The sequence below is a fragment of the Thermobia domestica genome, chromosome 5, assembly GCF_964235325.1.
Source record: "Thermobia domestica chromosome 5, izTheDome1.hap1.1, whole genome shotgun sequence".
Classification (NCBI taxonomy): Eukaryota; Metazoa; Arthropoda; class Insecta; order Zygentoma; family Lepismatidae; genus Thermobia; species Thermobia domestica.
The window spans coordinates 60585595-60646542 of NC_137458.1; the positions used below are offsets into that span (position 1 = coordinate 60585595).

The window sequence follows — 60948 nt, forward strand, 5'->3', positions numbered from 1 at the left end:
ATCTTCTGAAGACTGGTAAAATGGTCTTCGTTTTACTTTCAAGACCTTCATTTCCCTTCCTTTTTCATTTGTTTCTGTCTACTTACCTGAGGTGAGTGTATCTAACCAAGTTTAAAATGAACTTCAGGCACTTTTGGATATTGATATTTTTAATTGTAATAATAGCACTAGGACTTATACTACTACTTGGCTTTCGAGACCTGTGAGTTTTTAGAGGAGCTAACTACTGGAAAAAATACGTTTTTGAATCACTGTAATATATAAATTATTATATTTAAAAAATGTAACTATGGGTGCCTGATTATCATGGCTAAATTTCAAAGTCAAATGAAATGACTTTCGGTATATACAGAGTAGCCTCTTAAAAAAAAAAAAAAAAAAAAGTCTTATATCCATTCTGAACACTACTGACTCCCAAAAGCAATTAAACTCAAACTTTCGTCAGCAGAAGAGCCTATAAATGTTAACCTTTTCGAAAATCTATTGAGGGGCAAGAGAATTGCCCCCCTTGCCCCCTCTGTGGGCGCCCATGATTGGATCATTAATTCACAAAAACAGAGTATGAATTAATTATATACTTTCGTTGGTTCTTCCCTGCCGTGATATTACTCAAACCAACGCAACGGAAGAAAGAAAAAATACCTATGGGCCTTATGCAGAGACGTTCTGACGCGTGATTAGTGCCAAACTAAAGAGTTGGACTAACATTTCCTACAGTAGTGTATTTTAGTATTACTCTAATCATATTTCAAAACGACTCTGCATAAGGCCCTATGAATCGTATTACATAGAATATACTACTAATTTGATAATATAGGTATTCTTGATTACTGCAGTTTCAAGTTTTTTTTTTATCCGACGTATTTTGTTTATAAAAGTAGAATTAAAACAAGAAAAATTCTTGGTGTTGTTATAGTAAAACAAAAGCCGACGCGAATTAAATGGTCGAGATAAGAATCGGCCATCATTGTTGTGGTGTTATAAACTGTTGTATAGCCGCCTTCTATTAAAAAAAATAGTTTTAGACGGGCCCGCAACTAGAGTTTGTGTCACCTGGGGCAAATACGAAATTCAGAGCCCCTCAATGCAGGCCCATGGCCAGCCCAAAAATATAGAGGGCCCGGTAGAAGTTAGGGAAACCGATCCAACCATATTAAAGTTTATTTGAAGCCTACCGTGAAACTTTTAAAGGGGGATAGTAACAATTTAGGGGGGACCGGCCCCTCCTGGATACGGGCCTGCATACATATTGCCCCGCTTGGTCTTACCTAGTTGCCGCAATGGTTTTGCCGTAACACAAGATCTTATATAACAGAGGATGTGAGCTTGTGGAACGCGCGTATTGAGTTATCACTTTAAGGTTTTTGCATATTTAACATAGCGTCACACTTCTCAATTTTGCGTACTTTAGTACGGAATGGGGCACTAAGTCGTCATTATACTCAAATTACTTGCATCGAAATATCCGAACTTCGAATACTGAAAAAATCTGAAAATGAATTTACCATTTTATTCTGGCAACATTGGTTGTTCTGTAGTGCAAGTATAAATTGAAGTTCGTCTTTATGTCTATGTGAGTAAATTATTGTGAACTATCAGTTTTGTTTATTAATTCCGTATTATAATTTTCCATTTTGTATATTTCTTTTTCATTTCTCTATCACAAAAAGTTTAGACATCTGGAAATGTAACTGTTGATAAGGGAGAAGGTAAAGTGCAAGGAATGCATCTCGGCTTAGTTCAATAATAATCCTAATATTCAGATTATATTTCACTAGCTCTCTCCTCGGTAATATGTTCTACGAACGTGATAGACACAGTTTTTGAGTATATTTAAGTTCAAAGTGATAGTACAAATTTTGGGTGTTATAATTTTGCAAAATAAGTATATTCTTCGGAGTATCCAATAAATCACATTGAACCATAATAATGTAAAAAATTAAAGCAGAAGAGCTTTGTGTAACCAATTCCAACAGTTAGGATTAACATTACCATAAAGATACAGTTTGTTATTAAGAAACGAAGTACAGACAACTTACTATGATACAGGTTGAAAATAGAAATCATCTAAGCACTCCTTTTTTTTTTTTTTTTTGGCAAGTCTTTACTTTAGGCAAGGCAGTGACAATACCCGATTCGCCTAAACCGGTTCCCGCAGTTACAGTCAGTTCAGAAGAAGGAAAGACAGAAAACAACGTGCCCCGCCTTAACCTGCTTACGCTCGCTCGGAAATACTATGTGTATAGGATATCATTGCCTTGACTAAAGTAAAGAGTTACCCATATAGCAAATGACTTTCAGAAAGACGCAGTGTTAATGTTATTAGTGCGTAATTTTATTAGCGAATTGTTTAGAAACAGTTTTCGACCATGTACTAGGATCCTGCACAATACTTATGTACAGCCTTATAATATAGGTACAAAATAACATATGCTATAAAAACGATGTTAAAACCTAGGCATCAACGTTTGCTAGGTGGTCGCTACAAGTTATCACATAATCAGTCAGGGCAGGCCAAAGCTGGTGTGTTCGTACGAAGGCGCAATCATGCACGTTAGAGATGGTGAGTAGGCGTATGTGAAGACGCGTATCAGCAGAGCTTGAAAAATCCACTTACCTGCTCGCCAGTGGCGAGTACCTTTTTTACATTTAGCGAGTAAAATCCGATCAACCAAAAACGTTAATTCAAAAATGAAATCTTTGAGTTTTACGTCCCACGTTTATGCCGGTTAGGCTAAAGGAGACGGTGATAATGAGAGATGAGTTAAATGGTGGAATGAAGAATGTGGGAGGAAACGGGAGAACCCCGAGAAAACCCACGAGCACGGTGTTTGTCCACCACAAAGTTCACTTGGCGGGGGCTGGGATCGAACCCGGGACCCCAAGCACCAGAGGTGAACGCTCTACCACTGAGCCACCGCGCCCCCAACGTTAATTCAAGAATACATACTAGGTGTCACTCTTTTTTTTATTATTTATTTATTTGTAAGAGATATGTCAATAAACAAACTAAAAATTGTTTTGATAAGTTTACTGTGTAGCAAAGTGATTTTTGTTTATTTGTATAAGCACTGTGACTGTAAAATGGTCTGGCTTGTTTTGTTTGTTTGTTTGGCTGGTAAATACTTGCAAGCAAGATTTTCAATCCCTGCATACCACCTTGTGTTAAGTGACTACTACAAGGTAACATTGCATCTTTTCCGAATTGAATCTGGTGGAGCAGCGTCGTAAAGAGAACGCGCGTTAGAGTATGCGCGAAAATTAAGACATAATTAAATGACTAAGAAAACTGGATGAGATTTGTTAAAATGTTTCGTATGTATGTCTGAATTGACGATAATCTTCTTGTTTAGTATTAAGTTTCAATTCACGTGCATTAAGGACATACGAGCCTGCCACTATACCACGTGGGAGGGTCTATGAATTTTGGGATTCGTGGTGAGAGCTCCTTGAGATTTTTACACTAGGTTGAGCTATAGTTCCGTCTCATAGACAGGATTGGCTGCTTTAAACTCAGGTTTGAACAAAATTTTTTTCTTCAATAACAAGGGGTTTCGTTTCACTCTTTGAAATTCCAAATGATACAAATTCAATACGTAAGTGGTACTATAGAGGTTGCAATAGAGCAATAAGACCAACCTCTTTCTCGGACGTTGAATCCATATCAAAAGGTCGTTAGACCTACTCGTTACTGTTTTTATTCTAATGTGATAAATGTTGAAACCGCAAGTCGCTAATTTGAACGACTTCCAGTTTGAATAGAGGGTTATGGGAAAGGATCATACCTATTCTCCGGACGCTGAATCGATTAAAGAAAACGCTTCTTGTACCGTTTTTACTCTACGGAAATCAGAATTAAAACCGGAAGTAATAGTAAATTTCGCTCGAGTGTTCCGAATTGTGTCATGTTCTCTTGGGAGTCTGAATCGATGATAGAAAACCGTTTGTCGCTATCTATGAATGAAACCAGAAATGTTTAATTTAAACACTTTCGGTTTGTATACAGGGTTGATGTAGGAATTAGGACTTATTTTTGGGACACTGAATCGATTGCAAAAGCTGATCTCTCGCCGGTTTTCCTCTATGAAAAGCAGATTGAAACTGCGGTTAGTAGTAAACCTTAACCACCTTCGGTTTAGGTGGAACGTTGCGGGTTGTGGTGGTATGTTCTCTTGAGACTCTCAATCGATTATAGAAAACCGTTTGTCGCTCTCTATTACCATTTTTGTTCTATGGAAAATGAAAAATGAAATGAAATCTTTGAGTTTTACGTCCCACGGATATGCCGGTTAGGCTAAAGGAGACGGTGATTATGAGAAATGAATGAAAATGGTGGAATGAAAAAAGTGGGAGGAAACGGGAGAACTTCGAGAAAACCCACGCACACGGTGTTTGTCCACCACAAAGTTCACTTGGCGGGAGCAGGGTTAGAACCCGGGACCCCATGCACCAGAGGTGAACGCTCTACCACTGAGCCACAGCCGCACCCATTTTTGTTCTATGGCGATGATCTTGAAACCGAAAGTGGCCAATTTGAACTACTTCCGATTTGCGTAGAAGATTAACGGAGGAGATAGAACCTATCCTTGGGACGCTGAGCTGATTGCAGAAAGCCGCATCTGTATATTTGTTAGTTTTTCCTCTGAGGAAATCAGTATTGAAACCAGAAGTAAGGTTTGACCCACTTCCAGTTTTGGTAGAATTTTGTGGATATTCACGGTATATTCTCTTGAGACACCGAGGGGGAAAAAAACGTTTCGCGATATATTGCTATTTCCGTTCTAAACGATAAATGTTGAAATAAGAAATGGCTAATTTAAATCACTTCCGGATTGAATAGAACGTTAACATAGGATATGGGACCTGTTCTTGGAACACTGAATTGATTATAAAAATAGCTTCTCCATATCTGTTACCATTCCTGTTCTTTCACCTGCCAACAGACGAACAAAGCCATTCTATAAGTCTAAAATTTTCAGAGTAAGTTCTTTTCAAAACACTTTTCAACAAGTACAGACAAGTTTTCAGGTGCTAAAGATTTAAAGAAAGTTGTTCAAACAAAAAATTTCAAACTACCTATAAATTTAAAAAGTAATAATCGAAAAAAATAAGCAAAAATTTTGAAACTTTTTAAAAATACATTATCCGAAAATTTGAAAGTGATCGACCAATCAAATTGCACCAAGAATAACTTTCCATTTATCAGCCAATCAGATTCCACCAAGAACAATGACTTTAAACTATGAGTCGTAACTGCAGATCCTAAGATTAAAATTTTTTAAAACCATGATCGAAGAAGTTTTAAGCAAATATGTTGAAACTTTTTTAAAGTTTATAAATATAGATTTGAAAGTGATAGTGAATTAGATTTCATCAAGAATAACTTTCCGGCGTTCATGCAATCAGATTACACCAAGAATAGTTTTCCACTAATGATCTTAGACTTTGAGTTGTGACTAAAGTTCAAAGTATGAAATTATTGTTGTTGTGTATCAATCAAATTGTAATAATTACATATCAGGTAATGAGTTTTTTTTTTTTTTTTTTTTAACACCAATGACCGTAGATTATGAATCGTAGGTACAATCCTAGAGTTCAAAATGTGTGAATATGCTATATATACAGGGTATATCAATAGGTTACAATATCGGGTTTTAAGACCAAAATTTGAAGTTTGAACTATCAGATTTCTCTAAAGATAACTTTACACCAATTACCTCAGATTGTGGATTGCAACTTAAGTTCAAAGTATGAAATTGTTATGTTTCGTATCAATCGTTTCTAATAATTTCCTATCAGGTTCCAAGTCTTAAATTTTTACACCTATGACCTTAGACTATAAGTTGCCCCTTTAGTACTGGGAAAAAAATATATATAGTTCATTCGCTATTGATTGATCCTCAGAATTGTGTGTTATATCCTTTAGCTATTTTGTGGGGGCAAGCATTAAACAAAGATAATATCCTGTTTCCAACAACTAGATTCAGCATTTCTCTTATTGTCCAATACAAAGAAGGAGGGCATTTCTGGTGGTACAAAGATTCGCTAGCTTATGAAAGAATCTGCATTCAGAAGTACCTTGAACGACGTGGAGCTTTAAACATAAAAGTTGTTTATCGATGTTATCAACAACATTCGGGGCAATGCCAAAGAAGACCGATATCAACAAATTGTGAAAACAATGCTCAAAAAAATGTATGAACATGGAAGATAAGTTTCCTTCTCTCTTTACTTTCAACGGAACTTTGGTACACTGAGCAAAAGCGGAGAGAGTGGTTTTATCAAAATACTAAAAAGATGGAAACGAGGTGTCAAGGTGTTCATGATAGCGGATTATTGTTAGTGCTTAGTGTGAGATAACCCACGTGAAAACCCAAACGCAAGTCGACGCAGTGCACGCTTGCAACTAGACGATGAAGCAGATAATTTGTATTTGGCGAGCTTAAAAAAGAAACTTTCTAGTTTCTTTGAATGTTTTATACTTGTTTTCATTATATTTTGTTGTTGGTAGTCGGTTTCCCGCACGTTTGATATTGTGACTGATACCGAATATTTATTACAGATCAGTAAGTCATCAACTATTTCATCTACACATTGTAGAAAATCCTTACGTGATACGGAAAAATGATCGATAGATTTGAAATGAGCACATTGAAATTTGAAAAAGACGTCTGCTTGGCTTTATGTCGCAAGACATGACTTCAGTTTGGAGGCAGTCACTCTGGTTATATATATATATACACTCAGAATCGTACACATCAGAAATGAACGCTAAACTACTGAAGCCCTCTCTTCCAGTCTACTGACTAGCGCGTTACGGTGGTTCTGATTCCAGCTAAAACTGTAGGTCATTGTTCCATATAACGTTGGACTGAAAAGGAACGTTAAATTGCAACAAAATAAAATAAATAAACCAGTGGACTGCTTTAGTCACTTCTTCGAAAGAATAATATTTTTAGAAAAGTTTCTTTCAGAAGCGCAGTGTTCTTGTTCATAGATAGATATGGTCAAGATAGTCGTGTGCTTGGTCTTTTGAAATCTTGATTGCAACTTGCATATGTAAACTAGGGATGGACAAAACCGGTTTTCCGTTTCCACAGAAATAGTTTCATGTCTTTTCCAAAAACTTTTCACCGAAACCAGTTTCAGTGAAAACCGAAACCGGTTTCTAGAAAAACCGAAATCCAAAAAAACATCATTTCCGTTTTCTCCAAAATCGGTTCCGTTTTTCACCGAAACTGATTTCGGTGAAAACTTATGGAAAACACGTAAAACTATTTCTGTGGAAACGGACTTGGTTTCCGGAGAACAACGAAGCACTCTTCTGGTCAGAAATGGAACTAATTTTGGAAAAACCGGAATTGGTTTTGGAGAAAACCGAAACCGGTTTCGGTGAAAAATTTTTTTTAAATTTTCAAAAACCAGTTTCGGTTTTCCAAAAAAAACAAACGAAAAACCGTCTTTTGTGTCGACCACTAATATAAACCGAACGACAGCCAGAGTTCTTTTAAAAAGGATCATATGTGTTAAAAAGCATCAATAAGGTTGTAAAAATAATGTAGTGTGTTGCTACGTATGTGAAAGGAAATCTATTAGGGTGTGAAGATTTCATTTAAGAGTTCTTATGTTGTTTAAGGAATTGATAAGTCACACATCAAGTATTTCAAATTCTCGTCCTCTCATTGGATACTAAATCGTAAGTTTTTAATTCTAAAATGCATACTGTTGTTATTATTAATATTTTGCAGGTATACAAGATTATTAGCACATCACCCTTATGTTATACTCATCACGATTGCTGCGATAGCTGGTAGCTGTATTGTTATATCATTGACAACACAAAGACTTCCAGACTTTTCTGATCCTAGATTAGTGAGTATTACTTTATTTCTATCGTAGGCTTGATCAGCTTGTTTTAGAATTTTCTATTTAATATTCTTTATTTTCTTTCTGTAAGATGGGGTGGGTTTTTTAAAATGCTGTTCAGTGCTCATTCTAATTTTGGAACTACTTGTAACTTAAGAGGTGCATCCAGAAAGTAAGTTTCCCACGCGTCCCATGCCTAGGAAACCGTATGTTGCGCGAAGCGACTTCGTGTACGTGAGAGAGTAAGGTCCTAGCATGGCACATCATTAGCAGAACTTCCCTAGTACTTTCAGTAGCGTCGTGACAGTGGTTGAAGATGGACGTTCCTATTCCAACTCCCGCTGCGTGTGAAGTGCGAGCAGTGATAAAGTTTTTGAATGCACAGGGCATAGCACCGACTGAAATTCATCGTCAGCTGTATCGTTGCAAAAATGTCAATGCTGACCCTGTGCGCCTTGCTTTGTGCTCTAGGTTCAGTTGCTTCAACACAAAACTTCTTGATCAAAAGGCACTCCGTGACAGTGGTGTGCAATAAGGAGCGGAAAATCTGCAGGAACTGTTTGCTCATGCCGTTAGGCCCATGGACCTGGCACAGCTAACGATGGATTTCGATTGGTGCTATGCCCTGTGCATTCAAAAACGTTATCACTGCTCGCACTTCACACGCGGCTGGAGCTGGAATAGAAACGTCCATCTTCAACCACTGCTACGACGCTACTGAGAGCACTAGGGAAGTTCCCGGTAGTGCATGTGCCATGCTAGGACCTTACTCTCTCATGTGCACGTAGTCGCTTCGCGCAACATACCGTTTCTTAGCTATGGGACGCGTGGGAAACTTACTTTCTGGATGCGCCTCGTAAATAAATATAAGGACTGACCAGAGCAGACACTTATGATTACTAGTATCTGTTACAATTTTCGTTGATTATCCAAGGTATATACTGTAGCCAATGGTATATTGCCAAAACTTCAACATAGATTCAGGGCCGTTTTTCCGCTTAGGCACGTGACTAGGGTGCAAAAAATTGGAGGGCGAAAAAAGAGAAGTAAATTAAAATACGCTGGGGCAGAAAACGTAATTTCCATTTCGGTTGAGCTACCTGGCTACAAATAAACTAGATCTTGGCGGCTAATGTAAATGTGATACGTATAATTTTACTTTTTTTAATTGAAAATAGAGATTTATACTACTTGACAAATAAGAATACTTAAGAACAATTGTCTGAGAATAACTTGGGGTAGAACAAAAAACATACTATTAACTGTACTAATATTAGGGAAAATACGTGTTTTCTGCTATTAGTAGACTAAAGATGAGACTCTAAAAATGATTCCTTGTGCACTCTTTAATCAACATGATAAGAGCATAAAAAAAGAAAACAACAGTTATAATATAGTTTTGATGAGTTCAATGTATTGTTATTAAAAGTGCGCCCAATGAGTTTCAATCACCTGTATATGCATGGGATTATCTTTTACTTTCTTCTTTGTGTCTTCCCGTTCTGCCTAAAGGCCCTCCTGCACTATGCAGAGAATATTTTAAATGGTCTTATCTTTACACCATTCTGCCTATTCTTTGGAGACTGGGAATTCTGTGTAATTGTAACAGATTCTGTAAGAAGAGTAACTTTTTTTTTAGGTGTTATTAGCAATGTTATTCGCATCTACTGTAATAAAAATGATTTTTTTTTTTAAATACCTGGAGAGAAATGTAAAATTGATTCTCAGTTGTAAGAAAGCCGTTTGACATTGTAACTTGAAACAAACTTAATTTGGTCTAATGTCAAGTCATTTCACAACAAAATTTTATTGTTTTCCAGTAGTTCACCTCCAACATGCTAAGGCTCGCAGTACGTAAAAGGTGCCACGGTTCACATCCCCAAGACATGTTTGGTCATACATTGAACAAACAATGCAAGAGGATGCATAAGACGGCTCTTATCCCCGATTATCTGACCTTTTGATTTGACTGAAACTCTACAAAAAAAAAAAAAAAAAAAAAAAAAAAAAAAAAAAAAGTATTTCAATGTGTGATATTGATATTTTATATTTGCTGTTACTTACATTGAAAATATAAATATGAAAAGAGAAGCATATATGATACTAGTGCGTATTGTATAGAATTATGTATAGAAGACAAATTAGCTGATAAGGTGATGCCGACATAGGAGTTGTGACATAAAAGACTTGCTCTTTCTTAAAAGATCTAATCACTGCGAAATTAAAATATCGATAATTTTACATTAATTGTGTGATATCGTCAAATAGATCAAAATTGATCGAAATGTGGAAGAAGAGCGCCCTAGAAAATAGCATTTTGCATGAGGTACCGTTATTACGAGTCACCTAGTAGCTTTCCGTTTGCAGCCAATTAAGAAACGCGAAAATAAAATGCCGATTTTCAAAATGGCTGGAAATTGAAAGCAGATAAGTGAGTCGTGACAGCGGTATCTCATGTAAAATAATATAGTCTAGGGTGGTCTTGTTCCACATTTCGATTATCTTTTATCTATTTAAAGATATCACATAATTACTGTAAAATTAGCGGTATTTTAATTTCGCTGTGATAAGGCCTCTTAAAGGCAGCCTTATGCATCCTCTTATATTGTTTACTTAATATATGGCCAAACATATCTTGAGGGTGTACACTGTGGCAACTTTTACGTGCTGCGAGCCTTAGCATGTTGGAGATGAACTACTGGAAAACTGAATAAAATTTTGATGTGAAATGACCTGATATTAGACCGAGCTAAATTTGTTTTTATGTTCGTTTCAGTTACAATGTCAAATGGCTTTCTCGCAGCTGAGTCAATCAATTTCCCATTTCCCTGCGGGTATTAAAAATTAAAAAAAAAAAAAAAAATCTTCACTAATATAGGTGTGAATATCATTGCTAATAGTAGAACTGTATTGTAGTATTTTCCATAAGTAGAAGCTTTGCTTTGTTATAATTAAATATAAACTAATTATTTGCTGAGCAAAACTATATATTTTCATTGAAATTCAACACGTGTTACAGTTTCGCCAACTAACTCTTTGGCTTCATCAGACACTATGTGATACAGGATAACTATTGTATTGTAGTCATTTTTTCAAGAACAAGTAGAATAACATCTAAAAATTTATGATGAAACTTGAAGGTATAGTTATTTCTCTTACAGACTCTTTTAGAATTACTAAACAGGTTATTACGAATGCAGGACAAAACCCAAGGAAAATTCTGACAAAACGGACTACAATCAAGGAACAGAATCATAGGCGCAGCCTAATAAAAGGATGATTATTTTTTCTTCAACTCTCATGCATCTAAAATGTTTTCTGTAATTCTTCACTTATTGAAACAACATTTTTTTAAATACTGGAAAACCGATAAAACACGTAAGACTGATATAGTAAGTATATTTTTCACATTTTGAACTTTGCTTAAAGAAAAAAAAAAAATAATAATCTTGATCAGCATTTCAGAATTAAAATAAATAAATATTTATATAATACTCAAAATATGCTGCCTCATAAGGTTGAACATTAAAAAAAAAAATCAAATAACATCGCGGTTACTTTTCGTAATTAAAATGGATGGTCTTACAGTAATATGCTGAATGTATTTCAAATGTATGTTACAATGTATAATAAATGGAGTACTTAGAACTTTTCTTATGGGTGTGTGTGAAATTAATTAAAGCCAATCTACCCTCTTATTAGAACATTTTTACGTTTTATTGGTTTTTCTCTATTTTAAAAGAAAGAAAAGAGTTATTTCAGTAAATTGAAAAAATTACAGATAACATTATAAGATATATGACAATTGAAAGAAAACATAATCATATAAGGTGTGCACTGGTACATCAAGTGTATACTCCTATGATTCTGTCCCTTGAATTTTGTCCACCACGTCAGAATTTCCCTTGGATTTTGTCCTCGCCCTTGTTACTACAGCCATTATATACGTACATGAGTTCCGATCTACATAAAAACACGCTGGAAGTCAAGCATGTCGGTGCTGCATTTCCCTTTAAAAAAAACATCTCTGCATAAAATTCCCTGTCTGCAAAGATTAGGCAGAACGAGAATTCCCGTTATGCCTAAATATAAGATCATTGAAAATATTTTTATAAAGTGCTGGAGGGCCTTTTGGCAGATCGGGAATGAGTTTGCTTATTTAGCAGCAATTATCAGCGTTTGTTTGTAACCATCATGGCTGCGCCCACTCAAGGTCACAGCAGACGACTTTAGAAGGAAGAGGTGCTCTGGAAATAGTGGAGGCGTAACAATTTGAAGTATCTAGGGCGCCGGGGAGGTTAAAAACGGCCCTGCATAGATTAATAATAATTCTATCAAGCCCTGTTTCCATATTGTACTAAAACATAATATCACGCTGAGCAAAAATATGTGATTTAAAAAAAAATCAACATAATAACTGTGTCATCAGAGTTTCAATCCTTCTCTTAGTAGACATGATACAAAAAAATCCCTTCTCAAACCAAGCGTTATGTTCAAAGGTTTATTTCAAACGGTTTAGACGTTTTCTCATGATGAGACAAACAATGTCAATTTAAGTGTACTATATATATAATATGGGACATTCCATGTGAAATCAACCAATGAAATGGTAAAAATCTGACCTGACGATCTTAGATTTTTGTAAAAATTGGTGCACAGCTTTATTACAGTAGGAGATGAAAAAATCCCAAATATTACCTCTCTCCTCCTGAAAAGTGTCCCCATACAGGGTGTTCAGAAATGCCAAAAAACGGCATTTTTTTCAGTTACAGTGATTATTAAAAATTATCATAAAATGGTTGATATGTGCACTAGAGACGTGGAACAAACACCATTGGAAAGCTTAAAGATTGCTCTACAAGTTGTACTATAATGAAAAAACCAGGAGTGCTATTACAGAACATATTATGAAAGGGAGGGATATATTTCCTTCCTTTCACAACATTTGTATCAAATGTGTTATGAAATCACTTCACACACTTTTAGCACAAACAATTAGCCAATAAATTCTTTTTCCTATTTCAATTATCCACTTCCACATATCTGTGACAGCAATCCTGAAACAAAAGAATGAAAATAACATGTATCAATGTAGGCAATATAAATTTAGAAACATTCATACTGACTAACAAGAATAATGACTTGTATTGAGTACTACTGTTCGGAAACGTAATACCTCTCTAAATAACTCGAAAGGTGGATAATTCTGTAAATTCAAATGAATACATCAAGAAACAAATGAAATTGAATATAAATTCCTTTGATGCTGCAGGTAAATAACTCCAGGCAAATGGTTATCGATCTGAACTAGAGATGCAAAAAAGCCGGCTTTTTTGAATCGATGGTTTTTTTCACATAAAAAGCCGGCTTTTTTGGAAAAAAACCGAGAATTTTGGAAATTTTGGCTTTTTTCATTTTCATGATTTTTCTATCCAAATAGCTTTCTTATAGTATATTCTATAGTTAGATAAGATTTCCACGACCTGAATGCCATATTTAGCTCTGTAATTCACCATCAAGATGGATGGAGCACATATTTTACGAATTAAAGCTAACATGAAGAATGTAGTATTTGAGGGCAATTTTACAGGTTATTTAACTTTATTTTAACTTTTGAGTTATCGACATTTTTTTCCTTCTCTAGATCATTTTAGTTTGTCATCCGTGTTTCATTTCGAAGAGCTTAGTACTCCAGCTTCTAGCACGAAAGTTAAACTTACGTTTTTCAATATGTCCGTCAAACCGTATTTGCACATTTCTGTTATACTGTAGTTGTGCAATGATTTAGCAATAATTTTCCAGATACAACCTTGAATACCAATTTATACAAATAATCAATAGCGGATTTAGAAAAGTACTTTGGGAGGGGTTTCTCTGATTGTTTCGTTTTCTAAAAAGTCCTAATTTTATTTGGGAGGTGCTTGAAGTTTATGAGTACAGGCATAACTAATATTTCGTTTCGTTTCTATGTTTAGCAATAATCTTCCGGATACAACCTTGAAGATCATTTTATACTGAGAATCAGTGGCGAATTTAAAAAAGTGTTTTGGGAGGGGTTTTCTTACTACTAATGTTTAGTTTTTCTAAACATTCGTAATTTTTATTTGACGGGAGCTTAAAGTTTATGAGTAAAGGCATAACTAATAGGTATTTCGTTCGTTTTAGACATTCCACAACTTTGGAGAACAGGCTTCAGTCCGAAAGACCGATCCTCTAACCTTCGCAAAACCGTCACTGCTGGTAATTAGTAATAATAACGATTTAAAAACAATAAGAAAGGAAGTCGGCCAACTCCTACACTCCTAGTCGGCCAGTACACGCACTATTTCTACATTCTCAGATGGAATGAAGGAAGGCTTTGTCAGAATGGTCGAATGCTGGGTTGAATCCCGGACTTCCCGATAGAAGCGCAAAAGCCAACCACTCAGTCACGTTTGTTGTGCAGTTGTATTTAGCTTAACTTAAATATATTCCGTAGTCTTTTTTTTTTTTTTTTTGTTCCGTAATGATATGTTGAATCCCTCTTGTTAAAAATTCAGAAAACTTGAGGACTGGGTAAACCGTGATGGTGGTCGAGGGCGCTCATGTTGTGGTTTCCAAGGAGGGGAAGTATAAGCGACGTTTCAAAAATAGTTTCAAATTTTGCTGTAACTAATGTAAAAATCCTATTGGATTTTCAATATTCTGAAGTACATTTTCCTCTAGGGGGGCAAGCGCCCCCTTAACCCCCCTGATGGGCGCCCTTGATGGTGGTTATAAAAAACTTGACTGTAGAATTTCAAGAATATACAGAACCATGTGCAGCCTTTAATTGTATCATACAAATCTAAGTATTTCTCTTATGTTTTATTTTAATTTTATTTTGTTTCAAAAAGAGGGTATGGAATATTTTGAAGTAAAAATACTACATACAATTTTGCTAGTTATTTGTGTATTTTTTGAAAGAAGTTTTTACTCTTAGGGTTGGCTCGTTTACACCAGCTTTTTTTTTTTAAATAACTGGTTTAAACTAAAAAAAATTAAAAGAACAAGAATGTGAATCGTGTGAACTTCATAGTGACGTTTCACATGTCAAACCATCTGCATTAGTCTTATTTCCTTTTCACCTTTTAATCAAGGTGTCCCATGTTCAATTGTCGGTCGAACCACAACCCTTCTTTCATGTGTAAACCAAGTACTCTTTCGGATGTCACTTTAAGCGAAAGTCTTCTCCTTGATAACCTCGGTATTACGTAAGGATGTTAAACCTAAACATACAAAACGAAACCAAATTATATATTTCTGCATGCCTGTTGTTTTATAAAGAAGCGAAGGTTGCTTAAATATATTGATTAAAATTGGTAAAATTTATCGATTGCCTACTTAGCTTCCAACATTAGCTTGGATTGGACTTTCAATGATACCTATATACTAAATTTGTAATTTAATACCTCAGTTTTAGAAAAATAAACACACTGCTGAACAAGACTGCACTTATTTAATATAAAAACACATTTACACGTGACGTTTCGATCTTCTATCCAAGATCCTCATCAGACGTACACTCACGTCTGATGAGGATCTTGGATAGAAGATCGAAACGTCACGTGTAAATGTGTTTTTATATTAAATAAGTGCAGTCTTGTTCAGCAGTGTGTTTATTTTTCTAATTTTATTCGCAAGACGTTGACTATGATTGTGTGTCACTCAGTTTTAGCGTACTGATTATAATACGTTGACCTTTAAATTTTACATGCAAATTAAATTTTACAGGATTTTCCCGTTATTGTTTTACATTTAAAAGAATGACGGGATTTTCCCGATGGCTAGGGCGGGAGTTTCTCAATTTAAGAAATTTACTGACCGGACTTCTTTAAGCTTATGGGACCTCTTCCAGCATAACCCAGTTGTTGAATAATAACACCAAGGCGAAACAAACTTATTTCTGTGAATATGTAATACAAATACATAAAGCAAAATATCTAAATCAAAAAACCTGGTTTAAACCCCAAAAAAGCCTGGTTTAAACTGCCCCCCCAAAACGGGTTTTTGGCATTTTCAGAAACAACGATGGTTCTTGCCAACTCTGCTTACTTTTGTATATAGGAGGTTAAAATGTGTTTATTATATACATTGGTTAATCCTTTGGAATTCATAATGTAAAAATGTTGAAGTAAAATTGTTTAAAATATCTTTTCGAAATTCATGGTTTACTTTCGAGGTTTTATATTCTTATCGGCATCAACCACTAATTAAATGACTTTCTGTGTTATAGAGAAGCGAAACAAAGTCTGCTTTATCGATTTAAAGCAGAATTTTGAAAAAAGCCCAAAATTTCCCAAGCAAAAAAGCAAAGCAGAAAAAACCGAGTTTTTTTCCAAAAAAGCCGGTTTTTTTCCGAGCCCTTGCATCTCTAATCTGAACCCAGATATTCACATGGTCAATATCGTGCAATGCTTGGTGTATGTTGAATTTTGAATCGGATCCCATTGAGTGATCAAAATGCAACGTTGTGGTGTTTTAGTACACATATGAGACTACAATCTGAACACTTTTGAACAAATTCAGAGCGACATTTCTATGCGAAATTCAAAATTCAAATCTTAATTTGAATTTTTAAAGTGTTATTTTTTATTTTACAGGTTTTTTTCATAATAGTACAACTTGTAGAGCAATCTTTAAGCTTCCTAATGGTGTTTGTATCACGTCTCTAGTGCACATATTAACCATTTTATAACAATTATTAATAATCACTGTAACTGAAAAAATGCAATTTTTGACATTTTTGAACAATCTGTATGGAGATACTTTCAGGAGGAGAGAGGTAATATTTGGGATTTTTTTCATCCCCCACTGTAATAAATCTGTACACTAATTTTTACACAAATCTGAGATGGTCAAGTCTGATGACTTGTTGATTTGACATGGAACGTCCCATATATATATATATATATATATATATATATATATAAATAAAATTTTCCCTTCTTTAGAAGTGGAATTTTCGAAGCGCTGGGCCACGTGCCAAATTATTTTTAATGGTTACCTTACACAGGGTATTTCAAAACAACACTGACAACGTTTGGGAGGTGATTCCTGACACCAAGATAAGGCAAAAATATAGACCAACCTGGGTGCACAAATGCTTCCTTTCGGACTTATAGGCTGTCGAAAACATGAAAAAATGAACTTTAAAGGTCCATAGCTCCAAAACTATGGAACCTACCGTATTCGGATCAAGACTTCACTTAGGAACTAGTATGTGCCCTATCAAAATATCCAAGTTTGAGAATCCTGCGATACTTCCACAGCAGTTTTTATAAAGGTAGTTGGTGAGTATTTCATATTATATGCCTGTAGTCAAACTTCCTCTATAAAAAATGTTGCGTGAGTACCTTAGGATTTTAAAACATGTATTTTTGGATAGCGCACATATTAGTTGCTAAGTAAAGTCTTGACCCGACTACAGTAGGTCCCATAGTTTTGGAGCTATAGACCTTCAAAGTTAACTTTTTCATATTTTTAGCAACCTATAACTCCGAAAGGAAGCATTTGTGCACCCAGATTAGTCTATACTTTTTGCCTTATCTTGGTCTGAGGAATCACTCCCAAGCGTTGTCGGTGTTGTCTTGAAACACCCTGTGTACCAAGTTTCATCTTCCTAACTTGAGACTCTGTTTTTTTCATAAATATTAAATTCCCTTTTCCCCTTAGATACACAGTTACATACATGTATTATAAACGGCTATAATATGTATTATAAATTGTGAGTGTTGAATGTTAAATGGATTCAAGTTTTATACTCAAATCTCCTGTATAGTATGAAATAATTAAAATAAATACATTATCAAAAATTCGCGGGATATTAACTTTAATCTAAAAAATTATATATTTTGTTTGAACTTGCATTAAAAAGATTTTGCCATCACATAGTACAGATTAAGATACTAATTTTAGGCTAACTTTCGATTAGTGTCCAAGAATTATCAAAAATACTGCAGTTTATTTCTGTTTTAAGCAAAATAAATTTGATTTAAATTATTGATTTAAAAAAAAAAAATCATCCGATTTAAATGAATCAACGCTGAATGTATTCAAAGTATATTTTGTAAGTGCGAGTTTTATATTTCTGTCTGGCATAAAATCGTTTTACAACTCAGCTTCTCATATGCAGGGATTTGAATCACGTGGGACAGCGTTAGCCCAGCGATTAACTGCGTGGAAAAATCTTCTAGAAGCAACCCAACCTTCAGGTTCTCTTACTTCAAACCCAGCTGCATATCAAAGTTATGTACAACATGTGGCGAGAAATACTTCAAAGGTGAGTTTCTAGTATTTTGAAAGTTGTATTTGCATTTAGATTTGATACCATATTGGCACATAAAAACGTTCTGGACTTGTTCTAAAACTTGCGTCCTAAGACCCGCCTATATGTACCCCTGCTTCCTATTCCTGATTAAACTGTAGGTCCACAGCTCATTCAGCTTTCGTAGTGAAAAGGAGCACTGTACTTCAAACAAACGTCGTAAATATTCAGAAATACGAGATATGGATAAAAAAAAAAGAAGAAAGAAAAAAAAACGGGCTGATACTACAAAATCTTTTATTCATCATTTTGTGCAATAGAAGCATTATCGCCTTCAAAGCACACCGATGATCCATACACCATTTCATACGAAATGTCCATTGCTGGAAGCCAGTGTTGCTAGTCATTTTCGGAAACCATGTTCATGAATTCGTCACTTTTCTTTTTCCTATCTTCTACTGTCTCAAATCTGGTTCCGTTTCCTGTTGACTTCACCTAGAAAAAAAAAATACACAGAGCAAGATTCGGCAAATATAGCGGATGATCGAACACAGGAATCCTATATTTTGCCAAAATTGTCTTCAGGAGCAGTGTTTTAGTGAAGTATCCATGACTTGTTTGCCCACAAGCCAGGTCGTCGTTGTCTTACTCGCTGAAAGGTGGTCAGCGCGTTGAGGCAATGATGTTGATTTACAATTTCACCTTCGGGTATCCAATTAACATACACGATCTCACCGATGTCGAAAAAAATATATAATTTCTTTGAATTTCGATTCGATCTCTAGCTCTTTCAGTGCATGGATTGGCGTTTGTCTTCGGGATCGTTCGTGAAAAACCACTATTCATCATAGGTTATTACTCTTTCTAAGAATGTAGGTCTTTTTCAATGTTTGTCAAAATATAAGTACAAATGTTTACCCAAATTTCGTTCTGTTCCAATGTCAGGTTACCTGGCACCAATTTGGAAAACACTTTCTTCATGTAAAATTTGACGAACATTTTCTTTGTTAATTCTTGAGATTTCAGCAACAGCTCGAGTGCCTGAGCGGCGATATTTTCGAATCTTATCGCTGACTTTTTTTTAATATTTGAGTACATTTCGACGTGCAACGTCATCCAGGATGCGGGTCATCTGTGATCATTTCTCTTCCTGCTTTAAGCCCGTTAAACTCCAAATGAGCTTTAAGCCGTTTGAACCACTCATAAATTTGTGTGTGTGATAAAAAAACAGTCATTTACGTACTCTACCTTTAGCAAATCGTAAGCTTTGTCGCAAATTTTATCAGTTTGAAAAAAAAAAAAAAACCTTCACAATGACAAGCTGTTCCATTTTAACATTAAGCACTTTTGTCACGGAGCATAGACGCACGGTCCGTTTCGTCCAAAGTTCACAGAGGAACTGAGCGGCTTGTCCCCTTGGCAATCACTCATTCGATAGCCATAGTATCATAATATACACTCATGCATCGTTTAACCTTCACGCACTCGCTGTTCGCCAATAGCAAAATCAATCCGTTTGCTTTCTAGTCGCACCTCGTAATTTCTAGTATAGGTATCTTATTTAATTAAAAAAAAAAAAAAAAAATAGTGGAAGATAGATTAGTGTGGTGGCTCATGGCCGTTACATTTATATATATATTTGATATATATTTGATATTTGATTTTTAAATGTATTTTTTCCTTTGGCTGATTAGAGGTCGGTGATAATGATTCCTTTATTATTTTTGACGTCAAACTGTTCCAAACTAATTTTGATCTCAAACTGTACTATTCACCATTGTCAAATCATCATTTTTAAAGTAGTTTCTACTTCAGAAGACTGTATTATTCAGCACTTGTTGTATGTGTGTTTGAGAAGCAAATAGTGTTTTCAGTTTCTCCCTCTTCTTCCAAGAAACAAAAGACATACATTTAAAGCTGTTTTCAACGTAGGCTAAATAAAATGTATTTCGGTCCAATGTTTGTTGGTCAACTATTGAAGAGAGATTAATTTATAGAATGAGTGAATGCAATTTCAAATTGTATTTAGTGTAATAGTTTTGTATTTCGCTTGTGTTTTTAGAAAGAAAATAAAACAGGACAAAGAAGAATGCATAACATGACATCAGAGAGAAAAACAAACGAACGACGCAAAGCGAAGATCGAGAAAACAAGACTGAATATTCATGATCACGATCACTTGTCAGAAGATGGTTTCTTCTGTGGAGAACCAAGTAAGCGCCGAGATTTATTTTATTTTCTTTTTCCTTTTGGATAATCAGTTCATGTATTGTCTTTGTAGTAGTATTTGTCTTTGTAAAATTGTATATAGTGAGCTGCTTCTTTTTTTTTCTTTTTTTTTTCATATTTTGTTTAATTACTGAAATTGACTTTTGAAACGCAAGTACCTCCAGACGACGTGAAAATTATGCGGTGAAAATCAAAATTACGAAGAATTCTAGGTAACCTGTGATTAAATTCCAAAATTATTGTTAAATAGGAAAACATATTTATAGGATTACTACCGATCATGAAACAGAGCTTATTTTGTAGATCTATGGATTCGAATTCAATGCTCCATCGGGCTTTGTATTTCCTCGTTTTATCAATAATTTCACCAATTATGTTTTATGTATGTATTTCATTTTTGATATAAAAATATAACACTTGTATTTGCCGTCATCTCCTTTACATTACGCGATATAGATGCAAGACTTTAATAAAATTTTATTTTAGTTGATTAGTTAAAAGCTCATTGGGCTGCTTGTTATTTTCTTTTGCTCGATTTTCTTCTTCTTCTACAATTACTAATACTACTACTACCACCATCACCAATTAAGGACAATTGAATGTTGCTTTTTCATACATAGTTTTCTTTTGCTTGTAATACTGTTTTTAATTCCTTCATAAAATTACATAAAATTATTTATTTATTTTTCATAGATGTACTTGATCTCATGCGGTTAGCGTACGCGTCTTTGGCAAGAGGGCGCGGCGTCGATTCCCGGTGGAGCTCATGTTCGGATCCCACTTTAAGCTGTAGGTCCACATCTCATGCAGCCTTGCTGGTGAAAGGGACGGTAAACTGAAAATCAACTCAGCTCACCTTGATCTCATCAAGATTACTCATTAGGTGATCGTGGCTCTAGATTTGACTATTGTGTTGCTATAAAGAAGTTTTAAAACTTTTCATATTAATAGAGGTCATAAGGTACTTACGTTGCTCTTCTGCTCTGTTGTAGATTTGTTTTTTTTAAAGATCATGTTAAATGTAAAATTTTCCCCGTTAGCTGTGAGCATTGTCAAGGCGTAGATACGAAGAGAGCTTTCGGTAGGGAGAAAGAACTAGTGTAAACGTTTCTGTTTTAGTTTTTCTTGTATAATTAATTCTCATACTTCCTGTTCCCACTAAAACCTTTTTTGTCTTTCTTACATCTTGAAAATGTTAACAGTCATCAGTGAAAATTCGAAGTTTAACGTGTTCTTTAGAAATGTACAGAAGAGGAAGGTGAGTATCTTTTGAGTTTATTTATAAGAATGCCTTTTAAGTTGCGTACCTTGTAAAAGAGACCATATGTTTATAAAATATGAGAAACAAAATGGAGCTCCACAAGTCACTATAATTAATCTCTTACACACTGTTTCGGTTTTGCCCAGTTATATTAATGACTCTTTTCGTTTCGCAAGACGGTTTGATTAAAAACGAAACCAATTAAATACGTCACTAATTTGCACTCACTAAGTGGATGAGAAATCTGGCAGGTAAATCATGTGGCTTAAAGTTCTGTTAAGGTTTCCAGTATTCATAACAAGTTGTTTCAAACAAAATAATACAATATTTTACCAATCGTAATGCATCTCAATACTGTAATTCGAACTAAGTAATTCTGGGAAAGATCTGAAATGATTTGAAGAATATCACTGTGGTGATCTTCTTGCGTGGCCCCGCGTAGTATAGTCGCTAACGCTCTTGCCTTTGATCTGAGCGGTTCTTTGTTCAATTCTCAGTAAGGACACTCAGTTGAAAATGTGTAACTGCTTTCTCAGACCAGCCATCCTGAATGAGGTTTTTCCTGGGTTTTCCTCGTTCTCACCAGGCAAATGTTGTGATGGCACCCAACAGACATTTCCTCGGTCGCTTCCTTCCTTCACTTTTCGACAGATAGTGTGTTCGCCGAGGGACATCACCCCTCATATGTTACGGGCTTAAGGCCATAGATACCGCCTGTGCCCAGAAATATGTAAAAATAAATAAAATAAATATTCCTGTTTGGTGAGCTTCGTAAAATAGATATTCCTGTTTTGGTGAGCATCTTCGTGGCTACATGGTTAACTACGCGCTTTTGGGGCGGGAAACCCGAGTTCGATACCCAGTGGGAGCTCGTGTGGTTGAGATTCCACGTTAAGCTGTAAGGTGAGTTTCGTATTGTCATGGAGCTAAAAGCAACGCTGAACTTCAATGTAATCTCTTCCTGATTTAACATGTTTCTTTTATGATAATTAGCAGTCTTGTTTTGGCTGCTAACTATTTCTGTGACTCTTAAAGAAATACACTCTGTATTGGATTTACCCTGTACTAGTTCAATTCAATTAGGATTAATGAAATTAATTTGATTTTGGCATTTTGTGGTGCAGTTTTAACCTAAGCTGGCTTAAAACAGTGTTGTTTGTAATTCTGCATCTTCAGTACTTTTTTCTTGTCAGTGACAGTGAAGGAATTGACTGTATATGAGAAATCGTTTAAAATTTCCTTCCGTCGTTCAGAATTTTGCACCCAGTTCAAGGAATTATCTAGTTTATTTAATTGTTAATACTGTTCTTATTACAATAATCTCCTAAGAATATCCCGAGGAAACGCGCCCTTACGGGTCAGAGTAGAACAAAGAGAACTTTAAGAAGTCGATGATGTCAAGTATTTGGGAAGTATTTTGACAAGAGATGCTTACTGCACCAAAGAGATCAGGTCAAGAATTGCCATAGCCAAAGAAGCATTCAACAAGAAAAGATCACTGTTAACTAGCAGGCTCAATATTGGACTTAGTACTATGTCAGGAGCATTGGACTGTATGATTCAGAGACTTGGACATTACGAAAGTTAAAGAAGATATTTAGCGAGCTTCGAAATGTAGTGTTGGAGAAAGATGGAGAAGATAAAATGGACAGAGAGAGCAACAAGCTTGGATGTTTTAAAACAGATAGGAGAGAAGAAGATACTTCTAGGCGCGAAGAAGTTGTCTTCATCATACCACCATAGAAGGAAAAATGGAAGGAAAGCGAGGAATAGGAAGAAGAAGAACAGCTGATCGATGATTTAACAGTGGAAGTAACATTTCGAAGCCTTAAAAAAATTGAAAAAGCACTTATTAGTCCCAGGAGCTACATAAAGGCAGAATACTCAATAATAATAATAATAATAATAATAATAATAATAACTTACAATTCAGCTCGCACATCTGAAACACATGTATCCCACCACGAATCAAAACCAAGTCACTCGCACCAATTAAATATTGTTAACCGAGTTGAGTTGAATTGTGTGTAGCGTCCCTTTCAGCAGCGAGGCTATATGAGACGACTTAATGATTAACGTAGAATCCGAACCACATGAGTTCCCGCCAGGAATCTAACCCGGGTCTCCTACGCTAAAGACGCGTACAGTAACCGCTTAGCTACGAAGAAGCTCTAAATATTAACTTTGGAGTATATATATATATATATATAAACAGTATATATATACAGTTTATATATATACGTTAGCCATTAATTGTATCTCATATTCCATTCACATTACTAATTACTAAAAATGTATATTTTCTATATTTTTTATTTATTTTTTGTTTTTTTGTTTTAGTTGCTTGTTGTGGTTTTCGTTTTTAGTTTTTTATTTACCTATTTGTTTTCGTGTGATTGCAGATCCAAATTATGCACGTGTTGTATTCAGTACAGTGGATAACACTAATCTGTTTGCACTAAATCCAATTTTGTCTATGTGCTCTGTACAGAATACCTTACAGCAGCTGGATGGGTTTAAGAATATATGTGAGAAAGTCTCTCACGGTAGGTGTTGCGAAGGATGGTCACTTCCCAGCTATATAGCATTGCTACGAAACAAGACATCGTGTTTTTTTCTAACAGTATGTATCAGTGGTTTGGCTTATAATTATGAATACCATAATTAATTGTCTTTTTTTTTTTTTTCCCTATTACTTGAAATAAGGTTTAAGTTTAAAATATGATATTATTTCGTGCCTTTGTAAACCCGTCGGATAATATTGCGAAGAACTGGTTGTGATACACGTAGAATATACTCACCTATATCCTAGTGGTTTAGCGACAAGAATTGATGCGCTGATCAAACATCATCCACGTTAAAGCCAAGAGTTGACCATAGTCCTTCGCGAGCTTTATTGCCTGCAACTTCTTTAGCTTAGTAGTAGACAAAATACACATATACGAAAGACGCAAATGTCCATTTTCTAAAAACTGTCACAATATATTTACTTACGGATTCATTTCTATTTACGCTTTTGCATCAATATATTAATATATAATAATAAAGTAAATAAATATATATTTACCTTGGTACGTATTCTTTAGTTTTTACCCAAAATTTTGGTAACTATTGGCTGTTGTCTTTGACGAAGGACGAAAATTCGCCGTAAGAACGAGATTCTACTTGGTTATAATCCTTTTATTTCTCAGAATATCTACTTCATTATCCTATTATTTAGATTTATCTTTAGTAAACCTGGAGTCCTTACTTCAATTTCGTTTAAGTTTTCTGTAATATTCAGCACAAATAATAAAAACAAGCAATTTATACGAATCATTTTATTAGAACTTGCTTATAGAGTCTGTAAAAACCTATGCTTCAACATAAAATCTTAATGAAAAGGAAAATTAGTGCAATCTACACGTTACGAAAATTATTTTAGTAAATGGTGTAAACACTGGATCGCCTGGAAGAAAGTTATGGGCCAGAAATGTTTCATATCTGGGAGTCGGTGTCTTCTGAAGTTGCCATAATAATGAAGTATCAAATGGTAAAACGCATTGGCACTAACAATAATAGCAGAGGCTATTGTGTTAATTTATAAGAGAAACCGACTCTTCTCCACCTGTTCCAGGAGTGATTTCAAAAACAGAAGAACAGCTGTTTTCTGCCTGTATTTTAAATAATTATATTCCAAATATTGCTGATAGTGAATAGAACATCTTCGCAGTATTAGTGAATAATATCTGAAAAAAGTTTGCTCACTTGCTTTATAAAATGTTGCTGCTTGTGAACTAAATCATATGAACTTACGTTAGCGTGACGGTTGCTGTTTTAAGAATTATTTGAAGAATTTAAGGAACGTAACTCCGTTGTGTTTCTTAGATAATATTATTCTATAACAGTGTGTTGACTCATAAACAAAATGTTCAAAAGTTTTAGTAATAATTTTACAATAAGAGTTCTTACTTTTATGGTACTCTTGTTCTCACGTAGACAAATTTTTACGCCTGTGTAGTTTTGTGCGTGGATCCCTGTTCGATTCTCAGTGAGGATATGTAAGATTGTTATTGACTCAGCATGATGAGGCAGCTGAGGAGCTATTACTTATTTAGTGCAACATGCATCAATAAACCGTACCATAATTCTTCATGGCTGTAGCACCAGGGAGTTCATTTTAAAATTTGCCCAACTAGGCTAGAACAAACTATTATTAAATACATACTTTCGAAGTTTTCTTTATTTGTACTCGTGTGAACAAACTTTATTTGTACTCGTGTAAGTTTTCAATCTTGTCGTCAGTGGATGAGAAGAGAGGTAGGAATCAAGACAGTAATTGAAAAATAAATCTTCATTTTGTCGGCTGAGATTGTATTGTAAAACGAAGACAAGTATGCTTTTTGACATTCCAATAATTTTCTTCGCAACCTCTTTTCCCTATTTATATTGTTTCAAACCTAACCTCCATTCTCATCCCGTTAAGAACCCACAGAAGAGATCATAAGCTTGGTGGTTCGTATATATTTAAAAAAAAAAAAAAAAGTAACTGAAAGTATTTTGTATGTGATATTTCGGAATTCCATTCAAACACGTAACACAGATGTTTTTCATATAGTACAACCTAGACTGTCAGTAGTTTAACGCACTCGGTTCTACAGACTTCCTAAGTTATACAATGAAATATTACATACACCCGTAGATTTATTTAATTCTGAAACTGCATATAACTTTGCACTACGACGTGATTTTAATGGATTATGTTGGTAAATAATTTGCACTACGACGTGATTTTAATGGATTATGTTGGTAAATAAATAAATAAGTAAAAGTTTATTTTAGACTGGTATCTGTTCATAAATTATTAAAACCAAATATGTCTATGTTTGTTCTAAGCTTCAAAAACTATTTTTAAACTGTCATGGGATCGAATAAAACCTTCTTTTTGTGGAGTTGATGGTTTATTTCTGACATATGCTTTACGTGGTTAGCTTGAGTGTGTATTTGTTGCTAGTGGAACAACTATACAGCAAAGAGGACTCGGATTTAATTCTGCACATTCTGTCTACAAGGTTTTCAATATTGCTTCATACATATTGTTAAGAACAAGTAACTAAATGAAGTTATTTTACTCTAGGAGGAAGATGTTATAGAGATATCAAAGCTGTTAAAATTGTGCTTCCCATTCTACTACAACAATGTGTTGCTTGACTGCGTAGATAATTGTGGAGATGTTCCTGCAGCTTGTACGCAGCATAATGCTATCTACATCATGTTTCACTATTTAATGAATAGTAACTTCGCATCGTACACCGTAAGTGGAAACTTTTTATTATTTTTCTTATATTATTATAACTGATAACAATAAACATAATAATATTATTTCTCTGATAACAGATTTTACAGATGCATCTAAGCAAATTTTTCTTCTTCCATATTTGTGTAGTAGTCCTAGTCTGTCCTGAGTTTCTGATTTTGAAAGTATACCTGTTACTTAATCATACAACCTTAATTTAATTTTAAACTTAGTTTTTGGATAAAAAAATCCAATACATTTCAATAGAAATTTTCATGTAGGCCTTATATCTGGAGAGTGCTTATTCCGCAGAAAATACGGAAACTTGATTTAGGATCTGTTCAAAAAATTTGTGGCCCCTGATCGAAAAACTAATTATTGGCCAAGATCGCAATCTTTTGATCCATTTTTAGGTTTTCTAAAATTCTTGTTACAAACTTCTTGTTCTAGACTCATTGTAAAGAATCCAAAGATAGCGAAGTTACAATCCACATCATCATCTTCTTTCTCTGTCTTTTCCTATTTATATGAAGTCGACGTTTCTTTGTTCATTTATATACTTTTTGGTCACTTTGTATCTTTCTTCTCATCCACTTTCATTGTTCCCTCTTTGTTCTTCTCATTAAATGGTCACACTGCTGCAGTCTCTTTTTTTTTTTTTTTTTGAAGGGGGGGGATCTTCTTAGATATCTCTACAACCTTGTTTTTTTTTTTCTCCCTTTACTCTCTCATTCTTCACTCGTTCTCTTCTTGTTATTTTACACATCCAGCATAGCATTCTCATTTCAATAACATTGTCTTTTTTCACGTGGTTTCTTCATTGGCCATGTTTCTGTTCCGTAAATCATTGATGGCCTAAGTACTGCTGTGTAAACCACTCCTTTATTCTTTGAAGTGATTCTGCGGTCAAACAACGCTACATACTTTTTTTCGATTTCACCATTCCTCTTGCATTCTATGGGTCGAAATCACCATTCTTGGCAACAGATGAGCTTAAATATTTAAAAATTTTCACCTCATTCAATATTTCTTCTTGTAGCCTTACTTGTTCATTTCTTTCTTCGTTAAACTCGATATACTCAGTTTTCTTTATACTAATTTTTAGGTCTCTATCTTTCAAAGACTGTCTCAAACTTTCTACTTTCCTTTCAGTTTCTTTCCTATTTGTATTGAATAGTACAATATCGTCGGCAAACATCATAATCCAGGGAACTTCATCCTTTACATCCTGAGCTATAACATCCGTGGTGACGTTGAAGAGTTTCAGGCTTAAGGCTGAGCTCTGATGTAATCCAACCAAACGGGGATTTGGCGTGTTAATCCCGTACTATTTCCATTCTATGGACTCGTTGCTTCTGTATACATATCTTGGATTATCCTTACGTATTTATCTGGCACCTTTTCTTGCTCAAACATCTCCATTCTTTCTGAGTTGTAGTCTGTCGGGAATTCGAAAGATAATTTATACCTTTCAAATTGTTTATTTTCGTATTAATGTTTCCTCCCGTAATCCCTCATCTACAATTTTCTCGCAAATTTTCATTGTATGTGACATTAGTTTTCACAATCCTTTATGTCTCCTTTCTTTAAAATACGGACAATAAAATAACATTATCCCTCCATTGACTTGACATTTTTTCCTATTTATGAATTTTCTGCATTAGATCCCATACGATATCTATATCTTCTGACCCCAAACTCTTCCAGGCTTTTACTGGTATGCCATCAAAATCTATCGCTTTCTCGTCACCATTTTCTTTAACGCTATCTCCACTTCATCCCAGTTTCTTCTAGGTATTTCACCAAAATTTGGAATTCAATCGCTGAAAACTTTCCTCGGATTTTATTCATTTGAATGCTTTTCAAAATAAGTGGCCCGTCTCTCTTTGATCCTCTCTTCATCGGTAAACACCAACCCTTGGTCATCCTTGATTTACCTTGGTTCCTTTCAATCTCTACCATCTAATTTTTGGGTCTCCATTTCGCGGCCTCTTATTGTATCTACTCGCGAACTTCCAGTTTACGCTCACGATTCTATGCTGCTGTTCCACGCTTTCTCCATTTATTACCGTATATTTCTTTTTTCTCTCATCGGCACAAAATTGAATCGATTTGACTTTCTTTTCTACTTCTCTTGCAAGTCAAAAGATGCTTCTTCATCTCCTGAAAAAATGCATTGCAAATCGCCAGATCGAATGCCGGCGCAAAATCTGTCACTCTTTCTCTTTCCTCGTTCCTTTCTCCAACACTCAAGCCACCGTGCATTCTCTCAATCTCTTCCCAGCATCTACCGACGTGCCCATTCAAATCCCCCCCCCCCCCAAAAAAAAACTCTTTCCTCTATTAGGATGCTGTGAAGTTCGTGGTCCAAAACTTCCCAGAATTCTGTATTTTCTTCCTCCTCCCAGCCTAGTTGGCGGAGCATATACGCACACTACATTGATCATTTCCTTCCTGAATATATGGATACACATCTCTCTGTCAGTTCTTTTATTCACACTTACCACACTATCTTTCAGATCACTAGAAAGAACAGTCCCCACCCGTTTCTTCCTTGTCAGTTTGCTTCACTATTTATCAGCTTATAGCTACTTTGTAGCTCTCTTGCCTTATTACTTTTCCATCTTGTTTCTTGCACGCACAGAATCTCCAACTTTCTTGTTCTCATCAGATCTGCAACCTCTTTTCCTCTTTCCGGCATTAAGTATTCCCACTCTTACCCTCACGTGGACTATTGTCTTTAACCAAGTCCGTCCTCGACTCGGTAGCTCTTGCCCATTTCTCGCAGAAATTGAGCAAAGCCTCTGCGCGTCGCCTTCGGGATACGCCCTGGCATTTTCCCGAGGCTTTATTTAGAGGATCCATCATGATGATTTTATCGTAGCTTTTATGACCGGATGCCCTTCCTGACGTCAACCTTCCTCGTTTTATTGGGCTACCTAAAATATCATCTTTATCTAGATATTGTGCAATTATTGGCTGGTCACTTGCCGCTGTTGAAAAGTTTCCATGTATCTCGCTCTTCGGCTAACCAGTTTGTCTTGACGCAGCAATTTTCTGTTTTAATACAATCCATCAACTGTAGCCTTTTTCCTAGCACAGTACCTTGTATCATATTTTTCACATTTTCTTCTCAGCCAATGCCCCAGCCAGTAACTCTTTCTCTTTGGAATTGCATGTAAAGAGTGAAAAATACACATCTAATACTATTCCTAACATTACCTCATTGTTTTATTTTGTTCAGCCCAGCTGTTTTGTTTTCCATTCTTCTCCACAGTTACAGTTGAAAGCGTCCAGTCTTTTATAACTTTGCGAAGTGTCAATATTTCTTACTCACAGACTACAGTACTTCGCTCGAAATATTTTATATTAGTTTTAATTTTCTTAATTGTATTCAAGGACTCAGAAAATAAACTTCCCTTAAATACGTCTTTCACCATTCCTATGATGTTATTTGACGTTGACACTTCATGTCCTCACTAATAATACTACCCAGGTACCGAAAAATAGTCACCTGTTTTACTTTCTTCCCTCTTCTTTTATATTTCACGCCTTATCTTCTTTCTAATCACTATTGTTTTGTCTCTCAAACGTTTATTTTAATCCTGCATTCTTCGCAGTTTTTCCCATGTTTTCTAACATCTTATTAATTTTCTCCTCAGATTCCACAAAAAGAGCCATGTCATCTTCAGATGCATCTAATCATTGTACCTCTTTCCGTGATACCCTTTTCATTATTCAGCTCTTCTTCAGTATCTCAACTAGATAGTTAATAAATAACATTGGCAAGAGGTAACATCCTTGTCAAATTCCCTTTCCAATTGTACTCTCCTCTGTCATTTCTTCTCCTATCCTAATACGTACCAGTTGGTTCATATGAGTCTTAATTTCTTCAATTCCAACCCAACCCAACTTTTTTCAGAACTGATATCAGGAATTCCCAGTTCACTCAATCGAAAGTTTTTTCTAGACCAATAAACACAATTAGTAAACAGTTTCATATGCTGTGCCTTTACCTCTCCTAAAACGGAATTGTTCCTCCTCAATAACTTATTTGTTCTTGACTGCAACGTTCTGTTCAGTGTTCGAAGCTTTTTTTTTCTGTATACGGTATGAGATTATGCTGTATACAATAATCCTCACACCTCTCTGGATTTGATTCCTTACCCAGCAGTATCATCATCGTTGCTATTTTATGTCACACTCTTAACCTGAAAATATTCTTGTGGCTATCAAAATTCTTAAAATAATCATTGTTTGAAGACGAGCTTGTTTCTCGAGCGCTATCCTCAAAAAGCTTAATATAATGTTGCGCAGCTAACTGAACACACGTTAAGATGTTGCACCTCAGTGGTAATAAATTAATTATAAGATCTTGTGGATAACAATACGTAAATACAATAACGGAAAATTCCCTTTAGAGTGTTTCGTACATATACTTGTTTTAAAGCTCCAGTTGTTCTATTGATGCCAAATAGTGCACTATACCCAGTCAATGTTTAATTTCTATAGTCCATTTACAGATTTAAAAAAATGCATAAAATGTTGTATAAGAAGATCTATTATAATTGTTCAGACTACACAACCACTGTATCGAAAATTACAAGCAGTCATCTTAGATGGCAGATGGCAGCTTGGAGATCACTGTTGCCAAATATATATTTGTGTCCATTATCGTCTTCAGGAAATATTGTGGACACTCTTCCATGTCATATATTTCATTATAGAGTCGGAATAGTTCTTTCGTCCTTGTTCCGTATATTCTTGATGAATTAGATTGGTATATTGTCTAATTATTCCGGTTGATTAGCAAAGAGTCATTTTCTTTGAATTCTTATCATCAGTTAGCAGCACTTGACTTGTCCCGCTATAAGTTTATCTGCTATTGCATGCTGTATTATTATTATTATTATTATTACGTAAGCTATTCACGTTTTTTGACTTTTTCTTTCCTTTTGACATCTGAATATTACAGCGCAGTTAGTTACTGAACTTGATTGGTTTAAGTCACATGCTTTTCCTGCGGAGCTTTAGGCGTACATATTCTTCTCGCTTATGACCATTTGATAAAATTTTCACAGTTTATCTGTCTTGCTTTTTGAATTTTTAGTAATTGATATTGGTATACGAGGGTTGTCTAAAAAGTATCCGACCTTTGGCCAGAAAAATAGTTGCGAATACCTGACAGATTTGGGACCCTAATCCCCTTCAAAGTAGGCCCCTTGTGCTTCCACACACTTAGCCCACTGATCCTTGCACTGCTGGAAACACCGCTGGAAGTCTTCTTTTGGAATGTTGTTCAGCTCCGTCGTCGTGTTCCGCATTATGTCTTCTCTACTCTCAAAACGGGATTCCTTCAGAGGCGTCTTCAATTTTGGAAACAACCAGAAGTCACAAGGAGCCAGGTCTGGAGAGTAGGGAGGTTGGCGAACGGTTGTAATTCCATGTTTGGCTAAGGACGTGTGGATCAATTGGGATGAATGGGCTGGGACGTTGTCATGATGGACGTGCCAGTTCTTCGCTGTCCACATGTCTGGTCTTTTGCGCCGGGCTGCGTCACGGAGTCGCCTGAGAACATCTTGATAGTACTCCTTTGTCACTGTTTGTCCTTCCGGTGCGTACTCGTGATGCACAATTCCACGGGCATCGAAGAAAACAGTCAGCAACACCTTGATTTTGCTTCGCACCTGCCGCGCTTTCTTCGGCCTTGGAGAATCGGGATGCTTCCATTGAGACAATTGTTGTTTTGTTTCTGGGTCGTACCCGTACACCCATGACTCATCTCCAGTTATCACGGAATTCAGATACCCAGGATCAGTGTTGGTGGTGTCCAGAAGGTCCTGTGCAACGTCAAAACGGGTGTCTTTTTGTTCCTGAGACAACAACTTGGGTACAAATTTAGCAGCCACTCGTTTCATGTTCAAATCGTCACGCAAAATTGCATGTGCAGAATCTTTACTCACTCCAACATCTTCTGCAATCTCCCGCACTGTCAAACGGCGATCTGCCATCACCAAATTTCGCATCCGCTCAACAACAGCTGCATTCCGAGCAGTTTGGGGCCTGCCGCTACGCTGCTCACTCTCGACTGATGTGCGGCCATCTTTGAATCGGTTGAACCATTGTTTAATTTGTGTTACACCCATCGCATCTTCTCCAAACACCTGCTGAATCCTACGAATTGTTTGGCTTTGAGAATCACCCAGCCTTTGACAGAATTTGATGCAGTATCTTTGCTCAATTCGTTCAGTCATCTTGCGAGAAACACTAAATCCGACGAACACTACCAACAGCACCTCACTTCGCGACCACCAGCTCACGACTGGCACACGCGAACGCGGTGAAAAAATTCAAGCATGCGCATTAAGGTTCCTCCTTCCACCGTGCACGGTGGCGCCGCCTGAGAATCACTACTTTGCGTGGAAAAAATTAAGGTCGGATACTTTTTAGACAGGCCTCGTATATCCAATTTGTTTAGTTTTTTATTATTTATACAAAATTTTTAATTTTCGTGTGTGTAGTATATTATTTTTACAAGTTATCACTATAATAGAGAACATTTTAATATATAATATATATCATTATAATAGAGAACATTTATAATAGAGATCATTTTTCCTTTTTTTTTCACAGAACGATGGTATGGTTTTAAAGTATGCCATGATGTTTCTGCCTATTGCAAGAAGTTCTGCTTCTCTTGATTATTATTTGCAAATAGAAACATCAACCTTAGTTCATGATAACGTCGAAATAACTGCTGTTGATTTTGGTATGTTGAAAATTAAAAATAACTTATTTACTTTATTTTGAACTTTGTGTTTTCTTTATCTGAAATATATTTCAAATATACTACTTTTTCAATGATATCAGATAATCTAAAAAATATTTGCCCTTTTGCGCACGAAATGCCGTTATTGTCTCAAATCTCAGAATATATAAGTCGCAGCAAGTCGGAGCTAACGTCATTTGACAGCTGAAGCTAATAGATGTGTAAAAAGTTGGATTTATCATAATCAGACTTAAAGTCTTACGCCGTGAAGGTGAGAGAACTTTCCGCAAAATTGCGCTACATTTGATAATTTTATTTCGGTAAAGACGCAAATGTCCTGCAGACACATGAAGAAATATGTGCAGTTATGAAGAGAATACGTTATCAAAGCAATAGCCGAAAGATGGCTCAGTCGCTTTCGTTCTGGCTCAGTCGATTTCGATGTCCAAGTTGCTTCTTGCAGTGGATGACTAATCACATTTAAAGTGGATAGTGTTGTGGAAAACTTCAAGTCAGATCGGTATGTAAGCAGTTATGACATCGCTAATGACCAAAACATCCATCACCAAACAGTGTTAAGCCATTTGGTAAAAGCTGTGTACAAAAAGAAGCTCGTTGTTTAGAAGCCACGTAATCTGATTCAAAAAACATTCACTCGATCGAATTTGTGTGTGCGAATCTCTACTGAAACGTAACGAACTCGAGCCATATCTGAAGCGATTAATCGCGAGTGATTAAAAGTGAATAATCTTCAAGAACAATGTGCGAAAAGGATCGTGGTCGAAAGGGGAAAAATACTCCACAGTCTGTGGTAAAGCCCACACTGACACCAAAGAAGGCTATACTATGCATTTGGTGAGATTGGAGGGTGGTCGTGTGTCTCGACCTGCTGCTACCGGGTAGAACAATAGACCCAAATCTGTAATATTAACAATTAGCGGGAGTGTATCTAGCAGTTAGAAAAGAGACCACCGGAATTGATCAACAGAATGTGTGTCGTATACTACGCTGATAACGCCAGACCGCATACATCTTTAACGACCCGTCAGGAATTGAGATAACTTGGCTAAGAGGTTTCAATGTATTTACTGTATAGCTCGAACCCGGCACCGTCAGATTACCATTCGTTTCCGTTTCTGCAGAACTTCCTGAATGGTGTTAACTTAGTTTCAGAAGAGGTCTGTGAAATCTACCTGTCATTTTTTATTTTATTTATTTATTTTCAAAACCAGAAACTACAGAAGTTATAGCAACGGAGTAGTGTTGCTGGAAAATTGACAGAAGGTCATCGAACAAAATGGTGAATATATGGTTTCATAATGTTATTTTTAAATGAAAATAAATATATTTTCAATTTTGACCTCCAAAGGCTTAATAGTTTCTAGAGAACTTGGTAACACTTCCCGTTGAGTTGTGAAATGGCACTTTTAAGTCCACAAGAGATCAGTTCAACAAACTTAACTCCCACTTACCTTGCACATTCTCCAACTGCTGTTGTAAAATATTGCATAATAACATTGGAAAAAGTGTAAGATATTGTTTTCGTTATATGTGATTTGATTTTCATGTGACTGATTTAATCGTATGTAAAAAAGATTACAGAATAAATGTCTGAAACAGTTCAGTAAAACGGCGCAGTTATTAAGGTAAATTTTCAACACGTCACTTTTTAATACTGAAGCTATATGATACTCTCATATTGGTTCTGCTGCCGTCGGTTATAGCCTACTTAAAAAAAAAGAGAGAGATTGAGAAACGGTTGACACCTTGCCTGAACGAAGTGATAACTAAGTGTTAGTTAATGAGAGCAGAGAGAAAATATTAACAATTATTATCGTCACCTGATGCTAGTAACGATACAAGACCTACGTCGAACGTAAAAGCTCTAGAATGCGTTTTATGTTGAACTCCTAAACTTGTCTGGAGAAAATAATTCGAGGGTTCTCCACTTCATAATGCATATTGATACTCTCACACAGAGGTGCATTATCTACAATCAAAAAAGCGAGAGCATTATCGCCATCATATAATGCATGATAGTATGAGTACAGAAGGTGGATCAAAACAGTTTATAACAATAAAGAAATATTCACGTGGCAAGAAATACATATGAAGGGTAAGGGGAAAAAACAAGGAATGTCCATGTGCGTGCTTTTTCGGGTGCTTTGTCCTGTCTGTTGGTGACTCTTGGTACTATTTGACTGTATATGCCATGCATGAGTAGATGTAGAGATATCCATGTAAAAAGGAGCAAAAAAAAAAAATTGAGTAACCCTATTCTTTTACGCTGTTTTCAATATTAAAACGCCGTTTTCTCGAAAATGCAATTTTGTGACATTCCTTCTTTTTTCCCCTTACCCTTCATATGTGTGTTAAGCTGATTCGAACATAGGAGGAAAAGGATGTAAGTGTAAAAGATAAGATGAGAAGGGATAGGGAGGGCATAGCGCAGGAAAAAGAAAAATTGAAGGTAAAGAAAATAATAAAATAAAAATAAAGTATTAGCTGAATCTAAAAGAAGAACTGGCCTTATGGATGAAAAAATAAATACACGTGCTAAAATATAAAACGATTACTAAAAATGCTTTGTTGTAAACAAGAAACTATTTTGAAAAAAAAAAAAAAAAAAAACTCTTATCATGTAATAGAATTAAAAGATAAATTACACTATCCAAGATCCAATAAGACTGCTTTATTATGTAGAAAAATGCAGTTAGTCGTAGCCATGTAGGACAGCATAATATAATGGTATATGAACTGGGAATTTACTTCGTACGGGTCGGGAAAGCAAGAGAATTGAGCATTGGTTCAACCCCAGGTCCCGCTAAGTAGGCTTTGCTGTGTTTAAACACAGTGAGCGTGATTTTATTTTTCGGGGGGAGTTTACTCGTTTCGTCATTCCATCATTATCATCAATCTCCTCATTACAGTCTTCTTTAGGGTGCATAAGAAAAATTTAAAAAAAGGAGAAATTGGGAATTTCGAAATTGCTTGTCGATGATCACTTTGTTTCAAATCCTGGAAAATGTTTTTAAATCATCTGTGGGATTTTAATAAGTGTTTCGTTCGTTTTCAGTGATTAGATCGTCCCGAAGTTAAATTTCATTATATCTATAATTTCTAATTCTTTCCTTTATTCTGATACAGATGTTTATGTCCGCTATGCTGTACTAACTAAACGTCCGAAGTAGGTTTATGGGAAATATGTGAAAGGTGTCCGTGAACTCCCTCCCCTTCCTTAAGATGCGTATTTAATTGAAAATGGAATGGTAAGAACCCAACTCGACCCAAGTGCTAAATATGTTTGTTATCTAACGGTTTCCGTGTGTTATCCTCTTCCGGTACTGTTCTTTCGTTCTTCATGGTATGCTTGGGTTTTCCTTCCGAAGTTTATTTCGTTACTTTTATTGTGTCGTTTATATTGAAAGTCTACATAAGAAACAGTGGAATATATTTTATAGTGTGTAACAGTGAAAAACGTAATAACTGGTTAATCGATTGTTGTGGCGTGAAATGTTGTTTTGAATATGAATTTTGAAATTCCGCTACCCCCTTATTAAACATTATTATACATTAAACTTCCGTCAAATTTCCTTATTTCGCTACTTTGGTTTACTTGCAAACGCACTAATCACACTTGAATCACTTAACCTCGATTCGCGTATCCAGTTTATATCTCTGTTCCACTTTCTTAAATTCACAAACAATCGCAATCTCATTTCATTATTCTTATTAGTTCCTTATTTTTTCTCATCTCATTGTCAGTAGCACAGACTAATTACCCGACTGACTTTCACAAAATACATATCAACTTTTAACAATAGAGCAAGTGCCTAATTCTAACAATACTTTTTTCACACTAACCGTTGCAAAGGAACTACTACACCTAAAAAAAATAGACATGATAAAAATCCAGTTCGAGCTAGATACTAACTTCTCTCTCAAATTCATGTCAGTCAATTCAGCCGTTTGACCGTGATGCGATCTCAAACAAAATTATATTCATTTTTATAAATATAGTAGATACAATGCCTGAGATGAGCAAAGGAGCTTGATACATTCCAGATGAATCGGAATGGTCGGTGAAAATAATCGTGCCATATGTCCAATTCGTTCCAGTGTTTCTATCCTTCATTTAAAAAATAAAAAATAAAAGTATAAATAAAAAATAATTGAAATATAAATGAAAATAAAAAATAATTTTCGATTATTTATGCTGTTACCATTAAATAGAGTGGTTAAGGATTTGTAAGTAATTTGGAGAGTTGTGTAAGGATGATCCAAAATCGTTACGTAATCAGTCCGAAAAATTATGCTTTCCTTCTCCTTCATGGTTGCAGTTTCTTTCGTTAATTTTTCTTTTTGAGATAGATAACGCTGGATTCTTCTTAATGAAAATTTGTATTTTTTAGTATGGAATATCCTGCTTGCAAGAAATTGGAGGGTGTGCCCGTTAAGCAAGAATTATAATTGTGAAATGTTAATTTTATCAGTATTATTAGCGTAAATCATACAAAGTTTTAAACATGCTATCTATGCACTTGAAATTCAATAAGGAATTCTGTTTAAATCTTATTATTATGAACATGAAAATATATGTCCTAGAAAGCCTGTTCTAAGTGTTGTAATTTCTTCTTGTGTTGTCACATTTCATGTAAATTTACTGTATTTTGTCTTGCCGACCAAATCTGTTATTTATTTATTTATTTATTTGTTTGTTATTACGTATATTATTTAAAAAGTCTATTGAAGAATTTTCTGAATTTCTCATGCCATCAAGAGCATGTTCTCGTGCGTTAAATTTCGTTGAGCATTATAAGCATGCGTGATGGGAACAGTTAAAATATAACAAGTGTTTCAAGAAAGCTGATTTTTAAAAGAAAAATCTCTTTTCTTTAAATAATTGGAAGGTACAAAAGTTGTTCTAATGAGCACGTACAGCAGTCATGTCAATTATCGAGTTTTGATGAGCTTTTCTGCAATAGCAATTAATTTTTATTAATGTATATAATACAGGGTGTATCAAAAATTACTTTACAACTTTGAAAATTCATATTGATTTATTCTTTTATCTTACAGATGTGGTTTTGGTGCCATTTTGTAGCAAAATACAAGTTTTGACTTACGTAGTACACTAGTTCAGAAACAAGTCACCACAAGCGCTAGCCACAATTGCAGCAAAGATGAGTGCCTTTACTGGTCCCGAGCGTGCTAGCTGTGCCTGCGACAACTGTGCAACGTAATTCTCGTACAAATTATGGTAAAGATTCTCCCAGTAGGCCTATTATTCATCAGTGGCATAAGTGTTTAGTTGAAACTGGAGGTTCGGTAAGGCACAACAAATCTTCAGGTCGTCCCCCTACGTCTGAAGAGGTTGTAGAGCAAATGAGACTTTAGATGGGATGTGTGTTGCATCACCAATGGAAGCTACATTGAACCTCTTTAGGTATAAGGTAAAAAAAGCTTGATGTATTTTGCTACAAAATGACACCCAAACCATATCTCTAAATTAAATAAATAAAGCAATGTGAGTTTTCAAAGTTGTAAAATCCTTTTTGATACACTCGTATAATCAAGATTGTTTTGGCGGTGATATTTATGGAAGATGCAGTACTTTGGTTTTTGTATCTCTGACTTATTTTATTTAGTTGTTGAGTTCTATACCAAAAATCATAGCAGTTCCTTTTGAGATGTAATCAATTAAATAAAACAAATAAAGAATGATGGAAAACTAAAAGTTATACCTTTTATAATATATATTCATCATATGTGTTGTTGTCTCTTATTTTAGGTTTAAAGGATATAATGTTCGAAAAATGTTTAATACAAGATGCCGTACTGTTGTTTTTTGGAGCAGTGTTGGTAGTAATATGTCTGTGGATTTACACGAAGTCAATATTAGTTACATTCATGACTGTGTTAGCCATCGTATTTTCTCTTGGGATGAGTTACTTCATGTATACTACCATATTTAGATTGAAGTTCTTCCCGTTCATGAATCTGCTTGCTTCTGTGGTGGCTATTGGTAAGTATAATTTGTAGTATAACCTGCTCAGTTCTGTCAGCTTATGAGATTCGTATGATAGTTTTTTTTTTATATTTCCTAATATACTGTAAATTATCTTTCCTTTCCGTGGCATTAACGTTTGTACTTATTACATATCCTCACGAATTTGTCCACTTTTATTTATATATTTACTATTGTAAATCTTCTAGTTACCAAAGTATGTTCCAAAACATTTACCTTGTTTAGATTTTGTAAGTAGGTTCAGCGTTCATTAAAAGTTTTATTTACAGTGAAATTCCTTTAACGGACAGCTCCATAACACGGACAGATTTTTTTGTCATAGCTTATGTGTATTATTACGGGACACAGCCCTCTCTTTTTACGGACACGCTCGGGTATGGAGATTCTTCTCTACTTCCCAACATTTTTGTAACCTTTTCAACAAAAGTTTTAATTACGGTGAAATCTCCTTTAATCTCCTGCACCTCGTATTTTCTTTCAAGCTTCACAATCATCCCCACGCGGGATTTGAAGTTGGTGTAGAAGAAGAAATGAATTTATACTTCACTCTAATTTTAAAAATATGACTTAACAGTAATTTTGTAAAATTTCTTCTATTTTTACTGACTATGTTCTTGCTTTTATTTGCCATTAAAATAAACAACGTTTTCTAAAACTTTTTTGTTTTCTTATCTGTTCTATAGTCAGGGCCGTACCTAAAGGGGCGTGCCCCTCCTCATTCAACTAATTAAATATTTTGAACGAATAAAAGAATACATAAATGAAAAGTAATCTGTCCTATTTCAGTGTTATGTTCACCGGATGTGTATATTAAAGAGAAATTGATATATTGGAGTGTCTTTTTTTTTATCTTCCTTACTTTTTTAACGTTTTGCTGACTGTTCTATAAACTAAATTGTGTAGCCTTTTCTTCTTGCAGTACACCGTGCACGTGGGTTTTTTCGGGGTTCTCCCGTTTCCTCCCACTTTCTTCATTCTACCATTTCACTCATTTCTCATTATCACCGTCTCCTTTAGTCTAACCGGCATAACCGTGAGACGTTAAACTTAAAGATTTCATTTCATTTTTTCTTCTTGCAGTATTTTCGTCACAGATTCATGCCGATAAATAGCATACTAAAAACTAGCAGACACCATTCTTTTCTTTATAAGGTCCCGACTATTTGTTAGGACAATTTTTATATTTTGTATTTTTTTTAATTAAGAAATCAGTTTTGATTGTATACCTATAAATTATTAATTTAAACAAATTTATGATTATAGGAAAAAGAACATAATATTTTTAAACTCATCGTTAGAGTTCAGTAGCAGATCTACTGGGAAACACGTAAAAAAATTAGAAAAGAGTTAAACAATATCGTTCATCTGTTGATTTCTGAAATAATTAAATATCAACTATGAATACGTGCTGTATTCATCCACACCCTGTGCAGCAATTTTTGAAGATAAGCGTGTTCTGTGATTCTGACTTCTAAATATCAGATTTCGCGCTGGAAGAATTTGATAACCTCTTATTGTTTGTGAGAAAAGCAAACTGGTAGAAGTTGTTTTACCTTCGTACTTAGCTATCTGTGGTGGTTCGTGAATCACATAATGGAACGGGAAAGTGTCGATGGCTCAATTCATGCGACATAGCAAGCTTGGGAGGTAGCAATAAGTTTATAAACAATACTATTCCACCTATTAAATAGTCTGGCGTGAACACACTTCGGTTCAGTTTTCGTGACTGTTTCGTTTGGGGCTGTTGTTATTATGACAGTATCAGGGTTCGAGTCCTGGTTGGTTCCTGTTCGGGAGCCATATTATGACAGTATTGGGGTTCGATCCTTATTGGTCCCTGTTCGGGAAAGCCATATTTGACAGTACTGGGTTCGAACCTAATTGGTTCCTGTTCGGGAAAGCCATATTTGACAGTATCAGGGTTCGAGTCCTGGTACGTTCCCACAAAGGAAAGCCATACATTACAGTCCTGGGTTCGATTCTCGTCTATCCCTGTCTGTTTTCATATATAACAGTACTGGGTTCGATCCAGGTACGTCTCACTCCCTATCGGGATAAACCCTTTTGTTACTGTACGTGGTTCGTGTCCTACGGTCCCAAAGTGGGCTTACGCATTTACTATGGTCTGGGGTTCGATTCTCCACCGCTCGAATGTCTTCTTTAGCATTATCTAGTGGGTTTGATCGACCATTGCAACTGACCATATAGCCGTCGGACAACAGGTTCAGAGTTCGGTCAGAACGTTACGGGAAACCGGCACAAAGTTAACTCTAATTGTATTCTATAGCGCTAATGCAATTTATTAATGTATGTATTACTAAGTTGCATAGGCGCTAATCACTCGTGCTGCAAAGAAAAATTAATTAGATTATTTCTTAAAATAAACATATGTAAATTTAAACCATGATTATTGTGTTGAAAGGATACTCGAATTTCTATCTTTACTTTTAATTCACAACACTAAAACTTTATGAACAAATATTACACAAACAGTGGCACTTCACTTTTAATAACCAATAATTTAGACCCATTTAATAAGAAAGACGCGGATGTCGCGGTAGACACGGATCATTCGTTATATTTCGTCACTCGGTAAATTTTCGTAATTCACTAACACTCTATTCACTTTAACACTGGAAAGGGAGACTGTATTAGGTATCCAGGGGTGTTATCCAGTAGGTTGCGGGTTGCTCTCCTCTTATCCTCCTTGTAGCGAATTGAATGGTATGCCGTTTTCCAGATCCATGTCGCCAAAACAATTTTATTCACACATTACAAATATTACTTGACATTATTCGTACACTGTAATTGTTTGTTCTAGGTACTAATGAAGAGTTTACTAAACGTATGTAACAAATACTTCATTTTTGTCGTATGTTTGTACCAGCTAATTCATTCGTGGTTGCTTCCCCGTGTACGTAAGTCAGACTACTGCACCTTTTCTTTCCGTCTCGTCTGGTTGCTAGGCAAAAGAATCGGTTTGCTACGCAGTTTGGTGATGTCAAGAGCTAAAAATAGCTATGACAGCCCATAGACAGGAATGTTTTGAGACGACGTTTGTCCATTGTGCTGAATTTTAGCTCCTTATATGGGAAGGAGAGAGGAAGTCTGCGATCTTCGTGGCAATTGAGACGCACAAACATATATGCACATTCGTTTGTTGGCTGAGAGAAAAATTCTTGGAAGCACTATTAAGCGAGGTTCATTTAAAAAGTTAAAAATTTTCTTCTTAAAAATTGACTGAGCTGAACCGTATGGTTACATTGGCGCTCGGCAGGACATTTGTTTTGAGGGAGAGAGAAAAAACAAATAGAACCCTGCAACACTGATCACTTCACTAGTGTCACCAAATTTCATCCATTGGTCTTCAAAGGGTTAACATCACTTAACTCTTCTCGTGACGATATAACGAAAAATTTTCAAAGTCCTTTTCGGAAATACGGTAACGAACACGTGGGCCATGCGAAACGAAATTCGGATTACGGTTGGGCCATAATTTCAATAAAGTTTATCAATGTCTTTCATTATCTTATTATCTGTTATTTCAAAATATTTAAGTGCCACAATTTCAAACACATCAAAACATGAACAAAATTATTGTTATTTTCCTTTAAAATAACATGTTTAATAATTGGAGTAATTAATCACTGGCATTGTTTACCATTAAACACAAAATATTATCTTTACAAATATATTTAATAATTATTGTAACCTAAAATATTTACTAATGTAGTGCCTTGTACCTTTAAGTGTAACATAAATTTATTTTCTTACTATTTTCAAAAAGCATTCATTTTCAATATTTACTTTCATTGAAAACAACTTCTAATATTCTTGAAAACTAACACAATAACTGTATATCTGTTTTCGTTTATTAATATTGTTATTAGTAGTATTATTTCAATTATCATTACTACTATGAATCAAATATATAGCACACAAATTAAATTCAAGTATCAGCACACGTAAATATTTTTAAAATATTGGTTACAGTATGAAAATGTTTACTTAAATCTACAACAGCACTCAATATCATAATGTTTACATTTATTACATTCCGGTTAAATATTAACCAAGAATGGACTGAGCAGTGGATGGTTTGTCAAACCATTACACTTTTCAAAGTGTCTGCCCTCCGAAATTTCGAAGATACCTACCCACAATAAAATATCATTTATTTCCATCCCCGAAGCAAAGTGAAAAGATAGGATATTTGGGTAAAGTTCAAAAATAATATAGAAGGGACTAATAAGAAAATTGCCTACTCCGGGCATTACATAATATGAGTAACCCATAATATTGGAGGAACCTTTGCTTCAATGTCTTCAAGTTAAGACTTGAAATGTTTTCGAATTCAACGAAAAAATTACTACAAAGTGAATGCAACAATAGTTGCTAACAATTAACATGTACACAACTTACTTGGTACTGATTTATAGTAAGATGTCTCATTATATATTCTTTTTAACTTAACAACGCGCCTGAAGGTGGGTACAAGTGTAAAACCATACTACTACAATAACTTACCACACCAAAATTCTAGTATCCTCAGCTGATTAGTAATCCCAGAGGCATACTGATTGGTTAAACAAATAAATTGATATTACACATCGTAAGTATACATTACTATTAATTGACGCATGGTTGTTGTTTAAAATGGAAATCTTTAATTCGTTAATTTAAAGTATGCTTATTCAGGTTTTATTACCAAAAGATTTCTTACCAAAATATTTAAATTCGTGGTTCAAAACATTTTAATTTTGTAAAATTGCAACACTGTAATAAAATATTTTGTATAGATTTTCTACGTCTTCACCATTTAAACTTATTTCCTTTCACTGTATTTGAGAATTTTCACTACGCAAATTTACTCTTGCACTTCGAAAAGAAACACTATATTTTCTATGATTCAAAAAATTAAACTTCGTTGTAAATACGTTAACGAAAAAATATACTATTACAAGTAATTTCGTATTACGTAGGTTTGAAATATCAAGATTTTTTTTTTTTTTTTTTTGAAATATCAAGACCATAGCAAGTGTCGGTTTTCTAATATACAAGCAGTCCGGCATAACAAAATTGTTCGTTATCCTACACCTACTCGAGGTTTTTTCAACACAAAAACAATTTTCAAAGGTTTCATTTGCCAATAAACAAATAGCATGAATGGTTTCTCAACATGTATGACTGCTGCATAGCACAAGAAATTGACTAATTTATCACTTTTTGAGTTGCAATTACTTTTCTTTTGTGATAATTTTCGCTGTGCACCAGTTTTACGGTATTCAGAGTATATCCTAAATTGCATTTTTTGATTCACTAGGTTTTTCCATTTACCTGTATGCTTAGCTATTGTTATGACGTTGCGATCAGCTGATGGCACATCACTGACAATAGTTGGTGATTGACATTTAATTTTACTGTTACGTTCACTTTCAGATCGCTTAGACGTAAAAAATTTATTCACCCGATTACCACATTCTTCCTGAAAAGGTTCGTGATGTTTGTCTGCAGGTGATGAGTGGTCAGCACCTGACCCCTTTACTACGTCATGGATCGCTAAGTTACTAGTGTGATTTGATTTGGAATTTTGATCACCGTGATGCGACGACACAACTTGACATTTACGATTACTTGTCTGAACATTAATGCGACTGTTACATTTATTTCTGGAAGAACATTTACGAACATACTTGGAAAATTTTGAAAAACAATACAGCATGCGTTTAACTCTTTTTTAATTTCCGTCTGACTTTACGTACTTTCTTTTTATGTTGCCAGTGCCTTTTGCCACATTGAACCTGTAAACTATATTTTCTTACCCTTTGACAAACAACATTTCGTAATTTACTAAAATATTCTTGACAGGTTTTCAATTTCTTTTCCCACGTTATTGAGTTATATTCATTACCATTAGGCCTACCTGGCGTAAAGCCGTTTGTACTATCTTCTAAGTACACAATTACAGTGCAAGTAACTATGCAAAAGGTGACATAATTCATTTGTCCTATCTGTATACTTTTAACTTTCAACTCACAGCTTAAAGAACTACTATTCTCTTGACAAATCTGTACAACCCTAACAGACACAAAAAATAAACAAGTTTTGAGAAACGGAACGCATTCTAATTTACTGGTTAGCAAGGTGCCATAGAGGCGATTTTCCTCTAATAAACATACACTACAAGACTGCGTGGGCAGGCCGCTTTTGCCTTCATCCTCAACACAATTTATTACAACTCTAATAAACCTTTCTGTAGTGAAGCACGCATTGCATCCATGAATGCATTTTTTAGTTCCTTTACAAAACAAACAAATGACAGCTGGAACAGCTGATCGCGCGCTCACACACAGAGCTACGCCAGACGTGATCGACTTGGTTGGTAGGGTTTGCAAGACAGCTGGGTTGTTGTTCTTTTTTCTTCCTACAAAACTATTTGACAGAGACAAAACAAACTCTTTGGCTTGGCCTAACTCAATGTTGACGTGACTGACAACAGAAATGCTTTCATTTTCTACCTTTAATTCACTCTCAGACATTTCTTCAACCTGTTCAAATTCATTGTCAAGAAATTCAATATTGGCTTGATTTACTACAATAGGAGGTGACTGAGACCTAACACATGGCAAAATAGTACAAGTTTCAACACATTCATTTTTCACTGTTCGTGCGTATGCTTTCTGAGCTACGGGGGCAAAGTCCCACAAAATACCTTCAAACTCACGTTCAACAAATTCTAAATTACTTTCAGCAAGTTCTGTTTTTAATGGTACTATTTTTCTTTGACAATTTTCGTAATTTTGAGTATTTTCTAACTCATTAACCTTTACAAAAGGATGCGCAAAAGTTGCAGTTTCGAGAGGATCAGCAAGCCTAACCCGTTTTGGTGGTACAACTTGACAATTTATTTTCTGATTATCGCTGGAATCCCTGTTACAACTAACATTGTATTGCTTTGAATATCTTTTATATATTCTTTCAGCTAATCTTTCTTTTGCAGTACGTACAATGTCTGAATTTTCATAGTGAACTTTCAATTTACCTTTAATGTCTGACAAGGAAATAAATTCTGATTCAAGAATACATTCATCTTTGACCTTTCGATAGAAATCAGATTTGCGTATTTCATGCATTTTAGCAACAATTTTATCTTCAATTTCAGCCCTATATTCTATGTTCCTTTCCAAAAGAGATTTTGCAATTTCCTGTTTAGCTCTTTTACGAATTTTGCAAACTTCCTGGTCTACTTTTAAGGCATTTTCGACTTCTGACAATGTAAAAGGTTCTTTTCTATATCTGAACTGACTTTCTACTATCAAGTACTCTGTTTCTTTCCATATTTTTCGCATTTCATGCAAGACAGGAATTATTTCTCTATTTACGGACATGATAATTAATTTACTAATGCCAGAACAACAAAATGAAATAGCACTAATAAGGCACTACAATTTACCTTAATCGAGAAAATACAATTACCGTCGCCTTTATGCGGTTTTACCGAACGTCCCTGTTCGGGCGCCATATTATGACAGTATCAGGGTTCGAGTCCTGGTTGGTTCCTGTTCGGGAGCCATATTATGACAGTATTGGGGTTCGATCCTTATTGGTCCCTGTTCGGGAAAGCCATATTTGACAGTACTGGGTTCGAACCTAATTGGTTCCTGTTCGGGAAAGCCATATTTGACAGTATCAGGGTTCGAGTCCTGGTACGTTCCCACAAAGGAAAGCCATACATTACAGTCCTGGGTTCGATTCTCGTCTATCCCTGTCTGTTTTCATATATAACAGTACTGGGTTCGATCCAGGTACGTCTCACTCCCTATCGGGATAAACCCTTTTGTTACTGTACGTGGTTCGTGTCCTACGGTCCCAAAGTGGGCTTACGCATTTACTATGGTCTGGGGTTCGATTCTCCACCGCTCGAATGTCTTCTTTAGCATTATCTAGTGGGTTTGATCGACCATTGCAACTGACCATATAGCCGTCGGACAACAGGTTCAGAGTTCGGTCAGAACGTTACGGGAAACCGGCACAAAGTTAACTCTAATTGTATTCTATAGCGCTAATGCAATTTATTAATGTATGTATTACTAAGTTGCATAGGCGCTAATCACTCGTGCTGCAAAGAAAAATTAATTAGATTATTTCTTAAAATAAACATATGTAAATTTAAACCATGATTATTGTGTTGAAAGGATACTCGAATTTCTATCTTTACTTTTAATTCACAACACTAAAACTTTATGAACAAATATTACACAAACAGTGGCACTTCACTTTTAATAACCAATAATTTAGACCCATTTAATAAGAAAGACGCGGATGTCGCGGTAGACACGGATCATTCGTTATATTTCGTCACTCGGTAAATTTTCGTAATTCACTAACACTCTATTCACTTTAACACTGGAAAGGGAGACTGTATTAGGTATCCAGGGGTGTTATTCAGTAGGTTGCGGGTTGCTCTCCTCTTATCCTCCTTGTAGCGAATTGAATGGTATGCCGTTTTCCAGATCCATGTCGCCAAAACAATTTTATTCACACATTACAAATATTACTTGACATTATTCGTACACTGTAATTGTTTGTTCTAGGTACTAATGAAGAGTTTACTAAACGTATGTAACAAATACTTCATTTTTGTCGTATGTTTGTACCAGCTAATTCATTCGTGGTTGCTTCCCCGTGTACGTAAGTCAGACTACTGCACCTTTTCTTTCCGTCTCGTCTGGTTGCTAGGCAAAAGAATCGGTTTGCTACGCAGTTTGGTGATGTCAAGAGCTAAAAATAGCTATGACAGCCCATAGACAGGAATGTTTTGAGACGACGTTTGTCCATTGTGCTGAATTTTAGCTCCTTATATGGGAAGGAGAGAGGAAGTCTGCGATCTCCGTGGCAATTGAGACGCACAAACATATATGCACATTCGTTTGTTGGCTGAGAGAAAAATTCTTGGAAGCACTATTAAGCGAGGTTCATTTAAAAAGTTAAAAATTTTCTTCTTAAAAATTGACTGAGCTGAACCGTATGGTTACATTATATTGCATTGCGTTGAACAGTGATTTTATTTTAATCAATGTAGTGTGTTTTGTATTCAGTTTGATTGTTCATTTTTTAACAATATGAAAAAGAAAGAAAAAATACGCAACTTTATTGCCAAAAGAAATAAGGAAGCCTCCAAAGAAGCAACGAATTGTTCAAAATAAAGCACCAGAGTCCTCAGAAACCACTGTATTGACGAGCTCCTCCTCTCCGTCTTATGTGATCGAAATGATACTGAAAACTTTGTTGGTGTAAAATTGAGTAATTTAGAAAAGGTTAACTTGTTTAAAAATTTATGGAAGCCAAATAGTTTATATAATTGTCTCTTTGATAAAGCACAAAGCCTTAAGCGGCTTTTCCAAAGAAGGTAGCTCGAAGATTTTAGTTGATTGTCATACTTACATAAGGAAAGAAGTCTGTCCTGTGTGATTTGTGTCCTGTTTACGGGAAAGAAAGAGGTAGACCACGGAAGTCCAAATGCATTTGTCACGAAATCCTTTTACAATTTAAAAATCACTAGAATCCTTCAAATAACAAAAAAAATCAAAATATCCAGTGGCGAATAAGGTGTCAGTGTGCAATTTAATTGAAGGAAAAATAGTTAGCATTGACCAACACATTGACAACCAGAAGAAAAGAGAAGTGCAAGAAAATAAATAAATTTAAAAAAAAAACTCGTACCTATCGTGGAACTTTTTTTATATATTGTCAACAGAATCTATCCTTGCGAGGAACTAAAGACTGGAGTCGAATCTAGTTATCAACTTCAAAACAGAACGACGGCAATTTTAGGAGTTTCCTGGGATACCGCGTCTAGTCTAGAGACACAGTACTTGAAGAACATTAAAAAAAAAAAAAAAAAAAAAAAGTCCAATAAATGGCATGTGCACTAGTGCCAAAGTGCGCAATCTTTTAATAGATTCGTTTAGACATGTTGTACAGTTTAAAATTGTGGACAAAGTAAAGCAAAGCAAATATTTCTGTATTCTCGCTGATGAAACAACGGACGTTTCTCAAACAGAACAGTTCTCTCTTTTTGTACGGTTTGAAAATTTCGATGAGTACCTGCATGAAGATGATGTCTTGTGTTTTGTGCCGGTACGTGATATGACTGGAAAGAACTTATAAAAAGTGATAGAAGAAAGGGTCAATAGCCTCAGGTTAGACAACAACAATTTAAGGGTACAAGGCTACGGCGGCGCTGAAGCCATTAGTGGAGAGTTTAGAGGAGTTCAGGGTTTAATCAAGAAACGGCATCCTAAGGCCTTGTGCACACATTGTAAGTCTCATTGCCTTAATGTGTGCCTTTTTGATGCTTCGAAGTTGCAAAATATTCATACTGTAATGGGAGTTATGTCTGAATGCTGCACCTTTATTCGTGCAAGTGTGAAACGAACAAAAATTCTGGAAGACAAAAGTAAAGAGCCATTGCCAAATTGACAAAAAGTTTGGACAAACGAAACGTTTTGGATTACGAAAAGTTTGTCAAACTCAATGGTGCGAGGAACATGAAGCTGTGCTACTATTAAAAGAAACATCAAAGCCCTTGCTGCACTTGAAGAAATAAAAAGTAACCTAGGAGTAGACGAAGCGTCACTAAAGGCTTCCTTACTTTTGCTTAGTATATATAGCACACAATTTTTAGTGTCTTTGCTTGTGTTGTGTAAGTTACTGAGTGTACCATTCACACTTTAGAATTGGCTACAGAGAAATGACACTGACCTAGTGAATACTATAAGTGAAATTAGCATCGTTAAAAATCTTTGCAGGCAGTAAGAGAAAACTCAGCGTTAGAATTTCAAAATATTTTTAAAGATCTTACAGACATTGCTTCCGAACTAGAAGTTGAAATAACTATTCCACGTGTGAAGAAATTTCAAAGAAACAGACCGAACATTTCCACTTCGAATCCGGAGATTTACTACCACGCTCCAACTTTCATTCTGTTCATTGACAATCTAATTTCTGCTCTGGAAAATTGATTTCTACACCACGAGGAAATAATTTCATCACAGCAGTTTTTCATCCCTCGCTTCTGTAATGTTCCATTTGAAAACCTCAGAGGCTGTGTTGACTTCTACAAAGATGACGTCTACAAAGGGACGTATGCGAACCGTGACACCTAGATGTGTATGAAAATTGGTACCCTGACTAATTGTGGATTGCTAATTATGATGATGATAGTCACTCGGTGCAGAAACGTCTTGTTTGCCCGTTATGTATAATACATATACAAAGCAGTGACCTGGTGAGGTTATGCCGAGTTATACCCGAAAAAAGGTAGAAAATAAAAAAAGGTGTGCAGGAAACTTGATACCTATGGGAGGGGGACACGTGACCAAGAACACGGTAGTTATGTAACACAAGCAGTGTTGCCATTTCAACACAAACTTATAGTTTTTCAAATAATACCAGTTTATGGCATTAAAACAATTGGCATAAAATGTGAAAGAAAATAAGCAAAAGATTCTTATTTCCTTTCACATTTTATGCCACTTGTTTTAATGCCATAAAATGATATACATACTTTTTGAAAAACTATAAGTTTGTGTTGGAATGGCAACACTGCTTGTGTGACACTACTGCCGTGTTCTTGGCCACGTGTCCCCCTCCCGTGGGTATCAGGTTACCTGCACACAATTTTCATTTTCTGCCTTTTTCCGGCGTTTTGGGGGGGGTATAACTCGGCATAGCCTCACCCGGTCACTGCTTGGTATAAGTATTAATCACGTAGCGGGTAAACAAGGCATTTCCACACCGAGTAACTATCACCACGATAATTAGCGATCCACAACTAGTGAGAGTACCAATCTTCATAAATATCCAGCTTTCACGGTTCGTATATGTCCCTTGTTAGTAACCCATTTGAAGATTTGATGAAGGCTTAGTTGGACTTGTAGTGATTTTAGTGAAGGGAGAGCACAGATCGTCCAACAATAGCCATTGCTGGACTAGTATCTTGTTCTGCATCCCAATTTTCGAATATTTTTACAATGGTCCATATGCTAGCCATCTTATGTACCTGTGAGCACAGTGATGCTTCTTTACTTTGAAGCTCTTGAAAATGTATTTAAGAAACACAACTAGCGAGGACAAACTCACTGGACTAGCACCTTTATATATACACCGCCACATGAACATAACAAACAATGAGGTATTTTTTTTTCTTTCTGAATCTCATTACTCGGCGTCTTCAGTGAACTTTATAGGTGAGAACTGTCTATTGTTTCTTCTATTATATTACTGCACGATTTTTTTATATTGTTTTATTTCAGCGTTGTGTTTGTATTATTTAAAGTTAAACTTCTATTTGAGATTCGAGCATTCTTTGTTTAAATTAAAATTACTTATCGCCATATCCGGGAAATGCCAGTAATGACGTAGCACTTGTTGACACACGTGAATTAATATCTCAGTGATTCACTTATCATCATCCATTAGGTCACTATAATGTGCAGGTATGTTATCAGATATTTATATTTATTTATTCTGAGTATAGTGCTGCCCTCCCCCTTCAAAAAATTTGGGTACGGTCTTGTTGATTACCATTAATTTTCATTACCATTTTTTAGTTGTACTTCTTATTTTGTTTTCGTTGTTTTGTTATTTTTTCTTCTGGCTCATATTTTAATTTTTCTTTTATGCTTTTTGCATTATTTATTATTTCATCCAGTTCTAATCTCTTTTTCACTAGTTTAGAAGTCATGTTTTTGATCATTGATTTAGTGTTGGGAGTTGTTATATGAAGAGTTATGTGTTGGACTTTCTATGATAGAGACAAACAATCTCGGAGTTGATGTCCCCATTAGATCCCCGTGATGAATAAATGAATCAATCAATCAGTACTCAAGGGTTGACTTCACCCCATCGTTTTTTAAAAGGAAAAAAACTTAAGCAGAAATTTCCTAAAAATTGCTTGATTTTCATGAAACAGGGCAGATAATTTCTTTAAGGCTTCCAATAATGACTGTTCCTTGCAGTTGAAATCGGATGAAAGAGAGAATTCATCCTCAGCTTTGAGAAAAGCGTCACGATAACTTTTAAAAAAATATATGAAACATGTCTTGTTGGAATAAGTTTATATCTTGGAATTGAATTGGTCATGGATAAGAAGATGAATTCTCTAACTTTGCTCACTTCTACCGTGCGCTGAACCACTAGTGTGTGTATTTGATAATTGTTAGCACCTATAAATAAACATATTTTGGTCATAATTCAAAGGAAATTGAAAATGGCTGTTGTGTTTGTTTCTTCTAGGAGTGGGAGCTGATGATGTGTTTATATTTTGTAAAGTTTGGCAGTCAGTGAAGTCTAAAGAACGTAATAACAGTTTGGCAGATCTTGTACGTAGTACGTTGAAAGAAACAGCATCTTCAATGTTTGTGACGTCTTTCACAAGTGCAGCTGCTTTTTACGCTTCGTATGTCAGTTCAATTACAGCAGTTCGTTGTTTTAGGTAAGAATCAATGCTTAAACATAATTTGTAACAAAGAATTTTGTGCTGGTACTTTAACTCTGTATTGTATATTTTTTTTTCAATGTTTGGATTTATCTGTTGTGATAAATTAAACTCAAATTGGTACTTAATTCAATAGGATGCATTACCCAAAAACACCCTTTCATTTATTAAATTATTCGATTCAGTTAATGCTTATTTGCCATCCGCAGTAGGGATCCTTTCAGAAAACTATTGTTGTTTGGCGAATTACTTCGGCGTTGATTCACTTTTCTTGTGTCCATAACTTACGCAATTCCAATAGTCGTTCAACTAAATTCTCCGGGTTTCTTTATGACTTTTCTTTCTTTGCACCAACCAGTATCTTATAAAAACTGACAATTAGAAATATTGAAATTTCGCTCTTTTACCTCCTGTATTTCATTTCACTTCAATGGTGAACATACAAGGTCGAAGAAAACTGATGAAATTAAAATTTTGATTTCAGAACCTTGTTATCATGTGACCTACAAATTTAATGTGTGACCTTACTGTGGACAACACACTTAGGCTGAGAAAAAACTTATAAGCTGTGAAGAGAATGACAATAACCATTTGGCAAAACGTACACAAATGAATAAATAAAAGGGTGTTTTGGAGTAAGTACAATTCTAATAAGTAAAGTAAACTTGACTCCGTGGTTAAACAGTCCCAAAACTCTAAAAAGTATTAGGTTGGTGCAAATGAAATGCCCGTTTTGACGTATAGTGGAAAACTTACCTCAGAAACATATGAATGGACTACGGAGGCGCGTCTCATGTACTCAGTACTCGTTCAGTAAACAGTTTGGAGTACCCAGACAGTCTGGAGGCGGTGTGTTATTGAATAGGGTTGTATGAAATCGCACCATGAAAACACACAATTGTAAGTGATTTTTTTCCCTACGAATTCAATCTTTGGTCATCTGCACAGCAAACTACAAGAAATATTAATAGTGTATTTGAACCAGGAGTAGTGAATGAATGCATCATTCACCGGTGAGAAGTCGAAATTCGGGTACATCATGTTTAAATGAGCTCCTCGGGAACACTGTGAAATCAGATCCCTCCGAAAAGTGTTAGTGCCATTTCTGACGAGTTAGGCACATATACCATACCATTGTCGCTCGGCAGCTCCGTGCAACGGGTAAAATGAAAAACTTGGATTCATGGGTGTCACATAATTTGACACCGGTCCACAAACATCGCCGTCTGGAAGTGTCCAGGCCTTTGAGCCTAAGAAATAACCGGTAGAGTCCCCCCCCCGAGTTCCAAGATTGGAGGGGACATGTCCCCCTCATCCCCCCGGAATTTGCTTAAACCACCTCTCCACCCACAGAAGCTGTTGTTGCTTGAGTAGTGAATGCACAGTAGGTAGGAGAGATCCATCATGTCTTTCTCAGGCGAGATGAAACAATCAATACAGAACATTGCACTGCTTAATTCCATGAAATGCACGGCAAGCTTGTCCGCAAACAGCCATCAGTGGTCAATAGACACGTTGTCCTCGTATTGCACGACAGTGAACACCTACATGTTGTTCAAAGAGCGATGCATGCTCCACGAGTTGCAATATGAAACGTTTTGTGACCCAACGTATTCTTCTGTCATTTCTGTCAGAGATAATCATCTTTTCTGGTATTTCGATCAATTCTTGGTAAGGAAGAATTTCCCTAATGATTGGGTGATAGAAAGTTCGATTGAGAACTTCTTCACATTGCAAACTTGAAACTTCTTTCGCCACGAAATCCAATCATTGCGTGAGCGATAGTCAAAGCGTGTCGTTGCAGACGGCAACTATTTTTTAATTGCGAACAATTGAAGTTTTTCATTTTATTCATTATTATTATTATTATTATTATTATTATTATTATTATTATTATTATTATTATTATTATTATTATTATTATTATTATTATTATTATTATTATTTAACCTTTGGAATAATGCATTTGAGGTTGGCATTTCATATGCACCAACCTAATATTTTCTTTGCGAACTAAATTCTGTTCAGAGCTCTTCCGTGGCTAAGCGGTTAGCGTACGCGCCTCTGGCGTGGGAGACCCGGGTTCGATTCCCGGAGGGAGCGCATGTGGTTTGGATTCCACGTTAATCAGTAGGACCACGTCTCATTGCCTCGCTGCTGAACGGGACGTTAAACTCCAAATCATCATCATCATAAATTCTGTTCAGGGATTATCTCGGTATTTTGATTCAGGTAAGTGATAGTGATAAATTTGCACACCGAAAAAAAAAAAAAAAAAAACACCCATTCAAGATATATTTGAAAAAGAACATTTATACCCATCTGTAAACGCGGCTGTGGGTGTGCTTAATTGTATGTATATTTAATGAACATACATCTTTCAGAAGCTATATACCCTTATTCTCGAATAAGACTGCTTCAATTAAAAATGTAGATCTAAATATCTCTTTCAAATTTTTCTGCAAGCATATTTCCTGAATATTCCAAGAATGCTGAATTAACTGGATTTTAATTTTATGGTATATTGCATCCGTTACAGAATCAAATAAGCAACTGACATAGTCGTTGTGGGCTCGAGCGAAACACGCACTTCTCACCTTCTCGAGATGACGCCTCAAGTGGTAGCATATTAATCATCTATTCATATGTGCATTATCTTCTTGCGAAACAATAGCAAGGTCATACTTACAGTCTGTTTAATTCCAATAGATTTGTTAGCAACCACATTTGAAATCTGAATTGTTACCATTCTTGTCACAATAACGATGGATAGTTGCTTGTAACTTTGTATTCGTTGAAAGCTATAAAACAGGCATTTCCAACTGAGTGCTCTGTAACGTCGCAGTCTGCCGCTCATATTTTTAGTAAACCACTCAGAGAGAACTCAAGGAGCAGGCATCAAATTTGGCGTTGTAAACTGCAGTGGTGTTAGACAAACAAGAACATCGATGACGTAGGCCATGGTTTCGTAGATACACTAATCGTGAATTCATGAATATCAGTATTGTATTCCCCTATCTCGACTCCTTGCAACATCGTGTCCGTGTGTTTTCTCAGGATACTCCCGTTCCTCCCATATTGTCATTCCACTAATTCTTTCATCATCATTCACTTGCCTTAATCATCATCTCCCATAGCCTAAAAGGCATAATCATGGGACGTTAAACTGAAATATTTCATTTCGAATCCTTACAGTCCTTCCTCCAATCGCAAAACCGTGCTCCTACGTCACACATTGTTCAGCTGGAAATGATTGCTTACTGTAGAGAATGGGTAGTTACTGACACAAACCACTGCGAGTGACAATAACTTGGGTCGGGCACCATAGACTTACCCTAGTTGCATTCAATTCGTTTAGTAAATAACACCTATGCTAATTTATCTTAATGTATTCTCGAGTATAAAGTTAATTCAAATAGGCTTTATGTCACATATATATCAAGTTTATAAGAATGTATTGTTTTCGTTTTTTTCTTTCTTTATAATATGTTCATATAATAAATTTTCAGAGGAAGAAAGTATTTACAATATTTGTACTATTCAGTATCTTTGCAGGTACAATAATACTAGTAAACTTCATCTTTATGATGACTTGGATCCCAGCGTCAGTAGTGGCAGCTGAAAATCTCAGTTCATGGAGTATCTGGAATGTATGTAATATTATTCCATGGAATTCCACCTGTTTATTAAGGAAGGAAGTTCAAAAATTCCTTTTTAACACAAGAAAAATGTGCCATACATTGTTGAGTAGTTTCTTTAGTTCTCCTGTGTTACACGTTACATACTTCTGGTTAGTACTGCTTGGAGGATTGGCAGTAACCAGTTTAGTTATTATTTTTCATGCACCTGGTATCCAGTTGCCAAATTCGAAAGAATTTCAGCTGTTTCATCACGAAAGTTTATTTGAAAAATATGATTTGTTGCTAAAGCGAAATTTTGATTTCGAAACTTCCACTGAAATTGACCAAATAAACAAACTCCCTTTGTACTTTGTGTGGGGTATTCAGCCAGTTGACAATGGCGATTACTTAAATCCTATATCGAAAGGAAGTATTGTGTTTGAAACAACATTCAATATCGCATATCCAGAATCTCAAGTATGGCTTCTACAATTTTGTGAGGCACTTCGAAGACAGGATTTTTATCAACCAACTTTAGGTCCGCTGCTCTTCAACTGTTTCATAGAAACTTTTAAATCTTGGATGTCACGAAGATGTGTAGATAAAATTCATAAGATTAACTGGGAGCCATGCTGCGAGATCTCATCTTTCCCTTATTCAGAGGAAGTGTTTAACCATTGTTTAATTAAAGCAGTTAGCGCTTTGCATAAAACTCCAAGTCAGTATTTCGTGCCAGGCATTGCTGGACCACATTTTGTGAAAGAATCAAGTAAGTTACAGGTAGTTGTCGTAGAGTACAATAGTAACTATTCGTATTCAATGTCTTTTAACGATATGAATGCATTTTATCATCGTGTAGAAAACTGGACGCAGGAACAATTAAAAACAGCGCCACCAGGAATGGAGAAAGGTTGGTTTGTTAGCGATCTCGACTTCTTTGAACTTCAGCGAACCATTTCACAAGGCACTGTCTCAGCTATTGGTGTCGCCATGGGTATTGCGTTAGTTGTTCTATTTGGTATCACATTGAACGTGCTTATTAGTATTTACGCAATTATTACAATAACTTTTATTATATTTGTAACTGTATCTGTGTTAATTTTACTAGGGTGGAAATTGAACGTTTTAGAATCAGTGACAATAACGGTAGCTATTGGGCTGTCAGTAGATTTTACTCTCCATTATGGAGTCTCGTATCAAATGTGCCCAGATTCTACAAGAAACTGTGCTGTTAAATACGCAATATCAAAGATGGGCAGCCCAACAGCAATGGCTGCTTTTACGACAGCTGCAGCAGGATTGTTTATGTTACTGTCTAAAGTTCTGGCTTATATTCAAATTGGGACTTTCATGGTTGTGGTAATGTTAACAAGTTGGCTATTTGCGACTTTATTTTTCCTTTCGCTATTAAAAGTTGGTGGTCCACAACATGGGTTTGGACAATATCGTATAAGTACCATATGTTCTTATTGTAATTCTCTTTTAGCAAATCAACATTATACCGGAGTAGCACAAGAATCTGAACATGTGTATCAAGCACAGTGTGTAACTGCCGAAAATCAAATTGTAAATTTAAAAGATATGCCTTCTAGTTCCTCTTGCACTTCTTGACACTAGAACGCGTGAAGGTTGTTCCTTGAAGTTTTGCGACGTATTTTCATACTTTTTGAAAATGCTGCAAATATCCAATAAAAATAATTAGCTAAATAAATCAAATAAGTAAAGTAAAAATTAAAATGCTCCCTCTTATCGAGACAGACCATGAAGGCCTAAGGGCTGTGTGTGGAGTTAAAGGGTCCATATCTTTTTGACTCTGGAACTCATGAAAGAGATGTAATCACCGGCCTGGCCTCTTACTTCCTTGGTTGCCACAGGTATCCAGTTTATTGTGTGAACCTCAGATTCGCAGTGAAACCAGGTACAATGAGAAAAAATTCCCGCTTTCACCGGGAACCAAACCCGGGTCACCCAGTTCGCAGGTAGACGCCTTACCAGCTGTAAATAAACAAAGGAATAAATAGAAATAGTTAAATAAAAGACAAAATATCGTTATGTAGCTGTGTAGTATTTTTAAACGTTATAATCTAAAATGGGCATTCTTAAAAAAAGATAAAAAGAATGAAAAATAGAAAAAAACCGTTGTAGAACCGTGTGTTATCAAAATGTATGATTGGATCTCTTGAGAATGAAGAACTGTGTGACATTTCTGGTTCTATTAGATGGCAGCATTATATATGTGTTCAATTTTGTTAATCTTATATTTTGTCTGTAACAAGTTTTTGACCGACACAAATGCGATTTGTCAAGTATCTTATCCGCGGATCGTCCCTCATGTGTTTCGTCATGCAAATATCTGTTTTTTCCGATACACATTTGTCATTTGACTGGATTCCCCTTTAAATGTCTAATGGATGAGTACCTTCAGCATACCACGGTCACACTCGTTAGCGACCCCTTTTCTGTTCAGTTGCGTCCGGAGTAAAAAAGCGAAAGTGCTTAGTTAACAATTCCTTGCCACTTGAACGACAATGCGAATGCGCTAATGTCCTGACACAGGAATATCACATACACATATATATAGGGGAGGGTGGGTCAGAATGAAACAAAAAGTAGTAAATCAGTAATATTTTGTTTAATAGCGTCTATAAAATTAAGAACCTAAGTTATAATGAGAATTTGGTTCATTGTGCACATAAAGCATGTATTTCCAAATATCTGTTACAATAAGGAAGTAACGATAAATCGAAAAATAGTCTCCGTTTGTCTCATGCCATGGGCCACAGTGAAACATAGTAAGGATTAAAAACAAAAACAAAGAATAACATGGTCTTACTAATAAAAACAAAGCGACTTATGGTTTCTCTTGCGAAACAACATAATTGTAAACTGTTACGGCTCGATATGCGCTTATATAGTTAACGGCTGTGAAGCAAATCGAAGTTGTACTCGAATGTCACAAAAGATTGCAATCTCTTTGTGGATTCTAAACGTTCCGGATTTGGGAATATCATTTTCACATCGGACATATGAACTAATGCTACATCTGGAACATGAGGAAACAAAAAGTAGCCTTCATATTTTACGCACTTTCTTAAAAAAACTAACTTGTAAATCATTATTATTGTCTTTTGACATGATAACCTTTGCGATGTAAAAAATGTTTCTAGGTCCCGTGAATTCAACCAACACAAAATCATCAACTTCTGGATCACATTCTAGCTCGTGAAAACCACTAGGATCAACATGCGGAAATGTAGGGCTCGTATCAGGAAATTCTATGTCACCACTGCTTGATGAAATGTTAAGGTCACATTCCTCGTCGCTATCAGAGGAAATGAAATCATATTCGTTTCTTTTCTTCTTGTAAGGAAATAAACCTTTTATACATAGCAGATGATTTCCGTTTGCGCAATTGTCTTTCTTCTAGCTTCTTTTCAATTTTCTGTTTCTCAGGCGTATCAGTTGGAATTATGATTGACGCTTTCGTGCGACCAGTCGCAGCTCGTTTCCTTTTACCAGCTTTAGAGAATCCTTTGAAAAGGACTGGACTGATAAATTTGGAAGTGTTACTTTCAATGGGGCTATTGGTTTGTATGCCTATTTCTATACTTGCTCCTAATACACTAGGACCTGAAAAGTCTTTAACACTTTCAGCACAAACTACCATTGGGGGACTTTCACTGATTGCTGGAGCTGTTATATCATTTGAGTTATCACAAGGATCACGATCAGTCACATAACTGGTTAGAAAGTCATCAGCAGTGAATATTTCACTATCGAATGGAAAAATTCCCGTTTTCTTAAAGCCAGATTTGATGTTTGATGGTGTCATAGAGCGTTCGTGAGCTACCCCAACACAGGCAGCAATTTCATAAATTGTCATTGGCGTTCCAGGGTGATGCAGCAACCACGAGTCGACAGCTGCATTATAATGAGCTTTAAATGAATAAAACACACTCACATCCAACGGCTGTAGTTTATTGCTACCGTGTGATTGTAAAGTGACTACAATCACGCCATTTTCTTTAGCAACATTCAACGCCTCAATACTCAAATGACTATCATGATTATCATATATAAGAATGGTTGGATTGTCCTTTGAAGAGCCACTTTG

At 35.5% G+C, this 60948-nt stretch overlaps 1 protein-coding gene across 1 annotated transcript; it reads left to right on the forward strand.

The window, feature by feature from the left end:
- The first annotated feature begins 1433 nt into the window (after positions 1 to 1433).
- On the forward strand, positions 1434 to 59819 carry disp (RND transporter family member dispatched). Its single transcript, XM_081758707.1, has 10 exons — positions 1434 to 1573; positions 7749 to 7872; positions 18020 to 18166; positions 20214 to 20364; positions 24044 to 24264; positions 26758 to 26934; positions 33550 to 33685; positions 39477 to 39710; positions 53013 to 53211; positions 56759 to 59819. Exons 1-10 carry the CDS (start codon positions 1566 to 1568, stop codon positions 58443 to 58445), a joined length of 3084 nt encoding a protein of 1027 aa, XP_081614833.1. The 5' UTR covers positions 1434 to 1565; the 3' UTR covers positions 58446 to 59819.
- Positions 59820 to 60948: the final 1129 nt, after the last annotated feature.

What these genes read in the sequence shown, in the direction of transcription:
- disp (XM_081758707.1), top strand. An exon ending in GTAACTTCGCATCGTACACC is followed by an intron (nt 26,935 to 33,549) that starts GTAAGTGGAAAC and finishes TTTTTTTCACAG; the next exon opens with AACGATGGTATGGTTTTAAA. An exon ending in AATAACTGCTGTTGATTTTG is followed by an intron (nt 33,686 to 39,476) that starts GTATGTTGAAAA and finishes CTCTTATTTTAG; the next exon opens with GTTTAAAGGATATAATGTTC.